This window comes from Cololabis saira, chromosome 3 (assembly GCF_033807715.1).
Source record: "Cololabis saira isolate AMF1-May2022 chromosome 3, fColSai1.1, whole genome shotgun sequence".
Classification (NCBI taxonomy): domain Eukaryota; kingdom Metazoa; phylum Chordata; class Actinopteri; order Beloniformes; family Belonidae; genus Cololabis; species Cololabis saira.
Genome location: NC_084589.1, coordinates 49,247,255 through 49,319,343, shown reverse-complemented (window position 1 = coordinate 49,319,343; position 72,089 = coordinate 49,247,255). Strand labels below are relative to the sequence as shown.

Below are 72,089 nucleotides of genomic sequence, written 5' to 3'. Positions count from 1 at the left end.
ACCAAGCCCACACCAGCCCGCCGCCTCTCACCCTGGGCAACTCCAGAGTAGTGGAGGGTCCAGCCCCTTTCAAGGAGCTGGGTTCCAGAGCCCAATCTATGTGTGGAAGTGAGCCCGACTATCTCTAGCCGGTATCTCTCAACCTCACGCACAAGCTCCGGCTCCTTCCACCCCAGCGAGGTGACATTCCATGTTCCCACTGCGAGGGTTTTGGTCCAGGGATTGGGTCGTCTAGGCACCCCGCCACGACTGCTACCCAGCCCACATTGCACCAGCCTCTCACGGTCCTTCCTGCGGGTGGTGGGCCTACAGGAAGGTGGACCCACGTCGCCGTTTCGGGCTGAGCTCGGCCGGGTCCCACGGGCAAAGACCCGGCCACCAGGCGCTCGCCTACGAGCCCCAACCCCAGGCCTGGCTCCAGGGCGGGGCCCCGGTGACGATGATCCGGGCGACGTTACGGCCCTCAATTTATTTCTTCTCATGGTAGGCTTTGGCGTTTTTTTTTTTTTTTTATGTGCAAATAAACTAAACTAAACTAAATGTTGTGGCTGATCTGTGAATGTTGTTCATTTCCTGAGGCATTCTGGGTCATTTATCCAGCAGCTTAAATGTTCATAGAAATTATCTTACTGCTCTGCAGACGCTCAGCCAGCTCCTCCTGCTTCATTCTCCTCAGGAAGTTCACTGTGATCTTCACAAACGCATCTCTGCTGCTCCTCCTCTGCTCTTCATCCTCACCCTCCAACAGATGCTCTAGGGATTCTGGGTAATCTGGACTCAGAACCCTCTGGATCTTCTTCAGCTCGTTCTTCACAAACATGACAATGTTGTCCTCCAGCAGCTGGAACAGAGGCCACATGAAGGACACAATCAGACTGAAACCACAGAGACAAACATCTTGGCCACCATGTTGGACAGACTGACAGTCCACTGGTCTCCAGAGACCAGCATGGAGACAAACATCAACAGAACATATGGAGAAGCAGTTGTTGTTCGTGTACAGACCATAAATATGGAGTCCAGCTGTGTCTGATGCTGCTGGACAGACGGACCGCTGGGAGGCTCTGAGCTCTGCTGGTCCACTCTGTGGAGGAACCAGGAAGAATTAGCTCACATCATGTCTGTCCACACAGAGACAAACACCAGCTGAAGGTCCATGAAGTCCTGTTTGGATGAGGACAGTCCATCAAAGGACTGGTGGTGGTGAATATTTACTAGTCCTGGTGATCCACTGAGAACATGTGACCTCAGTGAGAGCTCTGCTCATTCACATATTCACAAGATCCAGTTCTGCTCCAAGAAAAGTTACGAGATCAAGAAGACGGAAACTGATGGAGACATAAAGCAGCTGAGGAACATCAGGATCAGTCCTCTGGAAGGTAAGACCTCCAGATGTGTCAACCAGAGGAAAAAGCTCATGACAGGAGATGAAGATCTATGAGGAGGAAGCTCAGATCACCATCAGGTGATGGAGGGCCACAGGGGTCCAGGACTACAGGGATCTACTCAGGAAGAAACATGTGGACATTTCCTAACATGAGGAATGATGGAAATACATTTAATGCATTTAAATACATCTCACCTCTCTGAAGAAGAATGTTGGTCCCCTTTAAAGTTAATTAATCTATCATTTGACCAGTCGCTCTTCAAGGACAAACAGCTGGGTTCATGTTCAAGAGAGTGTCTTTTCTGATGGACCCTGATAAAAGACAAAAGTTCAAAATGTACATATTTTATTTATATGAAAAAGAAGTTACAGAGGTAAAAATATTTAGGCTATTTAAAAAGTATTAAACATAAATCATAGGCAGCGTTCGGAAACACTCACCTCTTTACAGCAGAACGTTGGTCTCTTTTAAAGTTAATTAATCTATCATTTGACCAGTCGCTCTTCAAGGACACACAGCTGGGTCCGGGTCCGGGTCCGGGTCCGGGTCCGGGTCCGGGTCCAGGTCCAGGTCCAGGTCCAGGTCCAGGTCCAGGTCCAGGTTGATTCCTGTAATAATGATGTTTGGTGATGTGAGTTTTGAGCTCTGACATGCAGAAGAGTCAGGGACAGTTAGAGATGCTCATCTCACCTCTGAGCTTTGCTCCGACTCTCATGTTCCCCACACCGAGAGGTTTTAGAGGGAGGGACTCCCTCCTGTCTGTCCTCACACTGATCCATTCTGATGAATTCACGTCCACATCAGCTCACACACACACCTCCATCTGCAGAGTAAACACACATCACTGGTGCTACACACAGATCAGATCATCCTGCTCTGGTTTGTTCCTCTCTTTTGTTTTTGTTTGCTTCTACTGAGCAGTAGAGACTACTTGGCTCTATTTTTTATTTTTGTTTCCCAAAGTGGGTCCCAAAGTAATCAGTCTGTCCTCCACAAAGTCAGTCCACCAGAGGGGTATTCCAGGAAGCGGGTTTAGTGAAAATCCTGAGTTTGTTAAGCCTGAGATGAGGGAAATCCAGAGTTTTCAGTTCCAGAAAGCGAGTTAACTCAAAATCTGAGTCAGTTACTATGGCAACTGAGCCTCTGAACCTAACCTGCTCGCTAGCAGGTTTACTTCAATAAAGCCGGAGTTTCTCTCTGTCTCCTCCGTCAGTGGCGTCAATTCAGCCAATGGGGCAAGCGGCAGAGAGAGCAGAAAAGGCGTATCTAACAAACGCAACGTATTTTATTCACTATGTCAGTGCAACAATATCACTGGGACATCCGAGTTTAACTCCAAACAGTTAAAGGAGAGGGAGGAGCAGAAGACAGAAAGAGAGAGAGAGAGAGAGAGAGAGAGAGAGAGAGAGAGAGAGAGAGAGAGAGAGAGAGAGAGAGTTAAAAAAAAGTGTTTATATAAGTGTTGGGAAAGATAATACCTAGTGAAATCCATCATGTTTTTCTGATATGCATTTGTAGTTATTTTATATGTATTAAGTAATAGAATAAATCAATACAAATAGACACAGAGTAATTCCATAAATGCATAAAAAAAATAAAAGAAAACATTTTCCCCTGAAGCCGGGTGTGATCTAAATGACAATAAAATTTAATTCAATACCATTCCACCACTGCTTTCATCTGTAATATTATAAGACAGTGTGCTTTCTCAATCCTGTTCCTCATGGGCCCCTGTCCTGCATGTTTTAGATGCTACCCTGCTTCAGCGCACCGTGATACAAGTACCTGTGTCATCAACAGAGCTGTGCAGACCTTGGTGACAAGCTAATGAGGACCTTTAATTAGAATCAGGTGTGTTCATGCAGGGAAACATCTAAAACATGCAGGACAGGGGCCCACGAGGACCAGGATTGAGAAACACTTAAATGTTAAATGAATACTGCATTCAAACTTACACATTGACTGCAGCAACTTTCCCCCACGCCATTTCTCTCCTCGTGTTTCGTGTTTTTTTTCTGAAATATGCTATCATACTCGCCATACGCACGTATTAACACTTCTAACTCCAGTGGCGTGAAGTATGTGGATCTTCAGATGCAAACTAATGTTTCCTCAAAGGGATTTTGTAAATTGAAATGTTAAATAAACTTAAAAAAAAAAAAAAGAAAAAGTATGTGGATCTTTTGTTGTCGCCGGTTGCCATGGTGAATCCTTGTTTCAGGGCTCTACTGATGATGGCTTTTTAACTCGAGCTTAACAAACTCAGAGTTGATTGAACTAACTCAAATCCTCTGTTCTGGAACCGAAAACTCCGACTTTCCCATCTCAGGTTAAGTCAACTCAGAGTTCAGGTTTAAACTCGGAATTTGTTGAACCTGCTTCCTGGAATACCCCTCTGGACTAACGTGCTCTAACTAGCTGAAACAAAGAAACAACAATGATGTGATTATGTGAACATTATGTGTCTTTCCTGCACAAAATTGAAAATATTGTTACTGTAAATGCGAGGAAGCTCAGCGGTTGACCCTCTAGAGACAAACGTTCAATGTACAAAGATCAGGAGATATAAACATGCTGAAATCAGTGCAAACAAGTAATATGTGAGATTAGCTGTGATGATTGACAGAGTTCAGAGTCCAGAGTTCTGGGTAAGAGGGCTTTTCTTGATTAAGAAGTCTTATGACCTGGGAGAAAAAAACAGTTAAGGCAAATGATTATGGACTGCGACATGCTGGAACTTAAAACATGTGAATATACTGACCATAAGCAATTGGACATAGAAAATGACATTGACCCGGACAATCATTTTTTTTCCAACATCAATGACAACTGTTACTATTATACTGATGAACAATATAACCAGACATCAAGGCTGATGGACAATTATCAATAATCCACTTCAATAGCAGAAGCATGTATACTAACTTCATGAAAATCAAACAGTACTTAAGTCGCTTCACACAACCATTCAACATAATTACCATATCAGAAACGTGGATTGACGAGGAAAAAGGTGTGGACTTTGGTTTAGAGCAGGGGTTCTTAACCTTTCTGACCTTGGGGCCCAATTTTTTCAGTACAGAGTGGCCCGGGGCCCGTTAAATATTAACACTGTATAGCAGGGGTATTCAACTTCAAGAGGTCCATTTAGAGATAATTTACTCAAGCGAAGGTCCAGAACATCATAATAAATATATATATATATATATATATATATATATATATATATATATATATATATATATATATATATATTCAAGTAGCCTCATATTTGTATCAACATCTGCATCTGACTGTTATATTAAAAAAGTACATATTTGCCCATTAACATGTGTAACTTCAATTACACATATTTTTTTCTCTTAAAAATAAAATAGATTTTATTTTATTTTTCAAATGCTATCTTATTTTATTTCTTTACCAGCAGTTTGAATTTCCCCTTTTCTTTGTTAATTGTCTCAACACATTTTTATAATAAATGAATATAAACACATCTTAACAATTGAACAGTTTTGCAGTTTTTCTTCCTTCCCCTCCAATAATCTTATGCCCCCACTTTCTGTCATTCAGTGAGAGAACTGAGCTCTAATTTCTCCTGCCAGAACTTAAATCTGGGCTGGATGGTGACAGGTTCTCATATGCATGAGAAGGTGCTCATTGATGAGCCTGGAACGATATTTAGTTTTATTTAGCTTCTCATCTCTGTAAGAGTCAAGCTAATTACTTACTAAGTAACTTACTAAGTTTTATTTACATTAATAAATTGTCAGGACTGCGCGTGTCGGATTTAATCCGAGCCTGATCAGCTAAAACGGGCAGACCCCGCAGCTCTCTGGCCGCTGCAGCCGTGTCACTTTCCGATGCTTTTGCGAGCCCGAACAACATAACATAACAGTCCAGCCCACACATCTACATCTACAATCCTTCAGCAGTAACGACAGAGCCGCCCGAGCGGCACCGACCTCCCCGGCCGCGGGGACGCGTCGGGATAAATGATCCCGCCGCGCTCGCTCGCTCTGGGCGCAGACCCAAGTAATCGATCCCTGATCCTGGCGGATCTAAACCTACTCTGTGCAAAATGAAGGATTTTCTCTATAAATAAACACCATTTCTCTTACTATTACACGTACAGCTAGCTGAGGGTCTTCTCCTCATTTGGTTGGGAGTTGCTATGCAGTCCCGCGGCCCTCGCGGCCCACACGTACAAAACTGATTTTTTTTTGCGGCCCACTAGATGGCGCTCGCGGCCCAAGTGTGGGCCGCGGCCCTATGGTTAAGAATCACTGGTTTAGAGGGTTATGAATTTAATTATATAAATAGGACATGCAAAGGTGGAGGAGGAGTAGCTGTCTATGTAGATAGTAACTTGAACTATAAGGTGATAGAAAATATGACAACTGTAATTGATAATTTAGTAGAATGTTTAACAGTTGAAATATGTATGGAGAATAGTAAAAATGTATTGATTAGTTGTATATATAGAGCACCAGATACGAGTATTGAGGTTTTTAATGCCTGGATAGAAGAAATGTATACATTAAATAATCAAAAAGTACTATTTATATCTGGTGATACTAATATTGATCTTTTGAAATCAAGCGATCATAGAATGACAGAGGCATTTATTAACACAATGTATAGTTTAGGTTTACATCCAAACATTACTAGACCCAGTAGGATTACATCCCATAGTGCTACATTAATAGATAATATATGAACTAATGATATAGATAATAATACAAGGAGCGGGTTATTAATTAATGATATAAGTGATCATTTACCTGTGTTTACTCTATATGACTGCAATTGTAAAAAAAAATGTGTTAGAACCCAAGCTGCAATTTAGAAGAGTAAAAACAGAGGAAGCCATCAATGCACTTAAAAATGACTTAAATGCACAGGATTGGGAATCTATACAGAAAATGATATTGATAGAACATATGACAATTTCTTAAGAATATTTAAAATAATATATGATAAGAACTGTCCAATAAAACAGTATAACAGAAAACATAATTATATAGATCAACCGTGGATCACTAAAGGACTGCAAAATGTATGCCAAAAGAAAAACACATTGTATAGAGAATTTATTAAAAGAAGAACTAAGGAGGCAGAAGATAAATATAAAAAATATAAAAACAAGTTAACTAATATTATAAAGAGACGCAGGAAGGATTATTATAGCAAACTATTAGATAACAATAAAAATTAAAGCTGCAAGCAGCGATGAACGGGCCCTCGCACTCACGGCCACCGCCCACCATAAGCATATCAGAAATGACACCACCCACGACTTCCTATGTCAAACCATTCAAAAGTTATAGCAGAAAAAAGGGACAACCAATCAGAAGAAGGGGCGGGACTAATTCAGGCCAATGAAGGTCAAGGACTCCATACAGAATCTGATGACACCACCCACGACTCTCTATGTCAAACCATTCAAAAGTTATAGCAGAAAATCGGGACAACCAATCAGAAGAAGGGGCGGGGCTAATTTTCGCCAATTATGGTCAAGGACTCAATACCGAGTCCCATGATACCACCCACGACTCTTTATGTCAAACCTTTCAAAAGTTATGGCAGAGAAAAGTATTCTAGTGGGCGCTGTTGAGCCGTTAGGCCACGCCCATTAATGCAAACCATGAAAAATCTAATTTATCGCCAGGCCTGGCTTGCCCATAGGAAAAACAACACCAACCGCCGCTGAGTTTGTGTGCAGTTTCCCATTGAAACAATATCTCACACTACTGAGGTTAGATGAAAAACATTAATTAGATGAAGTTGGTAATTAAAGGAGCATGAGGCAGGATTGAGGCAGGATTTATGAAAAAAATGTGTATACGTTTTAAGTTTTCTAGTAATAATGTCAGATGAAGCGTTCCAAACCCAAAAGAATGATTCCTCTAGTGTATCTCTCCGTTGCCTTGAACAGGCTGTGTGCTGCAAAATGTGCTGCAATTGTGCCCGGAATTTCCCGCGCTGTCCTGCGGATGTGACGTCACATGACGCTGCATGCACGTTCTCCCCGTTCTCCCGTGCCGGCTTCGCTGTTGGCTGCAGTACCCCCAACGTCCGTCGTGGCGAAGGGTGGCGCTAGAGAGTCTCATTTCTTAAAAGGAGCCTCAAGCTCCTTTTAAAGATTACAATATTTAGATATCACTCATCACACCAGTAAACAGGAGAAACCACAATGGTCAATTCTCGCCAAATTGAGTAAATTCCAATTGTCCCTGAACGCACCAGTGGATGAAAGATGCAGTGGATGAAGAAATAATCATCAGTTTCCGAATTCCGACGGTGTATATTTTTATTTGCACCTTTTGCTATAAAAAAAACAAAAAACAGTCAATGAAAATGGATAGGAATAGTAAGCCAAGAGGACTTATAATATTACAAAGTTCACTCTCACTCTCAAATAAATAAATAAATATATATATATAAATAAATACAACAACACGCCCCTCTCCCCTTCAAATAAATTCAAATGAACAATCAAACTTGTTTCTTTATACAATTAATTAATTTATACATTTATCAATATTCCATACCATGTCTTTGTAAAAGAGCATAATACAAAGTCTTTCAGCATAAAAGTACGTATTTTTAATGTGTGACAGCGTCCTGTTTCATAACTAAATCTCTGCCAGCCTCTCCAAGATGGCCGTCGGTACCTTATCCAAGATGGCGGCCGCGCTGAACGTCAGCTCCAATGCCCCGCCCCCCCGCGGGAGATGCGCGCGCATAACAAGCAAACATTGTATTTAGATTGGATGAACGAAACAGCCATTACAGCACATAATTTGATGAAAAATGTATACCTGACCAAAAGGTGGCGCTATGGAGTTCATCCAAGATTTCATATCCACTTGTTCAGAATGGAAGCCTGATTACATGTATTGATTTTGGGTTGATTCTGACCAATTATGTTTAAGTTACAACAACTTTTATGTTCATGGCGAGACACCGAAATTTGACAACCTCTGACAGCGACGCCCTTTGATAAGAACTTACAGTTTTCTCTGTCAGTCATCGTCAATGTCTTACCTATTATCTGACCAACTTTGAGATCAATACACTCATCTCGCTTGGAGCACAGATGCATACTACAAGACATGACAATTCCTGGTGCCAACAGGTGGCGCTACAACCGATCCTGAATATTCAACCATAGATGTCTTCAGGCTCAGTCTACAATCATGCACATACGTTTTCAACAACATCAAATCATGTATTGCTGAATTACAGCCAATTGATGTTTGATGGCGAGGCTTAAAAATGACCTCAAACTTCGGTGGATCACTACGGTCAAGCCCTCTGGCAGAAACTTAAAAGCTTCGCAATTTAGCGTCGGCCATGTGTCTAGATTGTACAAACCAAGTTGTGAACCAATCTGATAAAATCTCTAGGAGGAATTCGTTAAAGTACGAGGCCTGGAAATGACCATAATTCATGAAAAATGACATTTTCTGTTCAAAATGCCGAACTTCCTGTGTAACTTAGAGCATGGGTCCAAGAGACTTTTTTGTAGGGCTTTGTCAGATATAATAGACACATAAAGGACATTGCTGTAAGTCAAACCATATTATGGGGCTCTTCAAAAACATAAAATAGGTGGCGCTATAGAGCCTAATCCTTTTTGACCCATGCCTGTCGCCCATAAAATACGTAATTTTACGCGACTCTGGAAGCGTGTGCAAAATTTGGTGAGTTTTGGAGCATTTTAAGGCCTCCAAAAAGGCAATTTATTTACGGCGAGAATAATAATAATAATAATAATAATAATAATAATTAAAGCTGCAAGCAGCGATGAACGGGCCCTCGCACTCACGGCCACCGCCCCCCATAAGCATATCAAAAATGACACCACCCACGACTTCCTATGTCAAACCATTCAAAAGTTATAGCAGAAAAAAGGGACAACCAATCAGAAGAAGGGGCGGGGCTAATTCAGGCCAATGAAGGTCAAGGACTCCATACAGAATGTGATGACCCCACCCACGAATCTCTATGTCAAACCATTCAAAAGTTATAGCAGAAAATCGGGACAACCAATCAGAAGAAGGGGCGGGCCTAATTTTCGCCAATTATGGTCAAGGACTCAATACCGAGTCCCATGATACCACCCACGACTCTTTATGTCAAACCTTTCAAAAGTTATGGCAGAGAAAAGTTTTCTAGTGGGCGCTGTTGAGCCGTTAGGCCACGCCCATTAATGCAAACCATGAAAAATCAAATTTATCGCTAGGCCTGGCTTGCATGCTAAATTTGGTGGCTTTTGGAGAACAATCAAATATGGACCAATCAGATGAAAGGGAGGCGCGCTTTTTGGCATCTTGCGTCGTCACGGTTACACTTTTGAAAGAGAAAAGTAATGCGCGTAGTCGCAGGATGGAGACGCAAATTTTGATGTATAACACATCTGGGTGCACGTTAAGGTTCGGGCTGTATTAATTACGGAAGGAATGGCATAAATTGCGCCAAAATTACACAATTAATTAAAAATGGCCGACTTCCTGTTTGGTTTTGGCCATGGCGCAAATAGACTTTTCTTTAAGTTGCGACATGATACAGGTGTGTACCGATTTTCGTGCATGTACGTCAAACTGGATTGTGGGGCTTGAGGCACAAAGTTTTCCGGGGGGCGCTGTTGAGCCATTTTGCCACGCCCATTAATACAAACCATGAAATATCAAATTTATCGCCAGGCCTGGCTTGCATGCAAAATTTGGTGACTTTTGGGGAACTATCAAATATGGACCAATCAGATGAAGGGGGGCGCGCTTTTTGGCGTCTATTGCGCCACGGTAACACTTTTGAAAGAGAAAAGTAAAGTACGGTTCGGGCCGTATTAATTCTCGAAGGAATGGCTCATATTGCTCCAAAGGTCTGCTTATCATTGAACATAAACTCCTAAGTATATATTTACAAATATTATGGAAGACAACACAGTAAGCAGGCTATTAATTAATGACATCAATAACCATTTACCCGATTTTTGTTATCTGTGACTGTGATTGTGGGAAAGTATGACGAGGGGGGGCATTTCACGGCAGGGGGGCTGAATCTCTATGAAATTGTCCTGTTTGTGATAGTAAATAATTTAAAAAAAATATATATATATATTTATCAGATTTTCAATTGTCATCTGACGGGCCAGATATTATTGGAGACGGGCCAATTTTGGCCTGCAGGCCGCCAGTTGCCGACCACTGGTTTACAGCTTAAGAAAACTCAAATATCCTATCTCAAAAAAATTGAATATTCTGTGAATCTTAAACTGTAAACCATAATCAGCAATATTAAAATAATAAAAGGCTTGCTTATGTGTGTATACCTGAAGTGTGACTACCTGCAGAACGTATTTTAGCATGAAAGCTTGCATATTTAACGTACATCAAGCATCCTGTATCATAGCTACATGTCTGCCGTTTGTAACAAAGCAAACCGCGTGAAAATCGGTTGAAAATTAAGCAAGTTATAGTTATTTTACTTATGCAGACAGCTCCTTCCTCAATAGAAGTGAACAGACTACAGTCAAAGCGATACCGATCCAAGATGGCGGCCACGCCCGACGTTCTCAGGCAGTCAATGCGGCGCCTCGACCAAGATGGCGGCCGCGCTGAACATCAGCCCCTCCCCCCGCGGGAGCTGCGCGCGCAACGCCCCCCCTCCACCCCCCCAACCCCCTTCACCCCCCCCCCCCCCCCCCCCACCACCACCCCTTCCCCCCCTCCCCCCCGTCCTCCTGCGGGAGCTGCAGCCCTCCCCTCTCCTCTACTCTGCTGACAGAGAAGGATAGACTGTCAGATAGACTGATCGAACATAAATATTAAGGAAAAATCACCTGTCCGACACAATTTCATAGAATTAACTGTAGCTTTAAACAACACATTAAACAATATATTTAGGGAGTTACGGAGGTTGTAGGACATAAGAAAAAAAAATGTGATTTATTTTAAAATAAGTTCATATTTTGAAAAAAATAGAGTTACAAACTTTAAAAAAACCTATAGGTACCAGTGTATGATTTTTTAGTCATGTTGAAAGGTATATAAATCTGACATTTAATTGACATTTAACAAAACCTCTGATTTTAAATTATTATTTTACCAAAAAAGTCAGAGTGACGAAAAATGGCAATTCCATTCAAGCTTTGACCACAATAGGCTATGCAGTCAATAAGGAGACTTACAACAATAACATGTATTGATTTCATTGTGATTGGATGAACCAAACAGTAACTAAAGCACATAATTTGATGAAAAATGTATACCTGACCAAAAGGTGGCGCTATGGAGTTCATCCAAGATTGTCATATCCACTTGTTCAGAATGGAAGCCTGATTACATGTATTGATTTTGGGTTGATTCTGACCAATTATGTTTAAGTTACAACAACTTTTATGTTCATGGCGAGACACCGAAATTTGACAACCTCTGACAGCGACGCCCTTTGATAAGAACTTACAGTTTTCTCTGTCAGTCATCGTCAATGTCTTACCTATTATCTGACCAACTTTGAGATCAAGAAACTGATCTCGTTTGGAGCACAGATGCAAACTAGAAGACATGACAATTCCTGGTGCCAACAGGTGGCGCTACAACCGATCCTGAATATTCCACCATAGATGGGTTCAGGCTCAGCCTACAATCATGCACATACGTTTTCGACCACATCAAATCATGTATTGCTGAATTACAGCCAATTGATGTTTGATGGCGAAGCTTAAAAATGACCTCAAACTTCGCCGGATCACTACGGTCACGCCCTCTGGCAGAAACTTAAAAGCTTTGCAATTTAGCGTCGGCCATGTGTCTAGATTGTACAAACCAAGTTGTGAGCCAATTCGATAAAATCTCTAGGAGGAGTTCGTTAAAGTACGAGGCCTAGAAATGATCAGAATTCATGAAAAATGACATTTTCTGTTCAAAATGCCGGACTTCCTGTGTAACTTAGACCATGGGTCCAAAAGACTTTTTTGTAGCTCTTTGTCTAATATAATACTCACATAAAGGTCATTGCTGTAAGTCAAACCATATTGTGGGGCTCGTCAAAAAACATAAAATAGGTGGCGCTATAGAGCCCATTCTTGTGGACCCATGCCTGTCGCCCATAAAATACGTAATTTTACGCGACTCTGGAAGCGTGTGCAAAATTTGGTGAGTTTTCCAGCATTTTAAGGCCTCCAAAAAGGCAATTTATTTACGGCGAGAATAATAATAATAATAATTAAAGCTGCAAGCAGCGATGAACGGGCCCTCGCACTCATGGCCAACGCCCCTCCTTCCAGCCCCCCCCAAAAAGAGAATATTAAAAATACGATAAATGTAAAAAAAAAATATAATTAAACAAGATTTATCTTCTCATTACAAGCAAAAAAATCTTGTTCCACTGGCAGATTTTTCTACTTATTTTAAGTGAAAACAGGTGAACAGGTGAAACAGATGAAAATGGTGTTTTTTTTTTCCAGTTATGAGTCTTGTTTTAAGTGTAATGAGGTTTTTTTTACTAAAATGAGACATTTTCACTAGAAATAAGACAAATATTTTTGTTAAGATTTTGAGTTTTTGCAGTGATCCATGTTACTTATCCTGTGAAGGACAGAGTCATATTGATAAGTTCAGAAAACAGTTTTTTATTGTTGTGTTTTGATGTATTTGATCTAAGCCCAGTGGATATTTAAAGCTTACAGAAGGCTGCATTTAACTGCTGCTATGTCATTCCTGCAGTATTTCTGCAGGTGTTTTGGTCCCTGCTATTATTTGTAATATATTATAATATTTGTAATCAGAACAAATTATCTGTCCCCATATGATAAAATCCACCATCCCCCCTGATTTTTTTTTACAACTCGAGTACTGGCTGCGGTTCTGTTTAAAGCCGGGCAGACACTGTGCCATTGCCGGCTCGTTTGGACCAATTTTCCTCTTGTTTCAATCATTAATATGTGTGCAGACAAGGTAAAAAAAAAAAAAAAAGAAAACTCAAACTCTTTCAGTTCACTGTGTTTTCTAGTAGTTCTTCTAGTTTTCTATTGTTACTTTTAAGTTTACTGTTCCCTTTGTGGTTTTACTGGTTGTAAAGCATGTAGCTTTAATTATCACCCAATTCTGTGTTTCACCTTGTTAGTCAACTTCACTCCAACTCATTACCACCAATTTTACACTTATTTTTGGAATGAATGGTCAATAGACCTCATTTACATAAAATCATAGCTCATTTTTGAGATAGATTAAGATAAGCCGAAATTCTGAATTTTTTTGACTATAGTTAAACTCAGAGGCATATAAATTGATGGATTATCACAGACGGGTATATGTGAAAATGAAATGAAATCATTTAAAATGTTTGGACCACCACCCAGCACCAGCCAGTGGTTGGTGGGTCAAATTGAATATCACAGGAGGGGAGAAATTGAATAAAATATCCATAATTCAATGCAAGTAGTGATCAGAGGTGGGTAGTAACGAGTTACATTTACTCCGTTACATTTACTTGAGTAAGTTTTGGGAAATTTTGTACTTTTAGGAGTAGTTTTGGATAACTGTACTTTTTACTTGAGTAGATTTGTGAAGGACAAACTGTTCCTCTTACTCCGCTACATTAGGCTACGTTGAGCTGTTACTTTTCTTTTATCCTTTTTATCCGTGTACGCGTCAATCTCATGACATCACTGAGTGATTCTTTGGGAAAAAGGTTTGTTTTTGCATGTTTTGTCACATTTACACAGACTCAAACACACACAGAGTTTCTATGAGTTCATGTTTGTTCTAGTTCTGCCTGGTTGAAAAAGAAAAGTACAAAGGCTTGAAATTTTGTGCTACTGGTGCTTAATTTATTTTTTTATTCTGTTATTTTATTATTTATTAAAGTTCTTGAATTTACTTTACGCTTATTTTAATTTAAGCTATTTTTCATTTTTTTATTAATTTTAATTTATTTTATTATTTTATTGATTTTAATTTGCCTGAAGGTGATTATTTTGTACTTTTGTCTTTTTGAATGGGTGTGTTAAAAAAATAAATCAGACGTTACTCAACAGTTACTCAGTACTTGAGTAGTTTTTTCACCAAGTACTTTTTTTACTTTTACTCAAGTAATTATTTGGATGACTACTTTTTACTTCTACTTGAGTCATATTATTCTGAAGTAACAGTACTTTTACTTGAGTACAATTTTTGGCTACTCTACCAGCTCTGGTAGTGATCATCAATTTTATTTGAAATGAGTGTAACAGAGGCAGTTATATGGATGAAAATCATATTTTTGATATAAAAGAAAAGTGAATATGGGTCAATTTGATCAAAAGACCACAGAAGGGTTATCTATTAACATTTCCACATAATCAACTCATCCAAGAGATATTCAGAAGAGCTTCTCTTCTGCAAATGGTACAGTAGATGAGCTGCCATACAAAGGAATTTCCCTTTGGGGATTAATAAAGTAATTCTTATTCTTATTCTTAAAATCCGTCTAGCTGACGTGACCCAGGCAGACCAAACAACAGGCTTCAGCTTGAGCGGCCGTTTTCCGCTTGGTCCTAGTGCTGACCTGTCTCCATTTAATATAGCGTAACATTGTTTTTGGACGGTAAAAACTGCAGGGGACCAAAACTGCCTTTTGAAAAAGTGCAGGATACATGTCCCCCCCCCCCATATTACGTCCGTGTATGAACGTACAGTCAGTGTGAGCAGAGACCTGTCGCATCAGAGCATCAGGTCCGTCCCAGCCGGTGTTCTGCCAATTTCTGCTCCCTGCCGAAAAAATGCTACGTTTGGGTTCTGCGCATGCGCACAGTCGATTTTCAAAGTTTGCATCATTTCTTGCACGATGTAAAATGGATAATGGGATGTTGATTATTTGATCCTTCAAAATACACGACCCATGACATGAATGCATTACACTTTGTGAACATTATACGATAAAGAGAAAAAAAAAACAATTCTATGGCTTTATTTGATATTCATTCAGTAATTCGCCTTAACCAGGCAGGTCATTAAGAACATTCTTATTTACAATGACGGCCTGGCAAGAGACAAGGACCAATTGGGGGTGAAAGGAAGTGGTTTAGGGAGTAAAACACAGTAAAGTTGTGGCTCTACAAAGGTGGAAAACCTTTAGGTAGCATTTTTTGGCAAAGCTGCAGAAATGGTCAGAAACTGGCTCTCGGCTCTGCGCGTGGCCGCGCGCGGCCGCGCGCTCCTGATCGGGATCGCGGATGGAAGCTCAATAATAATATAATAATATAATAAAATAAAATAATTGCAACACGCATTAAAAAACCACAATACAACTTACGTGACGTGACGGCGTGACTCCACATGTTGCTGCAAGTTGCAACAACCCCCCTCCCCCGCCCCGCCCCCGGCAGCTTCCAGGAGCTGCGGCTGCGCGTTCCCGCGGTCTGCGCGCACGCGGCCCGCAGACAGCTTCATGCTTCTAATCCAACTCAAAACATTCATTATAAATCGCCTCTTGCACATACAATGCTCAAATCATATTATTTTCAACAATATTTTTACGAAGTTAGAAGTTAATTCGACATTGCATGACAAAGTAAAGATTTATTTCAAAATTAGTTCATATTTTGAATAAAGTCGGTGACAAACTGTCCCAAATATAGAATGGATATCAGAATGGAAGCCTGATTAAATGTATTGATTTTGGGTCAATTTGGACCAAGTATTTGAAAGTTAAAACAACTTTTATGTTCATGGCGAGACACCGAAATTTGACAACCTCTAACAGCGACGCCCTTTGAGAAAAACTTACAGTTTTCTCTGTCAGCCATCGTCAATGTCTTACCTATTTATCTGACCAACTTTGAGATCCATCCGCTCATCTCCCTTTGAGCACAGATGCATACTAGAAGACATGACAATTCCTGGTGCCAACAGGTGGCGCTACAACCGATCCTGAATATTCCACCATAGATGTCTTCAGGCTCAGCCTAAAATCATGCACATACGTTTTCAACCACATCAAATCATGTATTGCTGAATTACAGCCAATTGGTGTTTCATGGCGAGCCTTAAAAATGACCCCAAACTTCGCCGGATCACTACGGTCAAGCCCTCTGCTAAAAACGTAAAAGCTTCGCAATTTAGCGTCGGCCATGTGTCTAGATTTTACAAACCAAGTTGTGAGCCAATCTGATAAAATCTCTAGGAGGAGTTCGTTAAAGTACGAGGCCTAGAAATGATCAGAATTCATAAAAAATGACATTTTCTGTTCAAAATGCCGGACTTCCTGTGTAACTTAGAGCATGGGTCCAAGAGACTTTTTTGTAGGGCTTTGTCTGATATAATAGACACATAAAGGTCATTGCTGTAAGTCAAACCATATTGTGGGGCTCGTCGAAAAACATAAAATAGGTGGCGCTATAGAGCCTAATCCTTTTTGACCCATGCCTGTCGCCCATAAAATACGTAATTTTACGCGACTCTGGAAGCGTGTGCAAAATTTGGTGAGTTTTTGAGCATTTTAAGGCCTCCAAAAAGGCAATTTATTTATGGCGAGAATAATAATAATAATAATAATAATAATAATAATAATAAACATCACAGATACAATAGGGTCCTCGCACTTTCAGTGCTCGGGCCCTAATAATAAACATCACAGATACAATAGGGTCCTCGCACTTTCAGTGCTCGGGCCCTAATAATAATAATAAACATCACAGATACAATAGGGTCCTCGCACTTTCAGTGCTCGGGCCCTAATAATAAACATCACAGATACAATAGGGTCCTCGCACTTTCAGTGCTCGGGCCCTAATAATATTAAAGGAATATGGAATATATTAAATAGTATTATTAAAAATGAATATGGACAGGTGAATTACCCACAATATTTTATTGATAAGGACACTAATAATCATAATATGGATGAGGTAGTTAACAGCTTTAATAACTTCTTTGTGAATGTAGGACCAACATTGGCTGAAAACATTCCTGATCGTGTGACATCTGAAGAATACACTGACAATATTATAAAAAGAAATCCATGTTCAATGTTTCTTACAGCAGTGGAGGAGAGTGAAATTATAGATATTGTTGATAACTGTAGTAATAAAATGTCCACTGACTGCAATGATATAGATATGAAACTAGTAAAGAAGATAATCAGAGGGATTTCTAAACCACTAACATACATTTGCAATTTATCATTTCAAACCGGTAAATTTCCTGATGGCATGAAAATAGCTAAAGTGATACCACTATTTAAAGCTGGGGACAGACACAACTTCACAAATGGTAGACCTGTTTCTTTACTTCCTCAAGTCTCCAAAATTTTAGAAAAACTTTTCAACAATAGATTAGATGCATTCATTGAAAAACACTGTCTACTCAGTGACAGTCAATACGGATTTAGAGCAAACAGATCAACAGCTTTGATGGATTCGATTGAGGAAATAACGAATTCTATAGATGAATATAAGTATGTAGCTGGGGTATTTATAGATCTTAAAAAAGCATTTGATACTATTAATCATGATATAATATTTAATAAATTACAACGATATGGGATTAGAGGAATAGTGTTAAATTGAGTGCAAAGCTATTTAAGTGACAGGAAACAATTTGTGAAGTTGGGTGAGTCTGTGTCTACATGCTTGAGCATTGCTTGTGGGGTCTCAAAGGGGTCAGTACTGGGTCCGAAATTGTTTATTTTGTATATAAATGATATGTGTGATGTATCTAATATCTTGAAAATGGTAGTTTTTGCAGATGACACGAATATATTTTGTTCTGGAAAAAACTTACAGGAGCTATTGGACAAGGTCACATCTGAATTATATAAGTTAAAAAGGTTTGATAAAAATAAATTGTCGTTAAATCTGGCTAAAACTAAACTAATGTTATTTAGTAATTATAAGATAGATAATCAGGTGAAAATACAGTTAAACGGTGTTGAAATTGAGAGAGTTTCAGAAAACAAATTTCTTGGGGTAATAATCGATGATAAAATTAGCTGGAAATCTCATATAAAATATAAACATAACACATTATCTAGAAGTGTCTCAGTTTTAAATAAAGCTAAGCACTTATATGTATATGTGTATGTGTATGTATGTATGTATGTATGTATGCATGCATGCATGCATGCATGCATGCATTTTTTTGAGCATGTTCGAAATAAAGTTTTTCATTCATTCATTCATTCATTCATTCATTCAAAAAACGTATTTTACTTCTCTCCGATCCAAATGTTTCACTTTTCAGCCATTTGTTGGGGTGGGTTGAGTCCATCACGGTTCTTGTATCTCCTGATGTAAATGTCCAGGAGAGATGGAAGATGACCTGCAGCAGTGTCCAGCTGTCTGGACCCCCGTCTGCAGGGTTTTATGGTCCTGCACACAGCTGTTACCACACCTGGATGTTGTGTTCTGTGTGAGGAAGACCACTCAAGAGATTCTAACCTTTTTATGATGAGTGGGTCCAGATAAAGTCTTGCTGATGTTCAGCTGGAGGCAGTATTCCTGAGACCATGATGCATGATGTCAGGTTCTCCACCTATAAACATCGCTGTGTGGACAATAAACTCCATGATTGTGTTGAAGTGATGCGCAGTTCCACTGTCCTGAGTGTAGAGGGAGTACAGCAGCTGACTGAGCATGAACCTATGGGGGCTTCTGTGTCAACAGCTATTGGAAGTTCAGTCAAGAAGACTTCTGGACGAAGATACGCCATCTTCAGTAGTTACACAAGTACCAAAGAACAACTTCTTCCAGGAACCAATCTGACTTTAATGCTGGAGACCACAGCTACATTCCAGGAAATAAAAACACCTCACAGTTTGATTGATGAAGAAAAACTAATCATCAGCTGATCATCACTGTGTTTCTGATCTGTGGTTGCAGCAGCAGCTGCCTCACAAGCTTTGGACCATAAAGGTTTTTTTGCACGCAGCACACCGATGATGTCACAAGGCGTGGTGTTGAGGACCCAAACGCAAGGAGAGAGAGGGAGGCTGGAGGCAGGAGTTCTCAAAAAAACAGAAGGATTTATTCCACAAAAAAGCCAAACTAAAATGCTGCAGAGCAGGATCAAAAACAACTCACGTATACAGGGATCGAAAACCAGGAGTACATGGAGGGCACAAACAGTACGGACCGACAGGCAACAAAGGAATGACAAGACCAGATATACACAGGGGATAATGAGACACGACGAGACACAGGTGCAGACACAATCAGGGCAAAGGGGAAACAGGAGGGACAGAACTGAAACTCAAACTGGGGGGAAGTGTCAAACCCTGACAGTACCCCCCCCTCAAGGGACAGATCCCAGATGTCCCAACAGTCCACACCCAAGGCAGGCGGAGGGGGCCCGGAGGAGGGCCCAAACCACACCCGGCCAAAGTTCCGGGGGCCGTCCTCGGGACCGAGCAGACCAGCGAGAGTGTTCCGGGGGCCGTCCTCGGTGCCGGGCAAACCGGCGAGGCAGTTCGGGGGGTCGCCCTTGGGGCGTAACAGGCGGATCCGGGGGTCGGTCTGGGGGCTTGGCAAGCTGGTCAGGGGGTCGGTCTGGGGGCTTGGCAGGCTGGTCAGGGGGTCGGTCTGGGGGCTTGGCAGGCTGGTCAGGGGGTCGGTCTGGGGGCTTGGCAGGCTGGTCAGGGGGTCGCCCTTGGGGCGTGGCAGGCTGGTCAGGGGGTTGGTCTGGGACTGCGGCAGGCTGGTCAGGGGGTCGGTCTGGGACTGCGGCAGGCTGGTCAGGGGGTCGGTCTGGGACTGCGGCAGGCTGGTCAGGGGGTCGGTCTGGGGGCTTGGCAGGCTGGTCAGGAGGTCGGTCTGGGGGCTTGACAGATCCATCCAGGATCGCCTCAGGAACTGGGGCCGACAGGATGCGGGGAGCCGGAACAGGGGCAGACAGGATGCGGGGCGCCGGAACAGGGGCAGACAGGATGCGGGGCGCCGGAACAGGGGCAGACAGGATGCGGGGTGCCGGAACAGGGGCAGACAGGATGCGGGGCGCCGGAACAGGGGCAGACAGGATGCGGGGCGCCGGAACAGGGGCAGACAGGATGCGGGGCGCCGGAACAGGGGCAGACAGGATGCAGGGCGCCGGAACAGGGGCAGACAGGATGCGGGGAGCCGGCATCGGGGGCAGACAGGATGCGGGGAGCCGGCGTCGGGGGGCAGAGGATCCCCGGAGCTGCCCGAGTGGGGACCCGGGTCCGTGGCGCTGGCTGCGGGGGTACCTGGGTCCGAGGCGCAGGCTGCGGGGGTACCCGGGTCCGAGGCGCAGGCTGCGGGGGTACCCGGGTCCGAGGCGCAGGCTGTGGGGGGTCCGGGACCATCACCGGAGCAGGGGCCGATGCACTCTCTCCTGCTGGGTCCATGCTGGTCGGTCCGTTCTGTCACAAGGCGTGGTGTTGAGGACCCAAACGCAAGGAGAGAGAGGGAGGCTGGAGGCAGGAGTTCTCAAAAAAACAGAAGGATTTATTCCACAAAAAAGCCAAACTAAAATGCGGCAGAGCAGGATCAAAAACAACTCACGTATACAGGGATCGAAAACCAGGAGTACATGGAGGGCACAAACAGTACGGACCGACAGGCAACAAAGGAATGACAAGACCAGATATACACAGGGGATAACGAGACACGACGAGACACAGGTGCAGACACAATCAGGGCAAAGGGGAAACAGGAGGGACAGAACTGAAACTCAAACTGGGGGGAAGTGTCAAACCCTGACAGATGAAGGTGTTGGGCCACAGTCCTATGTGAACATAGGAAGCAATCATTTCAACTTTAAGGCCCAGCTCTGAGGCCTCACTTTGAGACATTAGTCGACAGCTGACCGCATGGTTTGAAACAAAGGAAATTAAGGAATGATCTAAAGCCCAGTGGGCATTGCAGTTTATTGCCCTTAGAGGTGTCAAAAGGGGACAGGATGGAGGTCACACGCGGAAAGTAAGCACAGTGACTTGGTCCGCTGGCCCTGCTGACGCGAAGCATGTCCCCACTGGTGGTTAAATAGCAGTGGCTTCCCCAGCTTCCAGTTACCAGTTTGATGGATACTTACCTCGGTGCAGGGGTCTAGGGTACGCTTTGTGTTCCATTCTTTCCTCCTGCAGAGGGCGTAGTTCTCTGTCAGGCATGATTCTGATTCCGGTTAGGCTGAGGTCGTTGAGCAGGGAAAAAATATCCCAGTCTGGAATGTGCTGGAGAGGTGGGAGCAGAGGCAGAGCCAGGTTTGGTTTTGGTGGCCCATTCACGCTCCATGGGCATGGGCTCAGTATTTACCACGAGTAGGGTGTGGTCCTGAGATTTGGTTTGATTTGGTTGCTGATTTTAAGACATGCTAATTTTGGATACTGGAGGGGTCGGGGGTTGCCTTAACTCTGAGATGGTGGATCCTAGCAGGATAGAGATTCTGAATAAAGAGGGATTTAAATTAGGGAGTACCGAAGTAGACTTGGAGTAGTTGATAATAGTATTGCTGGGGAGGTTTGTGTCGACCCTGTTTGATTTCCAATGCTGCACTCAACCCCCACTGAGAAACAGTATCTGAGAACTCCTTCTCCAAAACCGGGCAACGTTGTTCAAAATCTCCTTTCCCTGCATCAGGTTGACTATCAATGAACCGGCTAACTTCACAACTAGCTGTTACCTTGATCAAGTAAATTCTGTTGTTGGGTGAGTCTCCAAGAAATTTCTGCAAGTAGAACCTGAGATCTTCCAAGTAAGAACAAGTTTAATTCAGGCCTCCGGAAACAGGTTTGAACTTTGTATGTGACGAGCTATTTTTTCTAATTCTCTGTCGGGAAGGCCCTGTGGGGGTGGATGACCAACAGGAAGAAAAGGTTGCCCCTGACATGTCGGGCTAGGGGGGGACTCATGAAATTGAAAAGGGTTTGAAAGTGACGGGGTTAATGGCGGTAAAGAAGACCCGCCATGAGCTCTTGAGGACACAACAGTGTCAAGGGGAGCCACGTCATTATGTCTCTGCAAAAATGAGTTACGTCTTTACGTTGGCGTGAAAGTTGCAGCAACAACCAGGTATCTGCTCTAATAGGACTTGGTCCACGTAGCTCCTCCGTGGACACATCTCTAAAAGACAGGTTGTCTCCTCTAATGATGCTTTGCTGCATCCAGATTAATTCTTATTTGAAAATGTCTCCGTCTCCCAGTCTTGCTATTGCCGTTGGTCTTAATAACTCTGCCCTCTCCGCTTATGTAATTGTTTCTTTCCTCTAGTCCAGCAAAGACTTGCTGCTACCTTGGAACCGGTTTTTCTGGCCCACAGCCAGTTCTTTGTCGTTGGAAACAGAAACTGGGCACTGACCCAGAACCAGTCCTGGAACCGGTTTGGTGGAAAAGTGGTATCAGTCAACTACAGAACACACTTCATCCTTCTGAGTGTCTGATGTAAAAAGATAAACATAGAATCTCCTCATCCGTTCATATATCAGTGTAATAGATAAAGTAATTTAAAATAACCTAGTTAGTAGTGAATTTATGGTTGTCATTCGAAATAAAACCTCACACTTCACAGGGAAGTCCACAGCAACTCAGGAGGGAAAAAACTCCAACCATGGCAGACAACATCAGTTCTGTTAAAGAGTTTCAAAGGGTTTTTGTAGGAGAAGAAATTATGGTTCTTGAGATTCTTTCTGTTAATTTAAAAAAAAATAAATAAAGTTTGGAGTTTTGTGAGATTAGAAACCTATTCTATTTGTTTTATTCTTTATTTTCATTATTAAAGTTTAAAAAGAGAGAATGAAGAAAAGAGAGGGGAGAGACACAGATGTTCTTTACTGTCTTTGGTTTGGATAGATAGATAGATAGATAGATAGATAGATAGATAGATAGATAGATAGATAGATAGATAGATAGATAGATAGATAGATAGATAGATAGATAGATAGATAGATAGATAGATAGATAGATAGATAGATAGATAGATAGATAGATAGATAGATAGATAGATAGATAGATAGATAGATAGATAGATAGATAGATAGATAGATGGATGGATGCACGGGACTGTCATCTTCATCCCGCTCCCACAGTGTTTATATCCACTCCGCTTGCATCCACAAATCTCAGTGGAGATTTGATTTTTATTGATTTCATAAACAGTGTTATTATTATTATTATTATGTGTCACAATTTTATTTTTATTGTACGTGTTATTGTGTCAAACCATTTTTAAACAGTAATACCAATCAATTTAACTTTATGTTTCAAAAATGAACTCAAAAGTCTCTGTTTTTCTTTCTCAGTGTTAGTGGTCGATCGGTGATTTCTGGTGCGTCATTGCACCCGACTCAAAAGTCTGTTTTTGTCCCCGGAAACTCAATCTCCTTGATTAAGGATTTTTTTTGTTTCTTTGACTCCGACTTTTAAGTCGGAGTTAGTTAAAATTTCTAAAATAGGTCACTGTTTGGGTTTGGCTGGAGCGCAGCTACGTAAACACAGACTGAAGGACAGAAACAACCATTGATCCGAGTTTATCCTCACATGTGATTGTGAATGAATGAAAATATATTTTTTTGAATGAAAATATATTTATTTCGGTCAGGTCATTCATAATGTAGTCACCAACTGAAAGCATTAGTTCACATAAAAAAAACAAACGAGACCTAACCGAAAAGGAATAGGCTGAAGCTATTGCTTATTTACGCCTACCCTTCTCACATGATCAACTTATTCAGATCAAACATACAAAACATAATATAAAAAATAAATCATATTGTTTACACAATCCCAAAACATAATTCCGTAATAGTATCATCTACTGGATCCCTCATATTTTTCAAACACATTAAACTTAAACAAACGTTTGAAAGCATAAATCGACTGGCACATCTTCAATTTATCATCAAGTGCATTCCATATATTTACACCCCTTACAGTAATACATTGATCTTTAATTTTAGTCCTAGACTTTGGTTTTTCAATCATACGATTCCCTCGAAGCTCATATCTACTTATCCTTATTTTAAACATGCTTACAATTTTACCAGGTAACAATCTGTTGAACACTTTGTACATTATCAGTGCTATTTTGTATTCCACTAAATCCAAGAATTTAAATGCCCTTAATTTAATAAATAATTCATTTGATGGTTCTCTATAATTTGATTTTGTGATAATCCTTACCGCTCTTTTTTGAAGAATAAAGATTGTTGGAGTTTGGTCGATATTTGTCCTTGGTTTTACGATGTTGTTGAACGACGGTTTACAGTTTTTTTTGATTGCTTACACACTAAAATTAAAAGTAGTACACTATTAGCAAAACCTTACACTCAAGAAGCAAAACATCAGCCCATATTTGCACAACTATAAGCACATTGTCAACCTAACACTTATTGCAAAACTCTACACACAGTGATTTTCAAAACACTAAACACACTAAACGTACAATACACACAAAAATCTATTATGAAGTCCCTTCCTTGCAATACCAAAGCACTGACTGTCAAATTAGCACACCGTCCAACCAATTGGTTCAACACAGTCATCAGGTGTGTAAGCACTTGTTTGCTTAATTGTAAACACACCAATCAGGTGTATCTGCGCTATAAAAAGCAGCAGGTGAGTTCATTGGTCTTCAAGCACAATGGAAAGAGTCAGAGAAAGACTAAGACGAGAAGAACAAGGAGGAGGACGAGGACGAGGAGGAGGAGGAGGACGAAGAGTAGGAGGAAGGGGAGGAAGATGAATCAACAGAGGAGGAGGCCATGCTGGAGGTAGAGGTAGAGGAAGACAAGAAGGTGCTCAAAGAGGACCGAATCTGACAAATGAGATCCGAGCAACACTGGTTGACCACGTTGTCAACCACGGCCTGACGCTGAGGGAGGCTGGACTGCGAGTACAGACAAATCTAAGCCGATATACAGTGGCAAGTGTGATACCGTAAGAACATTTCGACTGGAAAATAGGTATTGTAAAAAATAACATCATATCAAAAACATCTGCACGGTTTCAGTAACTGCTTACAGTACTGTATTCTATGCACTATCAGCACTTCTGTTACCTTTTACTGTAATACTGTATTGTATACTGTTTTGTTTTCTACATAGGATTGAGGGTCAGGAACGACAAGGGGGAATTATTTTACAGGTAATTCTAAATGCCTCCTATGTTCACAGAACATCAAAAGAGGGAGATAGTAAACATGGTTTTGGCCAACAATGCTATAAACACTCAATCAGCTCCAAGCTAACACCGTCCTATATCTTCCACCATACTCTCCATTCCTCAACCCTATTGAAGAGTTTTTCTCGGTATGGCGGTGGAAAGTATATGATCTCCGTCTCCAGGCTGAAGTCCCTCATCCAAGCCATGGATGGATTCGTCATTCAAGACGTTTCTTTCCAAGGTGTCTTGCTAATGACAACATTGCCTGCGATGTTGATGAAATTCTCTGGCCAGATCCAGCTAGGAGAAGAGACAACATCTAGTTTTTTTTTAAAGTTTTTTTTTACAGTAACTTACAATATGTAAAGTGAAGTTTTGTTACAGTATTATGAATCTCCATGTCAACATTTTGGGCGTGTTGAGAAATAAATGAGTTTCTTTAGTCTGCAACATTGGTCTTGTGTAGTGTTTGGTGAATTTACATTATATTTGTACTTTGTTGATAGTAGCCTACTCTAATCATAGGGAAGTAGAAGTGCTAAAAGTGTTTTAGGTTTATCACAGCAGAGTTTAACTCGTGCAAACAGAGTATAGTAATGTGAAACGTGTGTGTTTCATATGGTAACAAAGTGTGGTTTTTAAAAAGAAGTGTATAGTTTTTACAAACGTGTTTAATTTTGCAAAGGATCTGTAGTGTTTTGCTAATTTGGTGTGTTGTTGTGCTAATTGTGTGTAGTGTTTTGAAAACACGGGCCCTGTTTTGAAAATCATGCTTATGCAATCAAGAAAAACTGTAACGACATTTTAACAACATATTATTATTAAAAGAAAAAGAACACATGTTAAACTAATTTCACGGCTTTAAGGGCAGTTTGTCGTTACCCAGTTAGCTTAGCTTAACCCTGCTGTTCTAGTATTTAGTTGACATTAGCATCTATTAAAAATCAATAACAGCAGTATCGACATTAATATCATCCTATTAATAATCAATAACAACAGTAATTTTTTTAATTTGGTTTCTAGGGGCGGTGTGTCGAGCTGGCACCGCAAATAACTACCTCTGAGGGTACACTTAATTGCTTAATTTATTCTATAAAAAAGAAAAACCCTGCAGTGGCCATTGTCTCTTCACAATATTCATGCTATATTAAATAATTTGTCTTTGTGATGTACAACAATAATGATTGAACAGCAGTGGTCTCATTTTACTCCAAACAAACAAACAGAAAAAAAATTAATAAAAAAAACCAAACAAATTTAGCCACAAATGGGTCCCATGAATGGTGGCTGTTATTCTGTCCCTGTGTTTGTTTGTGTGTGTGTGTGTGTGTGTGTGTGTGTGTGTGTGTGTGTGTGTGTGTGTGTGTGTGTGTGTGTGTGTGTGTGTGTGTGTGTGTGTGTGTGTGTGTGTGTGTGTGTGTGTGTGTGTGTGTGTGTGTGTGTTTTAAAAGTGATGTGTGTTGTAACTCAGACCTTACCCGGCAACAAAAAAAATATATTTTCTGATTGGCTGACAGATTCTATTTTCTTATTGAGTGATAGGTTGGTAACTATGGTGAAGTTAATTTCTCAGCATGAGAAATGCCATGTGTGGCGTGAGAGCATGTGAACTTGATGAAATGCATGAGTCTCACGTTCAATACATGAGATTTGAGAGCCCTGTTATTTCATTTGTAGTTATTTCAGTCGCTTCTTCCTTTGAGCCATTGCCATTCTTTGGGGGTTTCCATTCTCGTTCGATCACGTTATTCCGGCCAGATCCTGTCCACCCCATCTGGCGCCCCGGTTAGCCAGAGGGGGCATGTATAGCCCAGGACTATTGCAGTCCTCTTCCCTTCCTCTCTTCTCCATTTCCATTTTTATTTATTATAAGTATTTCATAGCTATCATTTTTGTCCTGCTCCTGTAGTTTCTTATGCGGGCCCCCCTTCTTTCTCTTTTGTGCATGTTTGCAGGCCGGAGCTTCGGGAGCTGCGTGCTGGCCTGCGGTCCCCTAACCCCCCTCCCACCCCTGGTCATCGCGTTGCTGCTTCCATCTGCCTGCGCCCCCGGCCCCCCACCCAGTCATCCCGCTGCTGCTTCCACATGCCTGCGTGGATGTCTGCTGTGTGCTGCTGACGTCCCTGACCCACCAGTCTGGCCCTCGGCAGGAGGGTCCCCCCTTATGAGCCTGGTCCTGCTCAAGGTTTCTTCCTCCTAAAGGGGAGTTTTTCTTGCCACTGTTTGGCTTAAGGTTTTTCTCCCACTAGGGGAGTTTTTACCTGCCATTGTTTATGTAATAATTGCTCGGGGGTTTATGTTCTGGGTCTCTGGAAAGCGTCTACAGACAACATCTGTTGTATTAGATGCTATACAAATAAAATTGAATTGAATTGAATTGAATTGCATGTTTTTGTGAGGGTAGCTCACATTGTTACCCAAGGGAACACGGGGAGAACATGCAAACTCCACACAGAAAGATCCTTTCACCAACCTCACCCAGGGTGTGGGCGCTGAAGTCATGGGGGAACTAACACGCACTTCAGCGCCCACAGCTCAGAGATGGGTCTCAATAATACTGGACTCAGTTTCAACCTCAAAGATCTTCAAAGATTATATGGAAATACTTCCAAAACCTTTCCAAATATATCTGTAACAGATGCAGCGTAGAAGAAGTGGAATAGTCCTGTTCAGGCTGGGATGTCAGATTCAGATTTTATTCATGGACAAGTTCTAGCTCCCACTGCTACAGCGTTTTATTATCTCCAGATGACCTTTAGTGTAGCACACGCTGACCAAAACAATGTCATGACTGTTCATTTAAATGTGATATCTTTTCTCTTGATTAGAAGTAAGAGCCAACAAAGGTTTACTCTGGCTGTCTTAGCTTTGTTCATCTGATTAGTTAACTAAGTTAATGCTCATCACAATGTTTTAATCTGGTAAGTATAAGAAAAACGTAGAGCCTTACCTGGACAGGTGATTCCTGACATCAGGTCTCGGTGGTACAGGTTCCTAGAAAAGTATGTTTTAACATTCAGAACACAGTGTTCCCGGGAGAAGTCTTATCAGTCTGTGTGTCTTGTGTTAAAATACCTGCAGTGTTATTAACGCAGGTGGAGTGAGGAAGCGTCTTAGGACAAAACTCGACTTACCTGTTAGTCAACTAAAGAAGAAACTTCCTCTTTCTGAGTGTGATGCAAAAAGATAAACATAGGATCTCCTCACCCGTTCATATATCAGTATATTAGATAAGTAATTTACAGTTTTTCTCAGTGGTGCTATTCTCAGATCAGAATGAAAGTTCTCATAACTATTAGTTCAACCTCCACAACATGTAGTCCTTTTTCCACATCATAGTAGCAGTTTCTCCTTCCTCTGAACAAATTGCAAATGCTTTTGGACATGTATCAGTTGCTCTCATACAATTCTCTGCTGTTTTACAACATTATCATTTGTTTATGTCATGTCAGTCAAAATGAACTATACTTATGGACGCTGAATAGTCATTTCCTAAAAAACTAATAGTCCTCATTTCATTGCTTTAGTCATTACATACAAAATTGTTGAACAAGTTATCAAATTGTGTCAAGCTAATTTACTGTAATACCTTTCTTTATCATTTTTTCCTGGAAATCTCTCTAAATTGAACAATTGCTCTCAGGTGAACTTCAGTTTTCACTCATGAGGAGGTGTGTGAAGCATTTAGTTGCAACCAATGACAAGCCACTTGTCCACAATCACTCAGGGCTGAATCCCATGAACCATCACTTGGCAAGCATATATAGACCGAGCAAGACATGTGTACCATTTCTACAATTCTGTGACACAGAAATGGAAGGTCAGCATGGTGGAAGAGGGGGTGAGGATGCGGGGAGGAAGGGGAAGGGGAAGGGGAAGGGGAAGGGGACAAAACAGGGGAAGAGGGGGAAGAGGCCGAATACATACGCATATTCCTAATGAAATTAGGGCTACAATTGTGGACCATGTTATCAATCACGGCCTCACAATGGCTGAGGCTGGTCGGAGGGTGCAGCCAAATGTTGGAAGAACCACTGTGAATTCAATCATTCAAACATTTCGAAGGGAGAACAGGTATGTATAGTATTTGACAGTAATCCAACATCTCATACAGTAAGATCTCATGTTTACTGTGCATTGGTGTAATTTTACTCTGCACCACATAGGATTGAAAGACAACCTCACAGAGGTGGAAGAGGTCCCCTTTTTACCCCGCAGCAAGAGGAAGCCATTTGTGCAATGGTGATTGCAAACAATGCAATAAGGTTGAGAGAAATTCAAAGCACTGTCATAGAGGATAACAATGTATTTGGCAATATTGAATCTGTGTCAATTGCTACAATTGATAGAGTGCTCAAAAGAAATGAAATGCGCATGAAACAATTGTACAAAGTACCATTTGACCGGAACAGTGACAGAGTGAAGGAGATCCGTCACCAGTATGTACAGGTAAAACATGTCTTCTATGTATACTCTAATTTTCAGCACTGTAAACTGTTTTACTTTGTGTAGTCCCATGCAGTACACTAGCAATTCTCTCTCTCTCTCTCTCTCTCTCTCTCTCTCTCTCTCTCTCTCTCTCTCTCTCTCTCTCTCTCTCTCTCTCTCTCTCTCTCTCTCTCTCTCTCTCTCTCTCTCTCTCTCTCTCTCTCTCTCTCTCTCTCTCTCAATAAAGCGTGTACTGGAGCTGGAAGCAAGGGAACCACTGCACACATTCATCTACATCGATGAGGCGGGTTTCAATCTGGCCAAAGGTAGAAGGCGTGGAAGGAATAGAATAGGACAGAGAGCAACCACTGACATCCCAGGCCAACGCGGAGGAAATATCACAATGTGTGCAGCCATCTCGGAGAATGGAGTCCTCACCTTCACCTTTCACCTCTGGTCAGGCAGTGGTTTGCTGCACATGATGACAGGATGCTGGTCGAGTATCTCCCTCCCTACTCCCCATTCCTTAATCCGATTGAGGAGTTTTTTTCTGCTTGGAGGTGGAAGGTTTATGACCGGCGTCCACATACACAAATGGCCCTGCTAGCAGCCATGGATGCAGCATGTGACGACATCACAGCAGATTCATGCAGAGGGTGGATTCGCCACTCCAGAAGATACTTTCCTCGTTGCATTGCAAGGGATGATATCCGTTGTGATGTAGATGAAAATATGTGGCCAGACAGACAGGAACGTCTGGATGTGCCAGAATGATTTACTGTACCTATGTTCAGTTAGAATATGTACTGCTATAGTGTATTGTTCACATTTGTGCACAGCTTTACCAAAAAGGTGTTTCTTATGTTTGTTCTACAGTAAATTAGTGACTGTAGTGTATTTTTCTTTTGCACAATGCTGTAGAATTGCAAAGAGCATACAGTAAAAATTTGAAACATACATATTCAGTGTCTTGTACTCAGTTACTCCCCTAACTACAGCAATGTGTAACTTTACTGTAGTTTTCAAATGGCTGTACAAGTAGTGTATAGTTCTGCCTTGAGCATTTTCAGGTAGTGTCACCAAGTCCTGACCTTTTTTTTTACATTAGAAAACTCTTAGAGAATATAGTGTCCTAATGAAAACATGACAAAGCCATTTGACTATCATGCTCATAAACGATGGTGACAGGACTTCTCATTTTGACGACACTGACAGTTTCATTGACATGAGTACTTGCTTTTGAGGGATAGACAATCCATTTTGAGCAAGTGACGCGCTTTTGCAGGTCATCCACCAGGTTTTGCAGTTTGTGATAATTGTTCTGAGAAATGCACTAAGTGTTGTGCAAATGTTAAGAGTGATCTGAGAATAGCACCAAAGCGACTGAGAAAAACTGTAAAAGATCCTACTGAGCCTACTGTTATTGGTCTTTTGTTAGTTGTGAATTTATGTTTGTCATTCAAAATAAGGGTTTCTGTAGAAGAATAAATTATGGTTCTTGAGATTCTTTTTGTTTATTTTTTATATAATTAAGGTTTTGGAGTTTCGCGAGATTAGAAACCTATTCTATTTGTTTTATTCTTTCTTTTTCATTATTAAAGTTTTAGAAAGACAGAATAAAGACAAGAGAGAGGAGATACACAGATGTTCTTTACTGTCTTTGGTTTGGATTCAGACCCTAGTGGTCAGCAGTTGAACTGCAAGTCTTTCCTGATTGGCCTCAATTCAAATATCTAGGTTGTGTGGAGGTTTTGCTAAAAACTATATCTCCTTCACTGCATTTATCAGACTAATTGTCTTCAGAAAATGTGCTCAAATTAACTTTATGTTTCAAAAATGAACTCAAAAGTCTGTATTTCTCTCTCTGTGTCGGCGCTCGATTAGATAGGCAGATAGATAGATGATAGATAGATAGATAGTTATGTCAATATGAGACTTGGTAACGAGGCATAAGGTGTTCATGTGTCACAATTTTATTTTTATTTTACGTGTTATTGTGTCAAACCATTTTTAAAAAGTAATACCACTGTACTATTTTGTATCGATGCTTATGATGAAGTTAAAGAGATGTGGAACATGAACATATCCTGATGCTCAAAAAATGGCTTAAAGATACATGTGCTGCTGCACAATCAGTGACCTTTATTGACAATTTCACTAGCAAGGACCACGCCATCAACAGGATACGTTTAAATGATTTATTGATACGAAGATGATAACGATGACGATGGTGATGATAATGGCGATGACGATGACAATGGCGATGATGATGATCTAAGGATCAGTCGATGCGTTGTGGGGAAGCTGGTAGGGAATCCGCCGCAGCGCCCGGGCAACGACGAACCCCCTAGGAATCTATGAGGTAGAGAAAGAGAGGGAAGAAGGAGAAGAGAAAAGGGGTGGGGGGGGAGGGGTGCATAGAACGAGGGCGAAGAGGAAGTGAAGGTTAGGCTGGTATTTGAAGGTTTGCCGGAAGAGGCGTGGTGCCGGAGGAGGCGTGGTTGAGGCGTGGTCCTGCTCCCGAAATTCGCTTGTTAAGCTCCAATTCACTAGCAAGGACCACGCCATCAACAGGATACGTTTAAATGATTTATTGATACGAAGATGATAACGATGACGATGGTGATGATAATGGCGATGACGATGACAATGGCGATGATGATGATCTAAGGATCAGTCGATGCGTTGTGGGGAAGCTGGTAGGGAATCCGCCGCAGCGCCCGGGCAACGACGAACCCCCAAAACCGTGGATTATTTAAGGAGATGAGACTGAGGGGATCTGAGGTCGCTAAGATCTGAGCGAATGTAGCGATGATAGTTGGGAGGACCATCGGCCCATGAGCTGTATGAGGTGCTCTGGGATACGTGGCGGGAGGCTGAAGTGGCGGCTCCGATCCTAAGGAGTGACCGGAGTAGTGCGTTGGGGAGATGCCAGATAAGGAGAGTATATGACGGAAGCGATGGTGAAACCAGAAACTGGTGACGACTGTCCTGACTCGGACGCAAGGATCTGTCGAAGATGTGCTCTGTGTTTTCCAGGAAGACAGGTAGTTGGCCAGGGTCTCGAAGTATTCAGGGGTGATTGGTCTTCGGGGATGAGAAACGAGAAAGAGAGTCGGTGATGGTGGTGGAGTGACCGGGGACATGTGCTGCATGGAGGATAAATTGATGTATGGCTGAGTGCCAGACTAGACGGCGCATGAACAGCATGATGGATGTGGAGTTGGAGCGTCCTTTATTAATTATGTCGATACTTATCGATATGAAGATGATGGCGATGATGGTGGCGAAGAAGATGGCGATGATGATGGCGATGAATGATGATGGCGATGACGAAGGCGATGACGATGGCGAAGGCGAAGACGAAGGCGATAACGATGATGGTGGCGAAGACTATGCCGATGATGATGGCGATGAATGATGATGGCGATGATGATGATGGCGATGAAGATGATGACGAAGGCGATGACGATGACGAAGGCGATGACGATAACGATGCCGATGCCAATGATGATGGCAATGACGATGTCGATGGCGATGGCGATGAAGATGATGGCGATGATGGGGGCGAAGACGATGCCGATGATGGCGATGAATGATGATGGCGATGGCGATGACGAAGGCGATAACGATGACGATGCCAATGACGATGCAAATGATGATGGCAATGACGATGTCGATGGCGATGACGAAGGAGATAACGATGACGATGAAGATGATGGCGATGATGGTGGCGAAGACGATGCCGATGATGATGGCGATGATGATGATGATGATAATGATGATGATGATGATGGCGATGATGGTGGCGAAGACGATGCCGATGATGATGGCGATGAATGATGATGGCGATGATGATGATGATGATGGCGATGATGATGATGGCGATGACGATGGCGATGACGAAGGCGATAACGATGACGATAACGATGATTATGCCAATGACGATGCAAATGACGATGGCAATGACTATGGCAATGACGATGATGATCTATGGTTCGGTCGAAACGTTGTGGTATTCGTTTGCGCGCTCTGAGGGCCGTCCTGCTGCGAACCATCTGCCATCGTAAAAGCCCCCAAAACCGATTGAAGGAGCAGCATCAGTGTATGGATTGATGTCGTGGGGGTGAGCCAGTTGGTCATCATAAAAGAAAGTGATCCCCTTCCAGGTGGCAAGGAGGTTGAGCCACAACGAAGCTCGGCACGGCTCGAGTTGTCTGGGGAGATGGGAGACAAGAGAGATGGAACAGCGGAAGCGATGGACGGCAAGTGTGAGATGAATGCCCGCCCTTGGGGAATAATGCGCATGGCAAAATTGAGGTGGCCCAGGAGGGAGAGGAGTTGGCGTTTGGTGCAGCCTGGAGCTAAGAGGAAATAGAAGACCGATAAATAAGAAGACCGATTCGGTTGAGCTTTCGGTTGGAAGAGAAGCCTGAAACAGATCCGTATCGAGAGTGATACCAAGGAATTCGAGGGAGGTGGAGGGGCCCGCCGTTTTCTCAGCGGACAATGGAACCCCGAGTTCAGAGAAAACGGAAGTCAGGGTGACCAGGCCGGAAGCGGGTGGCGATGAGAGAGGGGTAACGATGAGGAATCATTCAAGAGATGGACGAGGAAGGAATGCCGGGGTTGTTGGAGAGGATCCAGCAGAGGGCCTCTGAAGGTGTCGAAAAGTTAGGGGCTACTCTTGCAGTGACTGACTGCAAGTAGTATGCACCTCGCCAGCGGACGCTGAAGTACACCAGCCCGGAAGCGGGTGGTGATGAGAGAGGGTGCCAGAAACCCTGGCCGGATCTAGCGGCTGTAGTTGGTGGAGGTGGGCTGAGGGGGGCAGTGGCATCCCGGTGCCAGTAACCCCGGCTGAAGTTAGCTGTTGTAGGTGCTGGAGGTGGATTAGGTGCTGGAGGTGGGCTGAGGGGGGCAGTGGCATCCCGGTGCCAGAAACCCCGGCCGGATCTAGCTGCAGTAGTTGGTGGAGGTGGGCTGGGGAGGGGCAGCGGCATCCCGGTGCCGGAAACCCCAGCCGGATCTAGCTGCTGTGGTTGGTGGAGGTGGGCTGAGGGGGGCAGTCGCATCCCGGTGCCAGAAACCCCAGCCGGATCTAGCTGCTGTAGTTGGTGGAGGTGGGCTGGGGGGGGCAGTGGCATCCCGGTGCCAGAAACCCCAGCCGGATCTAGCTGCTGTAGTGGCATCCCGGTGCCATAAACCCCAGCCGGATCTAGCTGCTGTAGTGGCATCCCGGTGCCAGAAACCCCAGCCGGATCTAGCTGCTGTAGTTGGTGGAGGTGGGCTGGGGGGGGCAGTGGCTTCCCGGTGCCAGAAACCCCAGCCGGATCTAGCTGCTGTAGTGGCATCCCGGTGCCATAAACCCCAGCCGGATCTAGCTGCTGTAGTGGCATCCCGGTGCCAGAAACCCCAGCCGGATCTAGCTGCTGTAGTGGCATCCCGGTGCAAGGGACCTTGGGGAGGGAGTGAGGAGATTGCTGGTGTGGGTGGAAATCCGACCTGCGACGACGGCTATGGGCTGATCCGGATTGTCCGCGTCCTCTTCCCTCCGATGGCGGAGGTGGGCTGGAAAGGCTGGAAGATGGTGAGCTGCAGTGATGCCGGATGTTCAGAAGGGATGAACCGGGTGGAATGTGGACGACTGAAGAGGCAGAAGTTTCTGGGCGGCTGTCAGGCTCGGGAGAGCGGTGTTTCGGGCACGGCGGCGGCTGAGGAGTTTGCCTCCTCCGAAACATGGCGGGGTGTGCTAGCATCCCGGCGCTAGTAACACCGCTGAGTTAGCTGTTGTAGGTGCTGGGGGTGGGCTGGGGGGGGCTAGCAACCCGGTGCTAGTTACCCCAGCCCCGAAGTTAGCTGTTGTAGGTTTGTTTGCGCAGGTTTGGCCGGAACCGGAGAAGTGCGGGAAGCGAAAGCGTTGGGATGACGGGCGGCGGGACCAGCCGCGGACGGGGCGAACGAGCAGCTGCCCGCGGGGCCGGAACGAGTCGAGGAAGAAAACCGGGCCGGAATGCGGTGGGAGGGAAGCCAGGCACTGGCCGGAACTGGGGAAGGGCGGGAAGCGAAAGCGTGGGATGACGGACGGCGGGATTAGCTGTGGACGGGGTGAAATGAGTAGTTGCCTGAGGGGCCGGAACGGGTTGAGGAAGGAAACTGGGTTGAAATGCGGTGGGAGGGATGCCGGGTACCGACATCACGATGCCGGTGGCCCCCAACCGAGGTAACCTGTTGGGACTGATGGAGCTGGGAAGCAGAGGATCCTGGCGACCCGGTGCCAAGAGCCCCTTCTAGCGCTGGCGGTTGAGGCTGCTGAATGAGCATGGCCGGGGTTTCTAGCATCCCGGTGCTAAAAACCCCGGCTGAGTTAGCTGTTGTAGGTGCCGGGGGTGGACTGGGGGGGGGGCCTAGAAACCCGGTGCTAGCAACCCCGGCCGAAGTTAGCTGTTGTACTTGCTGGAGGTGGGCAGTGTAACGATGGAATCGTTTATGTTTCCACACGGACGGCTTAAGGTGAAAGACCGCTCATGTGCAGTTGAGGTTCCTGCAATGAGGCAACGTTGTTCAGAGATTATGATTAACGAGAATGTTAATAAAAGACCTTGTGAGTAAAGGTAATGCTCAACGTCCGGTTTGTACGATCGCTTCTCTTTTACTATTGCGGTCTATGGGAAAAGCTTTCGGGGCCCCATGGGATTATTTTTTTATTTTTTATTTATTTTTTTTTTTTTTGGCTGGCCACTGGAAAATCTTCTGAGTGCGAGACCTGGGGGTCGACGTCACGGCGCGCCGTCGGAGTTGGCGTGATGACTTCATCCGGAAGAAAGCAGGTGTCGGCGGGGCTGATGGCGTGGCAGGCTTGCATGAGATGGTTGAGAAGTTTTTTCTTTTTGTTCATGCGGTGAAAAGGGACTCCTCCACCAGGCGGTGGCCCTATGGAGGGTGGCGACAGTCCAGCCCGAAACACCTGCAGAAGGCGGGCCGTCGGGGGCCCCTGCCGGGGCGTGGCTAGACCGCCAGCGGATTGCGCAGCCTGGGATTGCCCGCGTCCCCGCCGATGACGGAGGCGGGCCACGGGACGGGAAACGCACCTGCGGGCGGGCTGCCGCGATCCTGGATGTTGATGAGAGATGAAGCGGACGGGATGGACCACTCGTTTCTGGGTGTGTCGCTGGAGCGGGGTTTAAACGCGGGCTCCGCAGGTGGCTAAGAGAAAAGAAAAAGGGTTGGAGAACACGTGCGTTCTGGAGGAATAAACCACCGTCGGAGCGGCAGCCGACGTGGGAGGTCGGCGGGGACGTGGGGGTCGGGACACCGGGGCGGACGGGGCGGCTCGGTCTCGCTGCGCGGCACCCCCCGGGGTGGGGGGGGGGGCGGCGGATTGCGCAACCTGCGCTGTCGGATCGATGGCGAGGAACACAGGAGGAGTCGGAGACCTGCGGCGACAATCCAGGATGTTCAGGAGAGGTGAATCGGACGGGATCACAGAGGATACGGGGCTTGACCGGCTCGCCGGGCGGCCGTGGGGGCCCGGAAGAGCGGCGCTTCAGGCACGGCGACGGCTGAAGAGTTTTCCTCCTCCGGATTCCGATCAGCTGGTGTTTGCTGGTGATCTCCTGCAAGCCGATCGTGGTCCGGAGGCGATAGCAACACGAGATCCATGAATGGGTGAGTAACTGTTTTCGAGATACGAGAGTGTGTAGGAGCGTTGACGTGCTGCCCGAGAGCGAGCGTGCTGTGCATAGAACAAGGGCGAAGAGGAAGTGAAGGTTAGGCTGGTATTTGAAGGTTTGCCGGAAGAGGCGTGGTGCCGGAGGAGGCGTGGTTGAGGCGTGGTCCTGCTCCCGAAATTCGCTTGTTAAGCTCCAATTCAACATTTTCTGAGAACGACATGTTTTTAAGTCAGGTGGGTTTTGTCTTAATAAATATAGAGCACAGCTGTTCATGTCAAACATGTTTTATTCTGTGAATCAGACACAAGCAGGGCAGGAAATCACTGGTATACCAGATGTTAAATACCCCGTTATCTTATTTCATGTTCCTTTGGCAAGATCATTTCTGTACTTCTGGTGTGCTGTTAAACAGTTTTCTGTTGTTACAGTTTTTCTCAGTCGCTTTGGTACATTTCTCAGATCAGAATTGAAATTCTCAAAACTACTTGTTCAATCTTCACATCATTGTGTCACTTGTGCACATCAAAAAATCAGTTTCTCATTTCTTTTAACAAGTTGCAAATGCATTTGTCATCCATGCAAATGATAATGTACAATTTTCTGCTGTTTCCTACATTATCAGTTGTTTATGTCATGTTGATCAAAATGTATTATCTCTGTCTCTGTTGAATAGTCTCACCCCCCACAACATTTAGGCATTAGTTCATTGCATAAGTCTTTACATGCAAAATGGTTGAACAAGTTGTCATAATATGTCTGGCCTGAATTGGTAAATTGATCCCAGGTGAATCTTGACTTTCTGTAATGAAGGGAAATATTATATTAGATCAACCAATGATCAACCAGTTTTCTGAAATAGCTCAAAGGTGCATCTCATGAACTATCGGCTGGCAAGTATACATATAGCCGGAGCACAACACAATGTTACAATGTCTGACAAACAATGAAAGGACAAGGAATTGGACGGGGTCAACAGCCAGAGAGAAGAAGAAGAGGAAGAGGAGTGAGGCTGCGTGGCGGAGGAGTTGGGAGGCAAAACATAGGAAGAGGCATATGCGCGTTCCTGATGAGATAAGAGCTACACTTGTAGACCATGTTCTCAATCATGGGCTTACAATGGCCGAGGCTGGTCGAAGGGTGCAGCCAAATGTTGGGAGAACAACTGTGTCCTCAATCGTTCAGACTTTTCGTCGACAGAACAGGTATGTAATCTAACAATAGGCACTGTACTGTAATTCCTACAGTACTGCATGTACAGTTTTCCCTAAGGAGATTGTCCTATGTTACATTTCTACTTTTGTTTTTTTGTTTTTTGTTTTTTGCTTTGCAGTGCTGTCTTTTTCTTTTCTGTATCGCAAATACATGATCTGTCAACAAATTGTGGTACAAACAATAAAAATGAATGAAAATGAATAAAAAACATGACTAAGCAATTTGACTGTCTTATCCGTACACAATGACACAAGCACTTGTGATTCTGATGCACTGACACGTTCATTGAGACAGATATTTAATTTTGAGAGATGAACTAAGGATTTTGAGCAAGAGATTGGCTTTTGCAGGTAATCCATGGTGTTTTGCTATTTGTACGAACTGTTTTGAGAAATGCACTTACTGTTTTGCAAATGTCGAGGATGATCTGACAAATGTACCAAAGCGACTGAGAAAAACTGTAATAACAGCAAGAAAAATAGATCTTCACTTTAATGATGCTATCTATAATGAGCAGTGTTCGATGTGACATCAGCAATGACGTATCTTTGCTGACATCCCAAGGCTGCATGAAAGAGTTGGTATTTATAACTATGTATCTGATCCACGTATTGATTCTCCGATAACGATGATAACATGTGCACGTTCCAACGTGTAGCAACAGCTCCCTCTGCTGTTTACATTGCAGTTTAAATGTTTGGCTTTGGTTCAGTTTCATTCTGCAGAATTATCCATGTGCAAAAAGCAGCATCATCTCAGGTGTCTGAGTCTCTATGTTGCCATGGAAACCATCCCAATGCCACACACTCTCACAGAGCAGTAAGATCAGAAATGTTTCACCTCTATACTCCAATACTGACCTGCTGATGTCATCATGTTTTCATGTTCCTGTGGCAAAATCATTTCCCCATTTCTGGTAATAATGAATAAATAGATCTCCACTTGAACCAGTTCTGTGTATAAACTCCATAAACACTAGTCTTTGTGACGTCATCAATGAGGTCACATGTCTTTGACGACGTCCCAATGGCTGCATGACAGAGTTGCTGTTTACAACTATGTGTCTGATGCAACAATTATCACATCTACTGTCACCTTCCTGTTTTTTTCGTCTTAACCAAACAACACTAACATCTGTATGCTGTCATTTTAGGACTGAAGTACTTCTTAAAATAAATTAATTGCACTCGTATATTTATTATACCCGCTTATATGCTCTGCAAAGCGATTGAAACTATTTCCTCTTTCCCCTTCACACTCTTCCATTACACCCTGCAGCTGCTCAGCTCCGTATCTGGGCTGATGATGGACATTAATGGCTTTGCCAGAGGAATCTGTGATGTGGAACAGACGTTGGTGAAGGCGCTCAATGCCAGCGGCCCCAGAGGTCAGCAGGTCAGACCAGGAGGAGATAGGCGCATGTGAGTAACCTGCACAAAAGATGAAATACAAGTTAAAACTGTGACATTGGCTAAATGTGGAAAATAGAAATACATAATTAATGACTGCATCAATTTTTACACTGAAGCTACAGTGGCTGGGGATGATCTGGTTCGTTCATCTTGAGTAAACTGCAGTAAATCGCGCCGTTTTTGTCTCGATTATTATTGAATTAAAATACAAAAAATAAATGCATTGCCCTCACAGCTCATGAGAAATGATTTAGAATCAGAGATTCGCCTCTGCAGTCCTGCAGCTTTGGGCTGTTTCCCCCACGGCCCGTGGTTGTGCTCATTCTCCGCTTCATCCTCCTCCTCCTCCATCTCCGGGGCCTCATGTTTGTGATGCAGGTTCCAGTTCAGCCTTAACTCGTCCAGAAGCTCCAACATTGCAACGCTGGATAAGGTCATGTGTCTCAATGATCTCTGCTCTCTCTCCGTTACCTTTCGTGATGTCTTTGCCTCCTCCTCGCAACAACAACTGCAGCCGTTTGTGCGTAAAGTTGCGCCAGATAGCGCATGCCTTTCAGACGTGATAAATATAGACGTAAAAACAACCACTAATATTTAGCTCGCTCTGATACGAGCGCCCACATCACATATTCATGCAAATAAACACGCTAAATGGATTGTGCTCATTATTTAGTCCGTTTAACAGACGCCATCCTCGCTGAGTCCGTTAGTAAATGAACTGTAACATGTCTTTGTGAGTGTTATCGCGTTTGCACATGTTTTTAAACACGCAACCCTTTAGTAAATCAGGGCCTTTTCATATAACATGTTGTGCAACGTCACACGAACACACTGATTAACATGTCGGAGTGAAGTGGAGCCTTTTATCCAGTGTCCACACAAGGATTTATAGTTAAGTGAACATTCTCTTTTATTTCTGTGTCTCTTTTTTATGTTTTATTGAAAGTTTGCAATATACAAACAATGTATAACAATCAGACATTTCAGTTCACAGCAGCAAAGAGCACAGTCATGCATCATCAACAACAACAAGATACAACAAGATATCTTTCCCAACACTTAAGGAGTTTTCAGCTGCTGGAGACACAGTTTCTCTTGACACCAGTTCCAGAAAGACTTTATCAACATGAGCGGCCGCGGAAAGACCGGAGGGAAAGCCCGAGCGAAGGCCAAGACCCGCTCCTCCCGTGCAGGACTGCAGTTCCTAGTGGGTCGTGTCCACAGACTGCTGCGTAAAGGCAACTACGCTCAGCGCGTCGGTGCCGGCGCCCCCGTCTACCTGGCGGCTGTGCTGGAGTATCTGACCGCTGAGATCCTGGAGCTGGCTGGAAACGCTGCCCGCGACAACAAGAAGACCTGCATCATCCCCCGTCACCTGCAGCTGGCTGTCCGCAACGACGAGGAGCTCAACAAGCTGCTGGGGGGGGTCACCATCGCTCAGGGCGGCGTGCTGCACAACATCCAGGCGGTGCTGCTGCCCAAGAAGACCGAGAAGGCCGCCAAGGCCAAGTAAAGCTGCTGCTGAACCCCGGAACACAACGGCTCTTTTATTATGCAATGTCAGTTACAGTTGAACTGCGAAGACTGTCTTTACTTTCTTATTTAAATGTAACCCAAAAACATCACGCCACATAATAGCTATAGAATACCTTTATTGTCATTATACACGGGTACAGTGAGATTAAAAGCAGCACCACCTCCCCAGTGCAAGACAGTGCAAACGGATAAGAAATATAAAAAGGTTAATGTGCATTTTGAATGGTGAAATCAAGACCTGAGATCCTATCTACAGATAATAACATAACTACATGTGTGGTGAAATATGGCACATATAGGTTTATACCAAGTTTGGTAAAAGCCACATCTGTGTCAGTGTATTTGTGTGTGTGTGTGATTAGATTGTCCTTTATTCATCCCTCAGTGGGGAAATTCACTTTGTGCAGCAGCAGTACGTGACAGACACATGCAGCGAAAGAAGGATAAAAAGTAAAAAATACATAATTACATAATATAAACAGTATATACAGTGGAATGAGAATAAAAGTAATGCAGTACGAGAAAGAAAAATAACAGTGCCAAAAAAAGCAGCTAGGATGCGTAGGAGGTAGGGAGATGTTATTATTGTCCATTACTACTGTGATCAGGCCTGGTTTTGGAGTCTGATGGCAGAAGGGAGGAAGGATCTGCGATGCCTCTCAGTGATGCGTCGCGAGTGACGAAGCTGGTCGCTGATGGAGCTCTCCAGGGGCCTGCAATAATCTCACAATCAACCACATGGTCTGAACATACAACTAAAGGTGGGAACACAACGACGGAACCCGCAAATGCCAATGGCAGCCTTGGCTCCGTTAGAGGAACCTGCTGATGTATCAGATCACACCGACCTGCAGGACTAAGACTGGACCATCAGCTGGTTTAGTCTGGATCTGCTGGTCCAGGACTAAGACTGGACCATCAGCTGGTTTAGTCTGGATCTAGGTCTTGGGTTTAGGTACCAAGAGGATCCTTCTGGATCTCTGCCCTGAGTCTGGGCGCGGAGTGGGATGAGCATAAACTTATAACCCAGACCCAGAAATGTGATAAAAAGTCTAACAATCAATGCCATAAATAAATAGTAGCCATCCCTTTTCCTCCCTTCTATGGGGCCCCTTATGTTAATTATAAATCCTCCAAAAAATCCTCCAGCGATATATACAGTAAATGCTTAATGTCTAAGTTTTGAACGTCATAATTGGTGGCCATCCTACACAGGTAAGCTTTCTGGTGGATATGTGGGATCTAATCCTAACCCCTGATTCTTTACTGGAGTCAACAACTCAAACATATTCAAGAACGACAAGTAAGGGATGTCTTCATGATGGAAGCAGGTGTCACGCCCTCGATGAATCACTCCACAAGTGGCATTTCTGATGACACACACACTATGTACTGTTGGGCCGCACCCAGTGATCATCTGGACTTATAAATGTATGAATATTTTGTGATTATGAGGACCTGTAAAACCAGACTTTGCCCCTTCTTCCTGAAGTCCTGCGACCCCCTGCTGCTAACTCCTGGTTATCTCGGCCTGGGTCGAGATAGTCCGTTTACGACCCCCACGGCATGGCCGGAGATCAAAACAAGGACCCAGCAGGGTTTCTGCCAGGGAAAACAGACTTCCTTGGGGTTTTTTATGACACCTAAGCAGGGGTCGGGACCAGCGGAGCCCTAAAACCAGACCTCAAAATGGTACTGCTTCTTTGAACCCCCCCCCTTTTCCGCTTTAATGTGCCTCATAAAATGGCGCCGTTGCCTGAACTACAACCCCCAGCATGCCTTGCGGGGGGGGGTGGCGCCTACAATCGGCGCTCATCCAATCGCAATGAGGCACCGATGACGTCACCGCAGCGCGCGTAGGATCAAAACCCCTGCCGCTGCTCCTCTTCACCTCTCTTCCGATCACCCTCTCATCCGAGCTGGATCGTTTGGCTCTGGGCCAAGATCCCATCTCCCTTTCTCCCCCCGGCTGGGGGGAGGTGTAAGGCCCCATCGGGCCGCTCCGGTGGACCTGCAGCCCGTTGAAGCCGCGGTGCACGGAGCCGCCCCCATCAGCTCCCGGTCTCAACTTTTCATCCAGAGTCCTGCTTCACGTGTCCCCGGTCCCTGGGAGCTGGAAAGGGGGGGGAAGCCGCTTCGAAGCTCGGCCCCGGCCCAGGGTGAGACCCGTTCTTCTTTCCTAACCTCTCTCTCTGCTCTTAAACTTCACCTGAAAGGACCTGTGGACAGCCTGCCCCGCGCAGAACCGAGACGCATCCCGCTGCCCGTCCCGGGGCCACGCGCTCAGGCCGACGGGCACCAGCACTCAGAAGAAGTAGACTGGCCCCGCGCGCCCCCGAGACGACGTGATAGCCTCCGGACCGGAGCTGGAGCGCCGGCTGCTTCAGCTGTACCCCCGTCCTCTCGTGATTCCAGAGTCAGGAGGAGGAGCGGGAGAGGCGGGAGGACTCTCTGGGATCGGACTCCGACCAAAGACCCGGCAGGAACCCCTGATCGGCACCCGGAGACCCGAGGAGGCGTGAGGTTTTGAGACCTGGGTGTATGAGTTTAACTGGGAGTGTTACAGAGCTAAATCTGTGTTCAGAGCTGAGATTACACCACCATCATTATAAGGACTGTTTTCATTAATTTGTAGTCACTACTTTCTGCTAGTCATTCATGTTTTAAAGCGCTGTTTTCTGCAGTTGATCACGGTTTAACACCGGGATCACCATCCGTTCTAATTGCACGTGGCCCAGAGGGCGCGTCCATCTTTAAAAGACCACAGGAGCCCGTTTGAACTGTAGATGTTCTATATCTTCGTTATTATTGCTTGATTTCTTTTCTTTTTCATTCCATGCATTTAACGTTTATGTTTCATTTTATTGATTGTTGTTTTTCTTGTTAGTTAATGGTTTTATAATAATGTCGTGTGCCATCAGATTTATTCGGGTACTTATTTACATCTCTTTTGATACCCGTATGTAAATAAATTCTGATTGATTTCTTTATGAGTGGTTGTGTTATTTCATGCAAGATTTGGTCACAAATTGATTTGTTTAAGCAGAGCCTAGTGTTCGGATATCACGCCTTCACTGTTATTCTGTAAGATTTGCTGTTCTGCAGGATAATTCAAATCATAATGAGACTGATTTTCTGCTGTTAGTTATCGAATCCCACCGGAAGTAAGGCCCCGGCGGTGGTGCCCCTACGAGAATTATCATTTTTGATAATACAATTTGATAAATAGTCAACTTTATTAATTATTAATAATTCTTTAATAGAATTATCATTAGCCTTGATAACTGGACAGCCAAGCTACCTTGAGTTGCACAACATTAAATGGTGCCCCGTGTGAGGCTCTAATAACGACATTGTGACTGAATTTGTATGAAATAACAGAACATTAATTTTGATCGGGAAAGAAAATATTTTTATTTTTCTCCCCCTCTCATTATCTGAGTCCTACAGTTATTTTAAAACCCTCCCGGTTCTAATGGCAACCTCGCCTCACTAAGGGTTGGTTGCTTTGTTAAGTTCTTTAATTTTATTAATTTGAACTTTTATTTTTCATCACACGATTATTAATCTTGTGATTGATTTCCTCTGCAACCTTACTTCACTGAAGGTAATGGTTGGGGTGTTTTAAGTTCTGTTAACTTTATTAACCTGAACTTTTTCTACCACTCAATTTTTGTGAATCTGTTTGAGTAATTTCCTTTTGCAACCATACTTAACTGAAGGTAATGGTTGAGTTAATTTCTTTAATTCTATTAATCGAACTGTTGCTGATTACCCCATGTGAGTTATTAATCTTCTCAGATTAATCTCTACGGTGTTTTAAGTTGAATCTTTAATTTAAAGTTATTTAAAGATTCCTCCCTTTTTTATTCACTTTATTAATTCCTTTCAGTTGGTTCTTGCTTCTAAGGTTATAACCAATACCCCAGTCTCTCAGGGTTTGTTATCGGTTTAATTTCTTCTAATCTGGGTGATAACGTGAGCCGACTTCGTTAATAAGTGTAATCTCTTGCCAGAATCCCAAGCGAAGCGCTGGGGCCTGGACCGTGAGCTGAGGTGTGGTTATTAATGGCAGAGAGCTCATCGCAGTGGACGGAGAACCAGCAGAGGTGACCAGGCTGATGGAGATGGACCGACAGGCAAGTCTGTCCTTAGGCTGGACCCAAAAAGGTGGCGAGCCCGGTCATCTCATCCCCTGAGCCCCCTGGTCACGCCACCGTGAGTAAGCCAAAAATTAATTACCCGAAAGGAGCTGCGGCCCTTCCCAGTTTTCACTGTTACTGACGCTGAAGAAGCAGCTCAGCGTTTTCTTAAAGTAAACCAGAGGAGAACAGATCACGATTAACAACCAAGGCGCAGACGCCGTACCTCAGAGCGAGGGGGGTCCCACGGTTGACCTTTTAGCAAAAGAACACTGAACAGCTGCATTACCTTGTATGCAGCGGCCCCCTCACAATTTTTCTGACCCAGAAGTGGAAGTCCGCTCCACACCTGAAAGGGGGGTAGGATACTTTGGGGCGTTAAAGAAAATTCACGCCTACACACAATTTCCAGGCTTCCACAGCCGACATAAGTTAATTTGTGTGTTTTTGTCGCCTAGCAGTTAATCAAAGAGTGGTTAAATTGTTGGCTTTTGATTTTAGGTACAGTGTACATCCTGAAACCTAACTAACCCCTCCTTTTATCGTTCATCTACTGCACTTTAAGAGTGATATCACTGTGTTAGGTAAATGAATGATGTTATTGCTTCAAATATGTTTTTCTTTTCGTATTTTTGTGCATTGCTCGCCTAGTGGACTAACCAGGCCAGCTCAAGCCCTCAGAGTTTGATGATCACATGGACTGACCGTTTGTTTTAGCTCCGACGCGGACCCTGCAGTCCTTCATCAAATCTAAAAAGGGGGGATTGTTGGGCCGCACCCAGTGATCATCTGGACTTATAAATGTATGAATATTTTGTGATTATGAGGACCTGTAAAACCAGACTTTGCCCCTTCTTCCTGAAGTCCTGCGACCCCCTGCTGCTAACTCCTGGTTATCTCGGCCTGGGTCGAGATAGTCCGTTTACGACCCCCACGGCATGGCCGGAGATCAAAACAAGGACCCAGCAGGGTTTCTGCCAGGGAAAACAGACTTCCTTGGGGTTTTTTATGACACCTAAGCAGGGGTCGGGACCAGCGGAGCCCTAAAACCAGACCTCAAAATGGTACTGCTTCTTTGAACCCCCCCCTTTTCCGCTTTAATGTGCCTCATAAAATGGCGCCGTTGCCTGAACTACAACCCCCAGCATGCCTTGCGGGGGGGGTGGCGCCTACAATCGGCGCTCATCCAATCGCAATGAGGCACCGATGACGTCACCGCAGCGCGCGTAGGATCAAAACCCCTGCCGCTGCTCCTCTTCACCTCTCTTCCGATCACCCTCTCATCCGAGCTGGATCGTTTGGCTCTGGGCCAAGATCCCATCTCCCTTTCTCCCCCCGGCTGGGGGGAGGTGTAAGGCCCCATCGGGCCGCTCCGGTGGACCTGCAGCCCGTTGAAGCCGCGGTGCACGGAGCCGCCCCCATCAGCTCCCGGTCTCAACTTTTCATCCAGAGTCCTGCTTCACGTGTCCCCGGTCCCTGGGAGCTGGAAAGGGGGGGGAAGCCGCTTCGAAGCTCGGCCCCGGCCCAGGGTGAGACCCGTTCTTCTTTCCTAACCTCTCTCTCTGCTCTTAAACTTCACCTGAAAGGACCTGTGGACAGCCTGCCCCGCGCAGAACCGAGACGCATCCCGCTGCCCGTCCCGGGGCCACGCGCTCAGGCCGACGGGCACCAGCACTCAGAAGAAGTAGACTGGCCCCGCGCGCCCCCGAGACGACGTGATAGCCTCCGGACCGGAGCTGGAGCGCCGGCTGCTTCAGCTGTACCCCCGTCCTCTCGTGATTCCAGAGTCAGGAGGAGGAGCGGGAGAGGCGGGAGGACTCTCTGGGATCGGACTCCGACCAAAGACCCGGCAGGAACCCCTGATCGGCACCCGGAGACCCGAGGAGGCGTGAGGTTTTGAGACCTGGGTGTATGAGTTTAACTGGGAGTGTTACAGAGCTAAATCTGTGTTCAGAGCTGAGATTACACCACCATCATTATAAGGACTGTTTTCATTAATTTGTAGTCACTACTTTCTGCTAGTCATTCATGTTTTAAAGCGCTGTTTTCTGCAGTTGATCACGGTTTAACACCGGGATCACCATCCGTTCTAATTGCACGTGGCCCAGAGGGCGCGTCCATCTTTAAAAGACCACAGGAGCCCGTTTGAACTGTAGATGTTCTATATCTTCGTTATTATTGCTTGATTTCTTTTCTTTTTCATTCCATGCATTTAACGTTTATGTTTCATTTTATTGATTGTTGTTTTTCTTGTTAGTTAATGGTTTTATAATAATGTCGTGTGCCATCAGATTTATTCGGGTACTTATTTACATCTCTTTTGATACCCGTATGTAAATAAATTCTGATTGATTTCTTTATGAGTGGTTGTGTTATTTCATGCAAGATTTGGTCACAAATTGATTTGTTTAAGCAGAGCCTAGTGTTCGGATATCACGCCTTCACTGTTATTCTGTAAGATTTGCTGTTCTGCAGGATAATTCAAATCATAATGAGACTGATTTTCTGCTGTTAGTTATCGAATCCCACCGGAAGTAAGGCCCCGGCGGTGGTGCCCCTACGAGAATTATCATTTTTGATAATACAATTTGATAAATAGTCAACTTTATTAATTATTAATAATTCTTTAATAGAATTATCATTAGCCTTGATAACTGGACAGCCAAGCTACCTTGAGTTGCACAACAGTACCAACAGCTGACCACTGGATGGACATTGTTGGTAGAAACACAAAGGAGCCAGTAAATCATGGGATTTATTCTGTGGTGAACCAAACAATGGTGACCCAAAATAAATTAATACACCAAAAAAAAATCTCAGTTCATTTACTTGATAATTTAGTTGAAATTCATTAACAACCTTGAATATAAATTGTCACCTTAATTTTTCAGTTAAGAAAGATTATTTATTAGACTCTTCATCCTTCCACCTGCCCCTCCTCCTCCTATCTATCCATTCTCCTCCTCCTCCTCCTCCTCCTCCTCCTCCTCCTCCTCCTCCTCCTCCTCCTCCTCCTCCTCCTCCTCCTCCTCCACAGGTCCAGCTCTGACTCATTCCAGGATCAGTTCAGTTGCGTCTCAGTAGGTTTTTATCAGACTGCAGAATCTTCATCTTCAACTCTTTGGACTGTTTGAAGAAACTGTAAGTTTGAAATTTGTCTTCAGGATCTTTCCTGTTTGTTTCTGCATGGTTTGAGAAAGTATTCACTGCAGACTTTGATCATTCTTGTGTATGAAAACAAATCTACATGATTGTTAGATGACAATATTTTTATTGGATTTATTTTTGATCTGTTGGAGCCGTTTTGCATAAATTGGATTTATGTTTAAGATAATACCTTTTGTAAGACTTTGGTTTTATATTTTTTCAAACCAGTGACTACTCACAAAACAGAATATTGCATTTCTATTGGCTGCTGTATGTAGAGTAAATATACGGTAACTCAGTGAATGTTTACAAGTCACTAGACCTTTGAGCAACACAGGCTTTCGACGAGCATAATTTATTTTATTTATAAAATTTAAGGATTTGCTTCTGTATTTTGTATGATTTTTCAGTTTTTGAAGTAAACATAGAAAAGTAGAACTTTGCGTTAAGACCTTTCCTTTCCGTCATCGGTGTGCTGGGTGCAAAACACTTTATGGAACAAAAGCTGGTGAGGCAGCTGCTGCTGCACCCACAGATCAGAAACACAGTGATGATCAGCTAGTGATTAGTTTTTCTTCATCAATCAAACTGTGAGGTGTTTTTATTTCCTGGAATTAAGCTGTTGTCTCCAGCATTAAAGTCAGTTTGGTTCCTGGAAGAAGTTGTTCTTTGGTACTTGTGTAACTACTGAAGATGGCGTATCTTCGTCCAGAAGTCTTCTTGACTGAACTTCCAATAGCATCACTGTTGACACCGAAGTTCCCCAGAGGTTCATGCAGACGGGGGTCAGAAACAACAGGCTGATTAACTGAAACATTTTTACTGAGAAACGTAAAAGAAGTTTCTTCTTCCAGGTCATAAGACTTCTTAATCAAGACACACCCAGTACTCTGGACTCTGAACTCTGTCAATCATCACACCTCATATCACATTTATTACAGGGATTCTGGAGACAAGGGACAAAACAGGTTTTAAGAATCTTTTTTTTTAAATGCACACTATATTCATTGGAACTGTATATTTCTGTAGAGAAGGGTCTTAGCTTTTTAACAATGTAAAGGAACATGTTCTAAATAAAAACACTTTAAAAAAAAAAATGCTTTACTTTAGAACTTGATTTGTGTCCACTCAGACACACTCAAAAGTATACAATTTGAATTCTTCCAGTCCAACAAGAATCTAAATTCCTGAAGTATGTTGGTATAGTGTTTAGTTACTCTGATATGTAAAAAAAAAATAAAATATATAAACGTATGTTGTGATTTCACACTATTCTGAAAACCCAGATTTCTAAATGTCAGCATTTTCAATCTTTGTTTTTAATTTTAAAATGAAAAAAATAATTTGTTTAGATAAATAAGACATAAGAGGATGTAGATCAGATGGTCCTTTTTTACATAAACATAGCAAAAACAAAGAATAAACTGTTTTTTTCAAAAATGAACAAAAACATACATCTGATGGTGTTGACAAAAAACTGATGTGTATTACTGATTAATGAACAAATATGTTTTTAAACAGATGGAAGAGACAAAATATGAAGAACTAACTACTCTTTAATAATAATAATAATAATAATAATAATAATAATAATAATAATAATAATAATAATAATAATAATAATCATACTGCAAATTCTCTTTTTTAAGTGGTGTGTGTGTGCGTGTGTGTGGATGGGGGGTGGGGGGGGGGGGTGAGAGAGAGACAGTGTGTGTGTGACTGCCCTCCACTGCTTGATTCAAATTTTAAATTGATATTCCTTAACAACAATACTAATAATGCTAATAATGAAACATGAGCCCTTTATATGAACATAGAAGTGGATCCCTCCATAGAGATGACCATTCAATGTAATATTCCATTTCACCACGATATGTTGTCAAAATCTACAAACTTGTCCTTTAATGTAATATACAGTATAATTATAATATAAGTGCTGGGAAAGTTACACAATACTAAGCAGACCACAGCCTATCCATGCTCTACAAGTCAAAAGTGTAGGGTATACAGTATAAGGTCAAATAATGTAATATGTTATGATTTAATTCATGCTATATGTGTACATTTATGTATAAAGAAAACCCTGAAATAATATTTTAATTATTTACTATGTTCACAAATGATATTATATTAGCATATTAAGAGGTTATAGGTGGATTTTTCAACTCCGTCAGGTGTAGAACCTGACAGAGTTGTAGAACCTGACGGAGTTGACAAAAGGGCATGTATTTTCCCGCTAAAACGTGTATTGTTCACTGCAGCTAGCTGGTTTTTCCTCAGTTGCTAGCTGTCTCAATAACCATACTAAAATACCTTCATTCAATCCACTACTGTTTAAAAACATTATCATAACAGAGAGACGGTGTTGACATGTTCCAGCTGTGACCATAGGAATATTAACATTATTTGTCTAAAATATCCAAAAATGTCAAAGCTACCAGAGTATGTGTGGTAGCGTTGCATTCACAACAGGCAGGGAGAGAAAAGGGTACTCAGGGTAATAGCTGACCATTCTATTTCCTGATTTAGTGAGGATTGTAAAAAAATCTGACGGAGTTGACAGAAACTGAGGACAGAACTTTGATAGGCAGGACTTTAGGGAAAATATTGTTTGACGTTCACTTCATGTATTGTTTTATTTATTTAAGACCACTCTTTGTTATTTAATATATATATTTGCACTCATAGTTTTTTAAAGGTTTTTTTGGTGGGTCAATACTGTGACCTCTTCCTGAGGACAGGTATTATAACATGGACCTCTTAACTACAGACCATACATTTAAACAAATTCACACAGAAAAAGTGTAAAATGCATTATAAAAAGAACATAGGTATACACAGTTCCTTTAGATTTTACTTTGTAAGTATGTAAACCATGATGAATTTCTTGATTTTCAATATAAATTAGACTTTGTTCGGACATGTTTTGTCCCAACTCTCAAGAATCAGTGATTTATGTTCTGCCTCTTTGGTTCTTAGTTTTATGAATTCTCTATAAAGTGTATTTTTCTTTTTACAGGCATTTTGTAACCCATTTGTGATCCATGGTCGATCAGTGTATTTATGTTTTCCACTGTATCGTTTTATTGTTTTTATTGGACAGTTTTTATCGTATAATGATGTGAACACTCTTAAGAAAGACTCATATGCATTATCAACACCATTTTCTGTGTATACAGTTTCCCAGTTTTAGTGATTAACTGAAACATTTTGACTAAGAAACGTAAAAGAAGTTTCTTCTCCCAGGTCATAAGACTTCTTTATCAAGACACACCCAGCACTGATCTCTGTCAATCATCACACCTCATATCACATTTATTACTTGTTTACAGTGGATACAGCATGTTTATATCTCCTTATATTTGCACATTGAACCTTTGTCTCTGCAGATCAACCTCTGAGCTTCCTCACATTTACAGGAACAGATTTTCAAGTTTTTAAAGTGAAAACTCTGTTCACAGAATCACCTCTTCAATCACGTCTCATCTTTCCAACATTTGAAGGATAAAAAAGAAACAAATATAAAAATGGAGCAAAGTGACCTCTACTGCTCAGTAAAAGCAAAAACAAAAGAAAAGAATGGAACAAACCAGAGCAGGATCAGCTGATCTGTTTGCAGTACCAGTGATGTGTGTTTCCTCTGCAGGTGAAGGTGTGTGTGTGAGCTGATGTGGACGTGAATTCAGCAGAATGGACCAGTGTGAGGACGGAGAGGAGGGAGTCCCTCCCTCTAAAACCTCTCTGTGTGGGGAACATGAGAGTCGGAGCAAAGATCAGAGGTGAGATGAGCATCTCTAACTGTCCCTGACTCTTCTGCATGTCAGAGCTCAAGACTCACATCACCAAACATCATTATGACAGGAATCGACCTGGACCTGGAGCTGGACCTGGACCTAAACCTAAACTTAAACCTAAACCTGGACCTGGACCTGGACCTGGACCTGGACCAGGACCTGGACCTGGACCTGGACCTGGACCTAGACCTAGACCTAGACCTGGACCTGGACCTGGACCTGGACCTGGACCTGGACCTGGACCTGGACCTGGACCTGGACCCAGCTGTGTGTCCTTGAAGAGTGACCGGTCAAAACACTTGTTAATTGAATTTAAAGGAGACCAATGTTCTGCTGCAAATAGGTGAGTGTATCCAAACGCTGCCAATGATTTTTGTTTAATACTTTTTAAATAGACTAAATATTTTGATCTGTATTACTTATTTTTCATATAAATAGAATATATATATTTTGAACTTTTGTCTTCTATCAGGGTCCATCAGAAAAGAGACTCTCTTGAACATGAACCCAGCTGTTTGTCCTTGAAGAGCGACCGGTCAACTCATAGATATATTACCTTTAAAGGGGACCAATGTTCTTCAGAGAGGTGAGATGTGTTTAAATGCATTAAATGTATTTAAATCTGTCCTCATGTTAGGAAATGTCCACATGTTTCTCCTTGAGTAGATCCGCGTAGTCCTGGACCCCTGTGGTCCTCCATCACCTGATGGTGATCTGAGCTTCCTCCTCATAGATCTTCATCTCCTGTCAGGAGCTTTTTCCTCTGGTTGACACATCTGGAGGTCTTACCTTCCAGAGGACTGATCCTGATAATGATCCAGAGTTCATCAGCTGCTTCATGTCTCCATCAGTTGTCCCTCTTCTTGATTTCGTAACTTTTCTTGGAGCAGAACTTGATCTTGGGAATATGTGAATGAGCAGAGCTTTCACTGAGGTCACATGTTCTCGTTGGATCAGCAGGACTAGTAAACATTCACCACCACCAGTCCTCTGATGGACTGTCCTTATCCAAACAGGACTCATGGACCTTCAGCTTGTGTTTGTCTCTGTGAGGACAGACATGATGTGAACTAATTCTTCCTGGTTCCTCCACAGAGTGGACCAGCAGAACTCAGAGCCTCCCAGCGGTCCGTCTGTCCAGCAGCATCAAACACAGCTGAACTCCATATTTCTGGTCTGTACATGAACAACAACTGCTTCTCCACCTGTTCTGTTGATGTTTGTGTCCATGCTGGTCTCTGGAGACCAGTGGACTGTCAGTCTGTCCAACATGGGTCTGGTGTTTGTCTCCATGCTGGTCTCTGGAGACCAGTGGACTGTCAGTCTGTCCAACATGGGTCTGATGTTTGTCTCCATGCTGGTCTCTGGAGACCAGTGGACTGTCAGTCTGTCCAACATGGGTCCGGTGTTTGTCTCCATGCTGGTCTCTGGAGACCAGTGGACTGTCAGTCTGTCCAACATGGACCTGATGTTTGTCTCAGGGGTTTCAGTCTGATTGTGTCCTTCATGTGGTCTTCTGTTCCAGCTGCTGGAGGACAACATCGTCATGTTTGTGAAGAACGAGCTGAAGAAGATCCACAGGGGTCTGAGTCCAGATTACCCAGAATCCCTAGAGCATCTGTTGGAGGGTGAGGATGAAGAGCAGAGGAGCAGCAGAGAGGCGTTTGTGAAAATCACAGTGAACTTCCTGAGGAGAATGAAGCAGAAGGAGCTGGCTGAGCATCTGCAGAGAAGTAAGAGGATTTATATGAACACTTAAGCTGCTGGATGAATGAACCTGAATGCCTCAAGAAATGAACAACATTCACAGATCAGCCACAACATTCGTCCCCACATGTTACCACCCCCTAGAGTAGCACCCTCCCTGTACAGGACAGCATTAATATGTTTAACTGACCAACACCACAAGATAACCGGAATATTTTAGTCCAGGTTTTCCTCTTCCAGGAATCCTGCTGAACTCCACATTGTCTTGATGGTTCTACAGGTTATTTGATCAGATCACATTCTGGTGTTTTCAAATCCTAAACCTGGAAAACCCACTTCACAGACACCACAACAATAACAAGAACACAACAACCCACAAACCCAAGACCCATCAGGGCTGTACTGCTAACATCCTGGTACTAGAAACTCCAGGACCCCAGATTTTATTGTCACTTACACGTCCTGAATGTTCAGAGGTGTTTCGGTGGTAAAAGTGAATCTACTCAATATTGGACAGCTCATCGTAACATTAGAGCTGATCAGTGCCGGTTCACATCCTGATTCTTTATGAGAATTAAGTTGTAACTTTATAAACACTCATTGGTTTCTTTTTTCCACATTTATTAAGGTACTTTTGCTGCAGTTTGTAAAAAGCGACTGAAGTCTAAGCTGAAGAAGAAGTCCCGGTGTGTGTTTGAGGGGATTGTTAAAGCAGGAAACCCAACCCTTCTGAAGCAGATCTACACAGAGCTCTACATCACAGAGGGAGGGACTGGAGAGGTCAACGATGAACATGAAGTCAGACAGATTGAAGCAGCTTCCAGGAAACCAGACAGAGCAGAAACAACCATCAGACAGGAAGACATCTTTAAACTCCCACCTGGGAGAGATGAACCAATCAGAACAGTGATGACGAAGGGAGTGGCCGGCATTGGGAAAACAGTCCTAACACAGAAGTTCACTCTGGACTGGGCTGAAGGCAAAGCCAACCAGGACATCCAGTTACTGCTTCCATTCACCTTCAGAGAGCTGAATGTGCTGAAAGAGAGAAAGTTCAGCTTGGTGGAACTTGTTCATCACTTCTTCACTGAAACCAGAGAAATGTGCAGCTTTGAAGAGTTCCAGGTCGTGTTCATCTTTGACGGTCTGGATGAGAGTCGACTTCCTCTGGACATCCACAACAATGAGGTCCTGACTGATGTTACAGAGTCCACCTCAGTGGATGTGCTGCTGACAAACCTCATCAGGGGGAACCTGCTTCCTTCTGCTCGTCTCTGGATCACCACACGACCCGCAGCAGCCAATCAGATCCCTCCTGAGTGTGTTTCCATGGTGACGGAGGTCAGAGGGTTCACTAACCCACAGAAGGAGGAATACTTCAAGAAGAGGTTCAGAGAAGAGGAGCAGACCAGCAGGATCATCTCCCACATCAAGACATCACGAAGCGTCCACATCATGTGCCACATCCCAGTCTTCTGCTGGATCACTGCTACGGTCCTGGAGAAAGTCCTGGAAACCAGAGAGGGAGGGAAGCTGCCCAAGACCCTGACTGAGATGTACATCCACTTCCTGGTGGTCCAGGCCAAACTGAAGAAGGTCAAGTATGATGGAAGAGCTGGGACGGATCCACACTGGAGTCCACGGAGCAGGAAGATGGTGGAGTCTCTGGGAAAACTGGCTTTTGAACAGCTGCAGAAAGGAAACCTGATCTTCTATGAACCAGACCTGAGAGAGTGTGGCATCGATGTAAGAGAAGCTTCAGTGTACTCAGGAGTGTTCACACAGATCTTTAGAGAGGAGAGCAGCCTGTACCAGGACCAGGTCTTCTGCTTCATCCATCTGAGTGTTCAGGAGTTTCTGGCTGCTCTTCATGTCCATCGGACCTTCATTAAGTCTGGAGTCAACCTGCTGGAGGAACAAAATAATACCTTCTGGTTGTTTAAAACAAGAGCAGAGACTGAGCTCTATCAGAGTGCTGTGGACAAGGCCTTACAGAGTCCAAACGGACACCTGGACTTGTTCCTCCGCTTCCTCCTGGGTCTCTCACTGGAGACCAATCAGACTCTCCTACGAGGTCTGCTGAAACCAAAACAAAGAAGATCACAGAGCAATCAGGAAACAGTTGACTACATCAAGAAGAAGATCAATGAGGATCTGTCTGTGGAGAAAAGCATCAACCTGTTCCACTGTCTGAATGAACTGAACGATGGTTGTCTGGTGGAGGAGGTCCAACGGTCCCTGAGGTCAGGACGTCTCTCCACAGATGAACTGTCTCCTGCTGAGTGGTCGGCTCTGGTCTTCATCTTGCTGTCATCAGAAGATCTGGAGGTGTTTGACCTGAAGAAATACTCAGCTTCAGAGGAGGTGCTACAGAGGCTGCTGCCAGTGGTCAAAGCCTCCAAGAAAGTTGTGTAAGGACGAACACGGACACAACTGTTTTAGTTACAATCACATATTGTGTTCTTACCAGTTAAATTCACTGTTCAACTATGTTCAGGTTCATGTGGGACCAGTTCTCATTAATGATTCATCTCAGGACATTTTACATGCAGAGAAGAGAAATGCAATGATCACTATGATCAATACTTATTAATTATTAGATGAAATAATCAGCATCCATTGATATTATATATTCTTAATTTCTTTGTTAAATGACATTATCAACTTTTAAATAACCTCACTATATCTCTTTAATCTCCTCTGCAGGTTGAGTGGTTGTCACCTCTCAGAGGACATCTGTGCAGATCTGTCCTCAGTTCTCAGCTCTCAGTCCTCCAGTCTGACAGAACTGGACCTGAGTAACAACCACCTGCAGGATTCAGGACTGAAGAAGCTGTGTCCTGGACTGGAGAGTCCACACTGTCACCTGGAGTCTCTCAGGTCAGAATCCACCAAGTGTTGACCTTTACAAATGTTGGTTTGGTTATTTTATTAGATCCCCGTTAGCTGCTGACCTTTCACAGCAGTTTCTCTGGGGTCTCATCAGACTCATCAGCTGAATTACAACATTATCATTAATGCCGGGGCGGCAGTATATCAAGTGGTAGAGCGAGTCGTCCATTCGGAAGGTTGGCGGTTCAAATCCCGCTCCGTCCCAGTTGCTGTCGTAGTGTCCTTGGGCAAGACACCTTACCCACCTTGCCATGTGCTGTTCACATTTTAACACCCCACACCCCCGTTTAGCAAAACTACACACACAAACACAAAAGAAATTGAGGAAAAGGAAACAGTGCCAACACAATAAACAGATTAATAGCCCAATTCATAACATAACATTCTCCTGAGTAAACAAAAATAACTTGAGCTTCTTCTTAAAGCTTATATATTATCTAAAATCCAAAGGTCTGGTAATTCACTTAACACCACCATCTCTCTGTTTTAAGTTACTTCTACATGGAGGCAACAGAAAATGACCTGCTGATGTCTGGGTCGACAAATGATTGTTGTGTGAAAAAAATGATAACCTTCTGTAGAGTGTTTCTGGTGTTTTAGTCAGTACTACTTTATTGATTAAACTCATCAATGAATATTGCATCCTACATTCTCCACTTCACTAGGATGGATGGGGATTCATTATACTTCCACTGGTCCGATAAAGGCGCTGAATGACTCAGCCAGCTGCTTTGTTCTGATTTACCTGCAGCCTGGCCAGGTTACGTTTGGTTGTACTGGACCAAATCACGGAGCAATAATCTACATTTGACAGGAGTATCGTGTATCACCTGTTTAATCAAATCATTAGGCAAACACTTCCTGCAGTGTTTAATCAAAGCTATACCTCTACCCATTCTCTGCACTATTTGGTCAACTTATCTATTCCAGGACATTTGACTCTCTACAACATCCCCTAATACCTTCACTTCTGTTACTTGCTCTATCACTACATCTATCTACATCTATCACTACATCACTCATAGTTAAGCATAGCACAGGGTAATTTCTTAATAAATGTTTTGAACCTAAACAGTACACTTTCTCTTCGCCTCGGTCTCTCTCTCACTCACTCTGGTGGCAGCAGTAGCAGGGGAAGGTTTGTTTCCCTTTTTGGGGAACAGGTAACCCTCATTTTTCCTCTGTTCATAATGGCAGAATTTTCTTATTATGGGCATGCCAAGTAGTGGCACGACCATATTGCAATTGTCCAGACTGGCCCAAAGGGCAATGTTGCTAGCATTTTGCTAACAAGCTAAAGCCGCAAAAGTCCCACTGCACACCAGTGTTTGTACAGCATGGCCCCGCTCTGATATGGAAAAAAAAATCCCCAAAAAATAAGACACGCCCAAAAAAACAAGAAAAAACATGAAAATCAAGGCGATATAATAGTATACAGAAAAGGTTTCCCGTTTCTTATTATTTTTCCGCACGCTTTTTTCGTCTGTTAATGCGGACCAAACCGCAATGTGAACCCATGCATGGCATACATCGTTGGATGCGTCTCCATCGTGCCTCGATGGGTATAATTTTTCTCAGTCAAAAGTGTTACCGTGGCAACACGGGTCCCAAAAAGCAAAAAAAAGGCGAAATTTCGGATGCTTACTGCTCGGCCAAACTTTATCATAGAGACATTGTTAAAATTTACAAACACTCGGCTCGATTGGCACGAAAGGACCATACAACCTCATCATGCTAATTTTAAGGTTTTTGCGATATTTAACTTTCAATTAAAAAAAATCCATTTAACTTTGGACGCAAAGTCAAATGTCAAAATCCATGCCAAATGGCCCCATTCATTTGGATGGGGCTTTTTAACATGGTGAAAAAAAAACCTATCCATTAATGTAGCCTGAACCGGAATGTGCACCCACACATAGCATACATAAACACATGTGGATCCATCGTGCCTCGAAAGGCAATACTTTTCTAAGCCAAAAGCGTTACCGTGGCAATGCTAGATGCCAAGAAGCGGAAAAAAGGTGAAAATTCGGACGCTTATTGCTCGGCCGAACTTTATCGTGGCGACATCATTCAAATGTTTCCAAACTCGGTTCACTTCGGACCAAAAGATCTTTCAACATTATTATGCCAATTATTACAGTTTTTGAGATATTTAACTTTCAATAAAAAAAAAATATGTCCATTTGACTTTGGACGTTTGTTGCTAGGCAACAGGTTATCGTAGGGACATGATTCAAATGTTTCAAAACTCGCCTCGCTGCGGACTACAACATATTCAAATTTCATGAAGCTGTGATTTAAATAAATTCTAATTCAAAATGCCTGCCAAATGACCCCATCCCCAAAGATTTATTAACAACCTTAAACTACTTCTTGGCCATTATTAATCACCCTAAAGCACACAACCCCGAAGCAGGGGCAGTGGTTTATTAATGAATGCAATACAACCATAAACACCTCAAACTGACATAGAACCACCCCGAACACAACCACTACAGCCCCAAACCAAAGCATCAAGAGGGGACAAATGGGCAGAAGGGCATGCCCATATCAAAATTTTCTGAAATTTTCTAGTTTTAGCTTGTTATTTTAGTTTGAGTTGGAGATTGCAGGTAGTCCTGTTTTCTCGGTTTGTTTTAGGTTATAGGTTTACCTGGGTTTTCTTTTTTTTCTTATTTAGTGGGGAAAGTGCATGGTTCGACGACCCATCGCATGGCTAGCCCTATGCTTACCCCTCATTTGTTCTATTTGGCCGGGATCTCCATCTCCTTTTGGTTCTTACTTTTGGGTTAACCCTTTTCATTGTTTATTTCTTCCCCAGCAAATTAAAAACAACAAATCAATAAAATATGTTTTTCACCCTTGAAATCTTTGTGTGGCGTCCTAAATATGTTATCTATGGTCTCATTGAGCCTAATTTTTTACTTTTATGAGGCCATAACAGTTATACACAAACGTTCCTAAAAAACCTAATCATTTCTCTTTAATCTCCTCTGCAGGTTGAGTGGTTGTAACCTCTCAGAGAACATCTGTGCACATCTGTCCTCAGTTCTCAGCTCTCAGTCCTCCAGTCTGACAGAACTGGACCTGAGTAACAACCACCTGCAGGATTCAGGACTGAAGAAACTGTGTCCTGGACTGGAGAGTCCACACTGTCAACTGGAGTCTCTCAGGTCAGAATCCACCAAGTGTTCAACTGTTGACTGTTAGAACTGTGGTTGATATTGAAAGATTGTTGATGTGTTTCTGCTGATCCTCTGACATTTCCTTCAACGCCATCATCAGGTGAACACGAGGACAGGGTCAGATTTAGTCCCAGAGCAGTTCTTTCAGAGTCTCTGCATGTGTGTTGTGTGTCTGCAGGCTGTCAGACTGTCTGATCTCAGAGGAAGGCTGTGCTTCTCTGGTCTCAGCTCTGAGCTCCAACCCCTCCCATCTGAGAGAGCTGGACCTGAGCTACAATCATCCAGGAGAGTCAGCAGTGAAGCTTTTGTCTGCTGGACTGAAGGATCCCCGCTGGAGACTGGACACTCTCAGGTATGAAGACAGAAGGACATCAGTGTGCTGGACTCTTCATCGTGTTGTTGTGGACATTACAAAAGAGATGTGACCCTTTCATCTGCATTTACATGTTTTATATCACCTCTTTTTATCCTGCCTTTTTCCATGACACTTTGAGCAGAGATCTTTGAGCAGATGTAGCTGCTGCAGCTCATCTGGTGCTGCAGCAGAGCTGATAGATCCAGTTCACAACTCTGAGCCGTTCTTGACCCAGTAAACATCCCAGAACCACAGCAGTGTGGTTTTCAGGCCCATTACAGCACAATAACAGCTGCACCTTCAGTCATCCATCACATGGTCTCCTCCTGCTGCTGATTCAGCAGAGATGAAATCAGATGAAAAGAATGTGTTCAAACTGTGCTGCAACGTGACAACCACAGGACAGGACTTCAGAGATGCTGCATTCAAGTGCATCTGTCCAAGTGTTGGACTGTTCCTTCATCAGTGTGTGAGAGCCATGTAATGTCCATGTTTGCTGAAAGAGACTGAGCTGGTCTGACCCCCCTCCTCCTTTCAGGGTGGAGCCTGCTGGACAACGATGGATGACACCAGGTCTGAGGAAGTGTAAGTGTGTTTTTATTTCATTCACACATTCAACCATCTTCACAGTGACACATCACTCATTCATGAGTCCATCAATGATCAATGACGGATCAATAATAATTGCAGCTGGATTGTTTGTTCTCTCCATCAGATTCCTGTCAACTCACCATTGACACAAACACAGTCAACAACAACATCAAACTGTCTGACAACAACAGGAAGATGACACGTGTGGAGGAGGATCAGTCATATCCTGATCATCCAGACAGGTTTGATGTCTGGGATCAGCTGCTGTGTAGAGAATTTCTGACGGGTCGCTGTTACTGGGAGGTCCAGAGGAGAGGAAATGTTGAGATATCAGTGAGTTACAGAAGAATCAGAAGGAAAGGAATCTCTGATGACTGTAGGTTTGGAAGGAACGATCAGTCCTGGAGTCTGCAATGTTCTGATGATGGTTACTATGTCTGGCACAATAAGAGAGTAACATCTTCCTCCTCCTCTTCCTCAGTCTCTGACAGATTAGCAGTGTATGTGGACGTTCCTGCTGGAACTCTGTCCTTCTACAGCGTCTCCTCTGACAGACTGATCCACCTCCACACCTTCAACACCACATTCACTGATCCTCTCTATCCTGGGTTCAGGTTCAATCCTGGTTCTTCAGTGTGTCTGTGTTGAGTTCAGTCTCAAGAGTCTCCTCCTGTCAGAGAAACTGTCTCTGTTGGACTGATAGTTGAGTCTGTACATGTCTGTCTCCGTTTCCACCAAAAGACCTGAATCAAATGTTGGTGAAACTGTTCTAAATGATTCCTTGGGATCTTCTTCCTCTTCCAGTCCTTTAAAAGTGGAAGCTGCCGTTATTCCAGGATCCACATGTTGTTCTTCTGTCTGTTTCCAGTCAGAGCTTCACAGTGAAAAGCAGCATGTTGTTTCTCTGCAGCTCCGTTCAGCTGAGATAATTCAGTTCATGTCAGCTGCAGTTAGTTTGCTGCACATGTGACCAACTGTGATGTCAGAGAGGAATCACTGAGCTGCAATCAGCCAAGATGAAGTTACAACCTACTGACAGATCTGTGCACAAGGTTGCTGTGCAGCCAGGGTTCATCCTGGTCTTTATTCACACCCACTTCCTGTTCCAGCCATGACATCACTACTGGACTGTCAGGTTTCTGCAGTGCTTAATTTGTCAATGAAGAGGTCCCGGAACATGGAGGGGGTACCGGGGGTTCGGGGGTTTCCGGAAAATTTTTCAGCATAATGCATTTAAATGCATCAATCTGGTGCACTTTGGAAAGCTAGAATAACAATAATAGGGTGTCTGCTGCCTTAACTTACCTTGGAAACATATCCTCTCCGGAGCTTCTCTACCCGGCTAAACTTTTATTCTCCCCTCTGTTTGTGTGTGAGCACAGCCTCCACCGCTGATTGGCTGTTTCCCGTGCCTGTCTCTGTGTGTAACCAATCAGACGGAGCTGTGGGCGGGACATTGCTACAGTGCAGTGACTGCAGGCAGAGAGATGCGGCTGCATCAACCCCAAAATAACGCCGTTTTAAATTGTACAAACACAATATTGGTATCGTTGGAAAGGGAAAAATGTCCTCTTAATTTTAGGGGGGCTGAGATCAAATTATGGGGGGCTTCAGCCCGTTTTTTTATTTGTAGTGAGAACATAATCCACAGCAACCGACACAAATCCATTCATGTGTATGTGCTCCGCGGCGCAAGGAGCACATTGATTGTGCTGCAGCTGCCCTCATCGCCGCTTGTTGCTTTTCTGATTCGTTTTGAAGAATCATGCAACTCTTCCTTCTTTTGGAAAAAAGACAGTTAATTCAGCTGTCTTTTTGACATGTTTGCATTGCTCGCTGCTGGCTCCCCAGATCCAGCAAATTTCCAAAGTTTTTTTGGTCGGGGGCGTGGTTTGCTGGCCCATCTTTTCATTGCATCAACAAATCTCCGACTCTTTCAAATGACGTTAAATTTTTATAAACAACATGAAATGCTTGGGATTTGTTCTGTAAATGAATTTATGCATATTATTATTTTTTATACATTAAAAAAAAACGTTTTTATATTATTATTGTTTTATATATATACGAGAGGTGCCGGATCTGCCCAAATAAGTCCCGGAACGCAGGGAGGCCAAAATCGAGAGGTGCCGGATCTTGTTCCGGCAGGATCCGGCACAAATTAACCCCTGGGTTTCTGTCATGGTAAAGTGTTTGTTTATGTGTGAGCTCTCACCAAGATCAATAAGATTATCCATCCATCGTCTAGAACAGTGATTCTTAACCATAGGGCCGCGGCCCACACTTGGGCCGCGAGCGCCATCTAGTGGGCCGCAAAAAAAATTCTGTTTTGTACGTGTGGGCCGCGGGGGCCGCCGGACTGCACAGCAACTCCCGACCAAATGAGGAGAAGACACTCAGCTAGCTGTACGTGTAATAGTAAGAGAAATGGTGTGTATTTACAGAGAAAATCCTTCATTTTGCACAGAGTAGGTTTAGATCCACCAGGATCAGGGATCGATTACTTGGGTCTGCGCCCAGAGCGAGCGAGCGCGGCGTGTTAATTTATCCTGACGCTTCCCCGCGGCCGGGGAGGTCGGCTGAGGCTGCCGCTCGGGCGGCGGCTCCGTCGTTACTGGTGAAAGATGGTAGATGTAGATGCGTGGGCTGTCGTGTCTGCTGGACTGGACTGTTCAGGCTTTCGAAAAAGCATCGGAAAGTCAAGTGACTCTGCTGCAGCGCGACCAGAGAGCTGCGGTGCTGGCCCCGCCCGTCTCAGCTGATCAGGCTCGGATGAAACCTGACGCGCTGAGTCCTGACAACTTATTAATGCAAATAACTTAAAGTAAAATCAAACTAAGTTTTGTCCTCGCTCTATTTTTAAATATGCACACTTGTATGCCTGTGTGTGTGTTGTAAGGCGGCGCTCCGAGTAGACGGAAGACGGCGCTTTCCACTCTTCCAGTCTTCCCACTGGGACAAAACCAGTGTCTCATACGTTCAGAGACCGTGGCGTTCAAAGTGCAAAAGTGAAACGCCACTGAAACAAAACACAAAGTTTTTCATCAAAGATATCCACTCAAGTGAAAAAAATAAAATAAAATAAGTTTGAAAAATAAAATAAAATCTATTTTATTTTTAAGAGAAAAAAACATGTTTAATTCAAGTTCTACATGTTAAGTGGCAAATATGTAGGCTACTTTTTTAATATAACAGTCAGATGTTGATACAACTATGAGGCTACTTGAATATATATATATATATATATATATATATATATATATATATATATATATATATATATATATATATATATATATATATATATATATATATATATATATATATATATATATTACATACATACATACATACATATTATGATGTTCTGGACCTTCGCTTGAGTACATTTTCTCTAAATGGACCTCTTAAAGTTGAATACCCCTGCTATACAGTGTTAATATTTAATGGGCCCCGGGCCACTCTGTACTGAAAAAATTGGGCCCCAAGCTCAGAAAGGTTAAGAACCCCTGGTCTAGAACTGCTTCTTAATGTTCAGGGTCCCGGGGGTCGGCCTTGTTTATTTTACACTGTACTAAGAATAATAATAATAATAATAATACATTTTATTTATATAGCGCTTTTCAGGGCACTCAAAGACGCTTTACACACAGAAGGGCTACTTTTTGAATAAAATTCCCCTTTGATAACAATATTTGATATTCACTCATTAAAAGCGCTACCTCAACATTTCCTCACAATAATTATCAATTTGATTTATCATGCTAGGAAACATATTTCAACACGAAACATTTTTTATTCTTAATTCATTTCGTTTGTTCCAATTTTCAAATGATTGCTTATGTAAAATTTTATGAACATCTTCAAATCAAGTCCCATTTATATGAAACTCAATCCCCATAACACTTCTACGTGATCCCGCTGAGAGCCGCTTATCATGGGGTAAGAACCTTGGACCTTGCTGTGCAACAAAGGGAGCTGGTTCAGATATTAGAGAGTTATTAATGATTGTCTCACAATCATTATAAATAATTAATATTGATATAATTAATCAAAACGGGGCACCACCTGACTCACCAGGAAATAATAACCAAACAGGAAAATCAGTCTCAAAGTAGCTGTTATTCTATGCGTGCCAGCCTGGTGCCGGGGGGGGGGGGGGGGGGGGGGGGGGGCGCTATAGAGTCACAGTGAAGGCTGCCTCCCGGAGAACCTCAGGGCCGCAGAGACTGTTGATGTTTTTAAAAAGAGGCTCAAGACCCATCTCTTTAATCAGGCTTTTAACTGACTCATTTAACTCTTTTAAATTTCTTATGCTCACCCTTATTTTTATTGGATCTTACTGATCTGTTTTATATTTAGTTTATCCTTTTTTATCATATTTTATTTTTGTTTAATCTCAATGTTTTATCTAAATATTTTAGTCGTTATTTATGGTCTATTTTATACATTTTACTGTCTTATTCTTTTAGTTTTTAATGTCTTGCTTTCTAGACATACTGTTAGGATTTTATGTTATGTTATACCTTTTTAAACTCTTTTAGTGTATCTTATCCTGCTTTCTTGTAGCTTTTATCTCCAGTGTTTCCTCATGGGGAGCCTCCATGCTGGGAGTGACTCTGGCCTGCAGGGGGGTCGTCCTGGGGGTGGTTCTGGCCTGGATGGGTGTGGAGCTCTGCACCACAGCTTCACCGCTGTGGTGTGGACTCCTCTATCCGACCGGGCCGGGATGGTCTCTGTGGAGGCCCCCCCGCCCCTTGAGTGACGGAGAAGTACGAAGGTTCATGACGGCGTCACGGCTGCGGCGTGTGCTCTGCGTTGGTTTTGACGCAGAACCTTAATTCAGCCTTTACTTGTAATCGTTACTTTCCGTTATTTTGTAACCATGGTAACCCGTTGCTGTGTTGTGGGGTGCAACAGCTCCACACATAACAGACGTGGGGAAAAGATCGCTAATGGTTTAACTTTTCACCAATTTCCTGCTCGGAGGCAGAACAACGGAGGCCAAGTATCTGAGATAACAAAGTAAAAGAGTGGTCGGCTCGCTTGGATCGTGGCTGTAAGACGACCAAACATAACCACAGTAAACCACAAACAAACACTCACACAGACCAAGGTCGGATCATTCACACGTGTTTTATTCCCCACTTCTCGAGCTAAACGCAGTTGCTGCCCAGCTCTCTGCGCGGCGCGATTAACCCCAATCCTCAGATAAAACTAGTTTGTTGAGGAAAAAATATTAACTCTATTTGTAGCTGCAGAGGAAAAAAATAATCCCACGAGGAAAACTAAAATATTGTTCATGCCTCGGAGCCTCTTCCGCATAATATAGTGGTCAAAAAAAGAAAAGAAAAAAGTAAGAGTAATACAAAACATGTACTGTATGTTGTACTATTATACTAATTTATTGAAACACATGGCGAGTCAAACATTTACCAAAGCTGCTGCCAAACACTCGCAAACAAGGTATCCAAAGACGTCGGTTGTGCAGAACTGCGGCAGTAAATCCTTTCTAAAGAGTGGAGCTCCGACGAGGAGTTCCACTCTTTAGTAGGGATTTCATATGGATCCAAACCGTTAATAATCATTATTTTCTCCATATACCGGTCCCTGGATTCCTTGTTTAAGGTATCCTGGTAAATTCCAGTTGCTTTCTGGCATGTTAACATTTTTTTTTTCCGTCTGTTCACTTGGTGCTACTACACTGCTGTTTGTTTACACTCACAACGCTGCCAAAATGGCCCCCGCGTCCCAGAATGCAACTTGGCGACCAAGCCCTATAATATTATTATAATATTCTAATTATTATAATATTCTAATTATTATAATATTATTATATAATATTAATATTATAATATTTGTTTATAATAATATTATATAATTTCATCTTGTTTCAGCTAGGATAAACGGGAAAGAGTGGAGCGGTGCGCCGCTACTGTTGCTGTGACAGGTGTTGTTACCATGGTAACAACTCCACCTCCCATGGCAGGAAGTGCCGTCCAAATTAATGCATACTACTGATATTTACTCAAAAGTGTGCCGAACTTAAGTATACTTTTTGAGTATACTGTTTAGTATGGCATTTCGGGTTAGGGTTAGGGTTAGTGAAGAAATACACTCCTCAATGTCAATTATTTTGTTTAATGACAGAGATGAAGAAGCCCTGCAGAAATAATAAACAATAAACATAAGCAGGCTGAATCTCACGTGAAAATAATATAGGAATTTGCTTAAATAACATTAATATATCTCAATCATTGTATTGTTTATATAACATATAAGTAAGCAAATCCTGAAATAAAATAACAAAATCAAGTAACATAAACTATACCATATAGTTTCATAAAACCAATGAGCAATATATTGTAAACTTACAACTATAATGTGGAGAGCTCCCAACCAACACCACGTGCATCTCTGAAAGAACATAAACCCCACACACAAAAACGATGCCTTTTACTTCCCTCTACAGGACGGTAAGGCTCATACTGCCCCCTAGTGGACGGCATAAAACCCTTCAGTTAGGACAGCCTGCAGTTAGCAGTTAAGGTGCTGATGTGCTTGTGTCTTTGTATTTTCAGACAAAGAAGAATAAAAGAATCATTGATAAAAACCCATGCATGTCTGGAAGTCCATTTTTGTGTCCAAGTGTGCAACATTAAAATATAGAAATGTCCACCCAGATAGAAGGAAGGTCCGCCATATCTTTTGTTGACGCCAGATGCTCGGTCACGTGACCTAAAGTCAGCCCACACAGATGTGGCCGTAATGGCTACGTTTGCACTGTGGTCCACGTATGTATTATATAGTGTTTCTTTTATTGACAAAGACAAAATTAGGAGAAAATCTACATCACTGCTTTCAGTAGTCTGGTGTTTTGTTCATTATTAAAGGATAGTTAATGCTGGATCAGGTAACGTGAACCATCCCTGTTCTCTGCACTTTTTGGGATAATTTATGTTGCCTTACTATTCAAGTCACGCTTCAGGTTAATTTATTGAAATCAAATCATTATTCAATCGATGGTTTTACATGCATTTATAATAATCAATGTTTAATATCTGGTAAATTGGCCACGTCCAATATGGCGGCGGCGGGGTCGTATCACAGCAACGGGCCGCTGAGGCGTTGTTCAGTTGGCTCAATGAGGCATCTACGTTTCTGTCTATGGATGTAAACCTTTCAGGCTCCAGACAGTTGTGGTCAGTGAGAGTTTGGAGACCGAGATAAAGATCATTCGGAGAAAATACTTTTCTAAACAAAAAACCAATGTGTCCCCTAAACCATAATCACTGTCCATACCCTGACCCCCCTCACCTCACTAAATTATTTTTCATCATTTCAAAATAATTTTACATACTGCCAGTATAGTATATGGAAAATAATTTTGATTGTTTTTTTCCCCACAGGCTTTCTGAAATTCAAACCCACCTATATTTTTTGCATCCAGTAGATGTCCTACTAGAGTAGATGAAGCTTTGGCTTCATCTACTCATCTACACCGGCCCGGGTGAACTGGATGAAAGATTTCAATGCTTCATTTGCTCATCACTAATAATTACAAACTAGGATAGATGCAACTTTTAAAGCAGTCTGCAAAATGAAGAGAAAAATCCTAGTTTCACATAATCCAGGGATTAATGAGTAAATAAGGTAGATTTTTGCAATTTATTGAACCTTACGACAAAAGTAAGATTCAGAATTGAATCGTGACACAGATCATAGCTCTTGAAGACAAATGTGTGGCTCTTAAAAGAGCCGTTGTGGGTGTAGGGGCTTCAGGAGCAGGTTTACTTCTCTGGCGTTTGAACTACAGAGCTCCTTTTGTCTCCTCTGTCTCACCTACGAGAAAAAGTCAAAACTGAAAACATCTGAGGTGGAAAAATGCACATTTACAATTACACATAACATTTACAACAACTCCAGTCAGCCGAATCCAACTTTGGCTGTCCAGGTGATTACATTTTCAAACCATGTACTCTGGATGAAGCTTCACAGCTCTTGAATCTAACTTTATAGACTTGTCCTTTGGCCGGTTTATCTTGATATGTAAAGGGTCTAGAAACAATCTATAGCAAACGATGGTCCTGCGTTTAACATAAGTAGACCTTAAGTCAGAAATTTTGCATTTGTCCAACTCACATATAAAATGTAGTCTTTTTTGTGTATGTTTTATAGGTGGAGTTTGTCTTCATTTAAACTGGTAGGCGGTCTCTCAGTGGAGAAAAAGAAGAGCGGGAAACTGCCGAAAGACGCCGTTTGTTTACCAAATACATCTATAAATACAATCTTTGTATTGTGAGATTGTTTTCGGAAGGTTGTGAAAAAGAGGCGGATGAATCCATGGAGTTTAAGAGTCTCATTTGTTGTGCAGAACTCTTTAATCTGACCTGGGTCAACGAGCAGCAAAACGGTTTAGTTGTTTATAACTGTCCGTTATTACATTTAACTGGATACAGCTGTTTAAAACACCTGCAGTGGAAAACGCAACATTAAAACACTAGCATCTACACATTATAAAAATATTGTCAACAAGCAGATAAAAGTAGGTAAATTTTCGTGGAGCCACAGAAGCATCACAACTCTTGTCGGATACATATAAACATGATTATCCTGTATTGAACAGATGTGACATCACTGGTGTCGGTGGGTCTGACATCAGGAACCTGCATCAGTCGGATCTGGTGTCATTTTACCTCAACTTTTCTTTTATCAGTTGCCAACATGCCCGTTGTTACTCAGCTCTTTAAAAGCAACCTAGCTTTTTATTCTTGGTAGTATTTCAGCCTTGGCTCCGTTAGAGGAACCTGCTGATGCATCAGATCACACCGACCTGCTGGTTCAGGACTAAGACTGGACCATCAGCTGGTTTAGTCTGGATCTGCTGGTCCAGGACTAAGACTATTAATGCAAGCTGGTTCCTACATGGCCAAAAATAAAAATAAAATAAAATTTAAGACTGAAACTTTCCAGCATTCATTTTACACCGACAACACATGAGACAAATGCAATAAAAAAAAAGGTTCACTTTGATCCCATGAATCACCTATTTCAGTTACATCACTTTAAGCCTGGTCACCCTTTGAAATACTACCAAGAATAAAAAAACTAGGTTGCTTTTAAAGAGCTGAGTAACAAAAAAGGCATGTTGGCAACTGATAAAAGAAAAGTTGAGGTAAAATGACACCAGACTCGCCTGATGCAGGTTCCTGATGTCAGACCCACCGACACCATCGTGAAAAAGTTTATCTACAAATTTTACGTATTCTCTTTATAATTTTCAAAGGCAATTATGTCATCAATGATGTAGGTACAGACACAGGTTAGCAAGGTCCCTGATTATTTGGTTAGTTTCACAATTTAATTATTTATTCAGTAAAAACATAAGAGACAAAACTTTACATCAGTCTATCGATGACTTAAATGCATCTTGTTTATTAGTCCTGGATGCTACAGGTCCAAAGTTTTGACAACCAGCAAATTCCACACACAACTATGATCATGTACCTAAAAGTCAGTATGTGCATGTCTATTCTATATTTAATGTCAAAGTCCGTGTCTGATAAATGTGATGAGTGTGATGTCACAGAGAATGTAGAGCATGTGATTCTTAAATGTGGCAAGTATGAGGTAGAAAGGAACGCTTTAAGAGACAGGATGTACGAGCTGGGACGGGAATGGAGTTTAGTAGGTTATTAGGGAGGAGTGAGGTGATGAGGGATTGTTATAAGGAAATCCTTGTCTTTCTTAAAGATGCAGGGATAGATAATAAGATTTAAATGTGGTTATCTTATTTTATTTAGGTATTTCCTTTTTCCCCCCTTTAAGTTAGACTGTAACCTGGTGTAATAATGATCCTGATGTTACACACTCCGGTACAGCAGGTGGCGGTAGAACCTAATAACGTTGGTTGTGATCCGCCATTAAACCTAGAGAAGAAGAAGGAGAGGACGGTTCTGTTGTTTCCTTTCTTTTTCCTCTTCAACAATGTCTAAGGTGAATCATCTGAGAGAGTTTATCGGTCAGCGACTAACAGCAGCTGCTGTAGAAATATTGTCAGTGTTTGAAAAAAGCATCTTGGAGTATGAAGAAGAGCTCGACCGTCAGCGCAGACTGTTGGACCTCGCCTGGAAACCTGAAATCAGACTCCACAGAGTCGGTACGTAACCCTGGAAAGTTGAATGAATGAACACATGAGTATGACTCCTACAAGATCCCTTTGTTTCCAGTTAAAAGCCGTGGTGATGAAGCAAACCAACTAAATGGGAAACTCCCCAGCTCAAGCAGCTGCTGATGTGGGATTCGGAAACATCCCGAACTAACTTGTTGTTCTGTTTACTTGGTGCTGCTTTTCATGGTCCATTCACACTCTGGACCAGACTGATATTTCAGACTTTATGTATGAATTAATTAATTAGTTAATTAATTTTGATTTCGAACATGTATATAAAAAATAAACATTAACATCTTCATATTCACATATGTTGGAAAAAAGGAGTAGGAAGAAGTCTACACTTTTTCCTAGTT

The 72,089-nt window shown here is 43.0% G+C and overlaps 3 protein-coding genes across 3 annotated transcripts in view; 2 read left to right on the top strand and 1 right to left on the bottom strand.

Annotated features, from left to right (window-relative positions):
* The window catches only part of LOC133440391 (NACHT, LRR and PYD domains-containing protein 12-like), a 21,421-nt gene extending 20,352 nt beyond the window's left edge, over positions 1 to 1,069 (bottom strand). The window contains exons 1-2 of the mRNA XM_061717649.1: positions 1,006 to 1,069; positions 631 to 841 (exon numbers count right to left, since the gene is read on the bottom strand). Coding sequence (XP_061573633.1) covers positions 631 to 841; positions 1,006 to 1,008 — 214 coding nt within the window. The 5' untranslated portion in view covers positions 1,009 to 1,069. The remainder of the gene's footprint in view (positions 1 to 630; positions 842 to 1,005) is intronic.
* A 40,267-nt stretch (positions 1,070 to 41,336) lies between these two features.
* LOC133440746 (histone H2A-like) lies at positions 41,337 to 41,723 on the top strand. Its single transcript, XM_061718061.1, has one exon. The coding sequence runs from the start codon at positions 41,337 to 41,339 to the stop codon at positions 41,721 to 41,723; it is 387 nt and encodes a 128-aa protein (XP_061574045.1).
* A 7,224-nt stretch (positions 41,724 to 48,947) lies between these two features.
* On the top strand, positions 48,948 to 62,272 carry LOC133440387 (NLR family CARD domain-containing protein 3-like). Its single transcript, XM_061717645.1, has 11 exons — positions 48,948 to 49,029; positions 52,682 to 52,814; positions 53,302 to 53,415; positions 53,925 to 54,003; positions 54,355 to 54,562; positions 55,165 to 56,947; positions 57,243 to 57,416; positions 60,431 to 60,604; positions 60,795 to 60,968; positions 61,510 to 61,556; positions 61,687 to 62,272. Exons 2-11 carry the CDS (start codon positions 52,726 to 52,728, stop codon positions 62,208 to 62,210), a joined length of 3,366 nt encoding a protein of 1,121 aa, XP_061573629.1. The 5' UTR covers positions 48,948 to 49,029; positions 52,682 to 52,725; the 3' UTR covers positions 62,211 to 62,272.
* The last annotated feature ends 9,817 nt before the right edge of the window (positions 62,273 to 72,089 follow it).

Excerpts from the sequence above, each read along its gene's own strand:
- LOC133440746 (XM_061718061.1), top strand. The coding sequence starts at position 41,337 with ATGAGCGGCCGCGGAAAGACCGGAGGGAAAGCCCGAGCGAAGGCCAAG.
- LOC133440387 (XM_061717645.1), top strand. The coding sequence starts at position 52,726 with ATGGACCAGTGTGAGGACGGAGAGGAGGGAGTCCCTCCCTCTAAAACC. Across the intron at positions 52,815-53,301 it reads AGTCGGAGCAAAGATCAGAG|GGTCCATCAGAAAAGAGACT; the intron begins GTGAGATGAGCA and ends GTCTTCTATCAG. Across the intron at positions 60,969-61,509 it reads TGGAGACTGGACACTCTCAG|GGTGGAGCCTGCTGGACAAC; the intron begins GTATGAAGACAG and ends TCCTCCTTTCAG.